Source organism: Arvicanthis niloticus, chromosome 27, assembly GCF_011762505.2.
Source record: "Arvicanthis niloticus isolate mArvNil1 chromosome 27, mArvNil1.pat.X, whole genome shotgun sequence".
Classification (NCBI taxonomy): domain Eukaryota; kingdom Metazoa; phylum Chordata; class Mammalia; order Rodentia; family Muridae; genus Arvicanthis; species Arvicanthis niloticus.
In genome coordinates, this window is record NC_133435.1 from 28,774,915 (window position 1) to 28,843,438 (window position 68,524).

General features: G+C 43.0%; 1 protein-coding gene across 3 annotated transcripts; it reads left to right on the forward strand.

The window, feature by feature from the left end:
• The first annotated feature begins 4,053 nt into the window (after positions 1-4,053).
• Positions 4,054-24,610, forward strand: Naaa (N-acylethanolamine acid amidase). Of its 3 annotated transcripts, none has more exons than XM_076926511.1 (11): positions 4,055-4,341; positions 5,235-5,399; positions 9,451-9,577; positions 16,148-16,238; positions 18,294-18,370; positions 19,794-19,966; positions 20,085-20,147; positions 20,985-21,051; positions 21,814-21,842; positions 23,219-23,299; positions 23,901-24,610. In XM_076926511.1, exons 1-10 carry the CDS (start codon positions 4,121-4,123, stop codon positions 23,292-23,294), a joined length of 1,089 nt encoding a protein of 362 aa, XP_076782626.1. In that variant the 5' UTR covers positions 4,055-4,120; the 3' UTR covers positions 23,295-23,299; positions 23,901-24,610. The 3 variants fall into 3 exon arrangements, with proteins under 3 accessions (XP_076782627.1, XP_076782626.1, XP_076782628.1); XM_076926513.1 differs by having other exon boundaries at positions 4,061-4,341; positions 5,179-5,399; positions 23,901-24,045; XM_076926512.1 differs by lacking the exon at positions 23,901-24,610 and having other exon boundaries at positions 4,054-4,341; positions 23,219-23,301.
• Positions 24,611-68,524: the final 43,914 nt, after the last annotated feature.

Genomic DNA, 68,524 nt, shown 5'->3' on the forward strand with positions numbered 1-68,524 from the left:
AGGCCCTGAGGGCTTAGACAATAAGCTTCCCTTCCTGGACAGTCCTTGCACCAGATATTTAATCTCTGGCCCTGAGAAGACGGTATGTACCCATTTTTCCACAATGAACAGTCAATAAATGGTATGGATAAACATGGAACATGGAGAAAGTCTTCAGCTACCAAACTGCAGCCCAAGTCTCCAGCAGAAGGCCTCTCTGTGCTCCCAGACAACCGCTGTCAAGGTAAGGACAATTGCCAATGAACTAAGCCATTAATTCCCATCCCCCTGCCCTAGGCTCATCATCCTCAGACTGAGGGACCCCAACTCTGTTCCCAGCTCCGCGGCCAAGCAGCACCTGGGTGTCTAGGAGTTTGGGAGCTCCTGGTTCTGAGCTCTTCATCACAAGCCCATGAACCTCACCCTTCATTCCCAACTCCTCTGTGTGGTTTTTCCAGAGGTGACTAGATGCTCAGTAGTCAGGGAACCCCAGCTTCAGCCTCCACCCCCTGAGCGGTGTCTCCATGCTTCGCCCAAGCCTTGCACCCAACAGTGGTAGTGCAGGGTAAATGCAGTCAACATCTTTGAGTCTGCCCTGCAGTGTTTTCCCATGCCTCAGCTGTGGGGTGGAACATAGATCGGCATAAATGTATGTGATATTATATAAATGTATATATATTATATAAATGTATATGTAATGTAATATATTACAGATACTACAGCTTTTTTGTATTTAGTCTCTAAAATTGGAATGTGTATAAACTTTTTCCACCTGTATGACAATATTAGCATATTGTCCTTGCTTGCACATTCACAAACTCGGACTCAGATTTTCAGTTGTCACCTGTTAAGACCACACGGATGTTAGCATCCAACCTTAGGGAATGGGGATAGTAAGAAACTACAAGAAAAAAAATGTTAAAACATTTCAAGCTATTGTCATAACAGACATAAAAGTACAAGACCCAGGGATGGATGTTTAAGCTCATGTAGTGTATGCAAACCCCTGGCTTCAATTCCCAGTACCACATAAGGGTAGGCATGGTTGTGCACACCCATGTTCCCAGCACCTCATAGCAAGCCTGAAGGCTGCTTCGGGTACACAAGACCCCACTCAAAAGGGTGTCATAGCACTAAGGACACTTAGACTTAGCAAACTTTACAAATTGCATCACCATATTCACCTAAGCATGAAGCATGCATGGCGTGGATCCCAAATTTAGTGAACTCGTAGACGCTGAAGGCTGCTGGACAGTCAGTGGTATGCATTTGGCAACTTGCTATCCTGGTGATGGAAGGCAGGCAGAGGAGGCTTTGGAGCATAGACTGTAAATTCAAAGCCTGCTCAGTCTGTGAAGTGAGTTCCAGGTAGCATGGCTCTGTCTCAAAGGCAGAGTCACATGGTCCTGTGTATGTGTGTACTAGTGCACACCTAGAGTCTTTGAGAAAGTCTTTCACTGAAACTGAAGCTCGCTGGTTGCCTAGGCTGGCCAGCTAATGGGTCCCTGAAATCCACCTGTCTTTCTCCCTCACCTGCCACCCCAGCTCTGAGAATACAGTCAGGAACATGTGTACATGGGATAGTACAAACTCAGGTTCTCATGCTTAAACATCAAGTGTTTTACTCACTGAGCTATCCCTCCTCCTCCATCCCATCCCCCAAAGCTCTTTATGACACAGAGGGTAGCGTGGAGGGGGAAACATTGATGTCTTCATCAACTCATGACAATTCGGTAAAATTAACCCAGACTGCAAAGAAGATTAAGCAATATCTTAATTTTAATTTTTTAATGTACAAGAGTATATACATGTATATATATACACTATAAAGTCTTAAGAGACTTTATAATACAGAGTACTGGTAAGAAAACATGTCACACTTTAAATGACAGTTTTCCCTTGAGGAACATATAGTCATAGTGTTTCCTTTATAAATAAAATGGCCATATGAAAACAGTTGTGGGATATTAGTGGAAAGGATATATCTGCTTGGCTTCTCTTTCTCTGCTTTAGGCATTTTGGTAATTTGTATGTTCCACATTCATGCAAAGCATCCTTTGTAGAACCAGGAACAGCTCTAGGTCCGACTCAGCAAGCGGCAGTTGGGGTGGGCCTGCTAGTCCTAAACCAGCATCAAAGAGGCCTTAAAAGGAAATTGGGCCAAGGAGTAAAACCGAAGGGCAAAACGGGAAGTGTCATTCTTGGAAAGGTTCAAGAGCAGAAGTTTAAAGGAGTGGCCCAGGAAGAAAATTAGGAGTAAATGCACTCATCCCAACTTCCTGTTTCAAGGATACCTGAACCTTCCTTTTTTAAAAAAAGATAAAACATTTTATAACCATGACTTTTTAACATACAAATATAGAGCACGAGAAGACATTTACCAATCCAGTGTTAATACCCTGACTCGTGTGTGTGTGTGTGCGTGTGTGTGTGTGTGTGTGCACGCGCGTGGAGACTAGAAGCTGACATCCGGTGTCTTTGTTACTTTCTGTTGCTTTCTTCTGAGGCAGGGTGGCTCTGGCTGAACATGGTGCTCACTAATTTGAATAAACTGTATGTGCAGTTTAGTTCCATCTCAGCAAGATGCCACTGGGGTGGACTGGCCTGGGCTCCTTCACTCTCTGCCTCCCTGGCACTGGGATCTCAGGCCTGGCTTTTCACGTGGGTGCTGGATCCAGACTCAGGTTTTCTCATGTTTGAGCAGTAGGTACTTTTCCAAGCGGGGTATCTCCCCAGGCCCAGCATTAAATTCTTCATAAATGAATTTCCCATTTTTTTCAAATGTTGCATTCTTTATTCAACCATTCATAATTTATTATTTTTTCTGCTAAAAAAGCAGTTAGATCTTCCATTGTTTACAGCCATGTGGGGGTCTCTGCAAATGCTACAGCCAGCGGTGAAACAATGTGTCAGGCAAGAAGGAATCCAGTTCAGCTCTACTCAGAAGCTGTCTTAGTTAGGGTTTTTAATTGCTGCTACAAAACACCATGACCCAAAAGCAAGTTGGGGAGGAAATGGTTACATTTAGTTGTGTTAGTTAGGGTTTTACTGCTGTGAACAGACACTGTGATGACAAAGGCAAGTCTTATAAATGACAACATTTAATTGGGGCTGGTTTACAGACTCAGAGGTTCATTCCATTATCATCAAGGCTGGAACATGTCAGCATCCAGGCAGGCATGGTGCAGAAGGACCTGAGAGTTCTACATCTTCATCTGAAGGCTTCTAGGAGAATACTGGCTTCCAGGCAGCTAGGATGAGGGTCTTAAAGCCCACACCCACAGTGACACACCCACTCCAACAGGGCCACACTTCCTAACCATGCCACTCTCCGGGCCAAGCATCTACAAACCATCATATTTGGCTTACACTTCCAGATCATAGTCCATCATTGGAGGAAATCAGGACAGGAATTCAAGCAGGGCTGGAACCTGGAACCAGATCCTGGAGCCTGGAAGCAGAAGCTGATGCAGAGGTCATGGAGTGGTGCTCTTACTAGCACGATCCTGGCTTGCTCAGCCTGCTTTCTTATAGAACCCAGGATCATCAGCCCAGGGATGGCGCTGGTTCAAACAGAGTCTGACCCTGAGCAGCTTACTCTTTAGGTGTTTAAGTACAGCCTAATTTTGTGAAAAAGAAATTTCCTGGTAACAATGATCTCAACCTCATGTGCACAATAAAGCTTATAGCATCTTAAGTGCCTTGGGCAGGGTCAGGTGTGGTCTTGGTCATACATATTTCAGAGTCACCAAACTACAAAGTACATGTGACATCTCCTCTAAGGATAGGTTCTGTTGATGGAGAAACTGCTCAGGAGTCTGGGAAATCTAGGATAGACTTATAGTCTGGGGGGCTCGGGTGAGGCCTGGCCCTACATGTAGCACACAAATTACCAGGCTATTAACTATATCCGTTCCTAGCCTTTTACACATTACATACATATCAAAGCTCACACTCTTAGCCCACAGAGGTGTGACACTGCCTCTAGCTGTGAGAAACCGTCCTGATCCCGTTGGGACAGAAGGCGGTGTCAGTGCTTGGGGCCCCGCCTTCAGTGCTAGCACCACCCCATGCCTCCTACTTCGCCTACCCAGCACAGCAAAAGCTCATTGGTCGGGTGGTGGCCTCAGCAGTCCGAGCCATGGGGACCCTAGCCACCCGGGCCGCGTGCCATGGGGCACACCTGGCCCTGGCTCTGTTGCTGTTGCTGTCGCTGTCGGGTCCATGGCTGTCGGCGCTCGTCCCCGGGACTCCGCCTCTCTTCAACGTCAGTCTGGACGCGGCCCCGGAGCAGCGCTGGCTGCCGCTGCTGCGGCACTACGACCCAGACTTCCTCCGCGCCGCGGTGGCGCAGGTCATTGGGTGAGCGCGGGACAGGTCTGGTGAACTTGCAACGGGGCTCTGCTCTTTCCTCGGTGCTGCACCCCTGCCCTGTCCGCTGCTCTGCTCAGCGCCCAGCAGGTGGCTGACACAGCAAGGCCGGTTCAGCTCTCAAGTTGGGGGGTGGGGAGTGGGTCTTCGGTTGCGCGCACTTCTACCATAGGTTTTCCGGGTCAGGGTAAAGTACAAGATGTCACCCAGTATGCTAAACTGCAGCGTAGGACATGCAGCCCACGAGCCTCCTCGTCCCGGACCAGCCTGGCTGGCCTTCCTCTCCATGGAGGTTGTCACTGGAGGTGGTGATGATTGCTCTACCATTGGGTGTATCTCAGCCCTTATAATTTTCATTTCGAAAGTCTCGCTGGGAGCTGGGAGTTTGATTATACTCCAATGAGTATATGGACAGCATAAATTGGATTTGGTGGTTTGTTTTGTTTTTTGAGGGGGTGGGGCAAAGGTGGAGGGTGGACCCGAGAGGAATAGGAAGCGTGTGACCGGGATACATTGTATGAAATTCCCAAACAATGAATAGAAATGTTATGATGGAGAAAAGAAAGAAAGAAAGAAAGAAAGAAAGAAAGAAAGAAAGAAAGAAAGAAAGAAAGGAAGGAAGGAAGAAAATCTCGCTGTGAAACATAAGCTGCCCTTTCTTACAATCTTCCTGCCCTAGCCGCTTGAGTAGCTAGGATCACAGCCCAGTACTGTGCCCAGTTTATTCCCTCCGGTTTGGACGCTGGGAATTGGAGCAGCACAGCTCAGTGCTTCAGCTCTGAAACTAATCTAGATTCTTAACATTCCTCTCCCCTTGTCTACTCACAGAAGCCCTGTCCATACTCTGAGAGGAGAAACAAGCCGTCGTGCTTTTTTGTTTCTAGCAACAGGGTTCCCCAGTGGGTACTCGAGATGATAGGAGAAGTCGTGTGGAAGATGGAGCGCTTCCTGCCTCAGCCCTTCACTGACGAGATCCGCGGCATCTGTGACTTCCTCAACCTCAGCCTGGCTGATGGTATCTTGGTCAATCTGGCCTATGAAGCTTCCGCGTAAGTGCCCCATGCTAGGATGGGTTAAAGTCAATTAATTGTCACCTACTGGGGACTCATGGCACCCACAATGAATGGAGGAGATATGTTTGCTTTGAGATAATAAGACAAGATAATGACTGCAGTTTGGAAGTCACCTTAGGTCTCTGACTCCCCAGGGAAATCAGAACAGCATGTGTCTGCTGGACTTCCAGAGGGAAGCTTACTTTTATCTCATCAGCGATCTACATGGCACCACACTTTCCAAACTGTTAAGGCCGAGGAACTGTTGCCTGGATAGCCAGGCATTTTGCACGGTTACTAATGATGTAAGAACACTTTCTCAAGTGCTGCTACTGGGAAACTCTCTCCTTCGGAAGCTGGCTGCCTATTCTGTTATGTTCTGTGCCTTGTTCTTGGAAACCGATCACAATAGAGGGCAGTTAGAACTGCTTTGTACAGTTAGCCACAATAAGCTTAGACCAGAACCAACCACCCAGCAGCACCTATGTACGAAGTTTTATGGCTTCTTGCCTTTATAAACTGCTCCTGGGAGGGACCCCAACATAAAAGAGATACCTGCACCAATATAAGAAGCAATTTGGAATAAGACTTCCATTTTGAGTAGGGATAGAATAAAGTTTAAGTTCCTAAGACCTCCCTGGGAATTGACGTCCTACTAAGACAGAAAGAGACAAGTACATCCTGGTAGAAAAGTTAAGACATCAATGTTAGACAAGGCAAGTCCCCCACCACAGTTGAGTACCCCAACCAATGAGAACAGGATAAGTGTGGGGCATGTTCCTAAGGATATTCCTTACCTCTGTATCCCAAATGGCGGAATACCTTAACACAGATGTTTGTGGATTTCAGGCTTAAGAGCTCTGTAGGATTCTGGCTGGTGGTTGCAGTTTGCTCCTGAGTTAAGACTGTATCCCTGATCGATCAGTCTTGGGGTGTGTGTTCAATAAACAAGCCCTGTTTGCCTGAGATCGACGTCTGAGTGGTTTGTGAGGCGACCTCGCAAAAACTACCCCAGAGCTGGGAAGAAGGCTATGTAGATCACAGTGCCTGAATTCAGATCCCTGGCTGGGTGCACCACGTGTGCCTGTAACTCAATCCTTGGGGTGAAAGAAGAGAGGGGGATTATGGGAACAAGTTTGATAGGAGAAACTCTCCAGAAGGTAAAGTGTGAGGCCACAGAGATAGCCTGGGGTGTTCAGAGTGCTTATCCAGTGTGAGCTCCTGAGGTCATCTGAGACATGTCATCGTGGCAGGAGAGAATTGATCCCAGCTGCTTATCCTCTGACCTCCAGAAGCACACTGTGTGACACATACACTCCCCTCTCCCACACTAATATAAATAAGATAGAAGATCAGTAGAGGAAGATCCCATTGTCCTCTGGCATCCATATGTTACAGAAAGGTGCAAATCTACCCAAACATTCCCCCAAAGCCCTGCTCAAAACGCACTGTCCAAGAAGTGTTTGGAACTATATTCTTTTCACACATCCTCCTGCTGTGACCCTGCAGTGGGCTCACCTTTCCTTTATGTGAGGCTCTCCTTAGCCCTTGGTGTGGTCCTCAATGCAACCTCACTGTGCTGATTCTCACACTACTCTTTTGGAGTCTGCTCTCGAGGGGGCCTCAGCCACAGAGGACTCTGGCATCCTACATCCCCACTGATGTGGAAGGTTCCATCCTAGGCAGAGGGCAGGAGGACCCTTTACCATTTGTAGATTCAGCAAAGATCCTGGGGTGGAGAGAGGACCACCTAGGTTTCTGCCTTTCAGATGGTTGATTGCTTTGTTTGTAGCTGAGTCAGGGTTGCCCTGTGTGACTGCAACTGGCCTCCTACTGTTGATCCCCCTGTCTCAGCCTCCACAGTGCTTGCAGTATAAAGTGCTACACTTATTTCCCACCTTGCATGGACATCCAGTAGGTGCTTATAGCTTCTGGCTACCTTAAGAAAAAGGAGGGGAAGCCCAAGAGGTGCACACGCCTTTAATTCTAGCATTTAGGAGGCAGAGGCAGGCACTCCAACTCTGGGTTCAAGGCCAGTCTGGTCTACAAAGTGAGTTCCAGGACAGCCAGGGTTGTTACACAGAGAAACTCACTCTCTCTCTCTCTCTCTCTCTCTCTCTCTCTCTCTCTCTCTCTTTCTTTCAAAAATTAATTAATTAAAGAGATTTTTTAAAAAAGATGAAGGCAGGGAAGTTCTTGGAATAACAAATGGTTCTATGGCAACCTCCTAACCTCAGACGAGCACAGTTCCTAAGAAGCATTTTAATTGCCTTTCCTGGGGAAGGAGCTTCTGCTCAACTCACTGCTCAAAGGGGACTCAATTAACCTTACTGTCCTGTTCCCTGACCTCCAATGGTGTCCTCTCTTTTGGCTTACTAAATGAAAAAAATGAGAGAGCATTTCTCACCGAGTCTGTGATGCAAGCAAATTAAAGCAAGCATTTGAGTAAAACGATTCTAATGTTGTGTCTCAGATTAAGATGTTTCTTAAATTGCCTAATTTCTTTTTAAAGCGCCCTCAGGTTCAGGTAGAAAGTGCTCTGTTCTCAGTCCTGAAGGCTGGGTGTGTGTGAGTACCGACTGTGCACCACTGAGTCTTCCTGGCCGCAGCTGCCTAGGAGCACAACCCCGTGGAGAAGGTGGGATTGTCTGTTATGGTGTGGAAATCAAGCCTCTGAGGGGACTTGCTGGCTGTCCTGGAGCTGGTGAATTCCAAGGCTGCTCACCACAAGTCTCCCCATGCCCAAAGTACCTCTCCCAAAGCAGACAAATGTCTTTGTCCCCTGTGCTCCTGTAGGAGAGGTCACATTGAAAGATTTGCACCCCAGAATGGTGGTACATGCCTTTGATCCTGGCACTTGGGACAAAGAGTCTGGTCTAGATGGCAAGTCCCAGGGCATGCCTAAAAACAATTTGGAAATGATGGCTACCTTGCCCCCATTTAGAAAATATCAACTTTGAGACCACTTTTACAAATGTTAACCTCTTACCAACTCACCTGGTTCCCCAACCCTACGTGAGCCTTCCAGGTCAAGATCAGAAACCTTAAGAATTGAAACATCACCAAAATTTCTTCTTTAGACAAACCAGTGAGGTAATACTTGTTTTTTCCTAATTATAAATGTAACATTGATTTAAAAATTAAATTAGGGCTGGAGAGATGGCTCAGTGGTTAAGAGCACTGACTGCTCTTCCAGAGGTCCTGAGTTCAATTCCCAGCAACCACATGGTGGTTCACAACCATCTGTAATAGGATCCGATGTCCTCTTCTGGTGTGTCTGAAGACAGCTACAGTGTACTCATATACATAAAATAAATAAATAAATCTTTACAAAAATTAAATTAAAGCTAAAAAAATTTTTAAAGTAATCCTGGGTCAGAAAATCAGTAATACAGAAAAGTTTGTTTAAAAAATTGATGGATTGATTTTTGTGACAGGATTGCCCTGTCTGGCCTGGAAACTGTCTATGTAGACGAGGCTGGCCACAAATTCACAGAAATCTACCTGCCTCTGCTTCCCAAGTTCTGGGTTTAAAGACTTCTGTCACTATGCCCAACTTAGAGTTCCTCTTAATTATTTTAATTAGTATTTTTACGTGTGTATGTGTGTGTGTGTGTGTGTGTGTGTGTGTGTGTGTGTATTAGCTCTAACAATAATGGGGACAGGGTAGCTTGGGCTAGCTAATTGGGATATACAATAACGTATTAATAGGTAACATACCAGCAAGCAGAGGGATGAACATAGTTCAGAAGTCTAGCTGTGCCCTGCATACACAAGGGACATGGGAGAAGATGAAACTCTCGTTTGGTATATCCATACATATCAGCATCCTGCGGGCCGGGCCGATGACAAGGTCTAGATGCGTTGTGTCCAGTTGTATTTTCTGGCTGGAACTGCAGTTCAGTATTCTTGTACAAGAGCATATTATACCATTTATGCCAGTAATAAGCAAGAAAACCTGATGCTTTGAGGGTTTGTTTTAAAGACAGAAATCTCACTGTCTTTGTTTTTGTTGCCTTCATTCATGTTGGGCTTTTCCTTTGCTCAGATTCTGCACCAGTATTGTGGCCCAAGACTCCCAAGGCCGTATTTATCATGGCCGGAACCTGGACTATCCTTTTGGAAATGCCTTACGAAAGCTGACGGCAGACGTGCAGTTTGTAAAGAACGGGCAGGTACAGCCATGCGCGCGAGATGCAGAGATCGGGGGCAGGAACAGCCATGCAGACGAGATGCAGAAATCGGCAGGGTGTCTCATCTGGAATAGGAGCTCTTTGCTAGCCCTGCCAACTTAGGCGCTTCTCCCTGAAAGAGCTAGACAGCAGGTTGGGGGAGATGGCTCAGTGGATGAAGTACTTGCTGTGTAGGTGCGAGGACCAGAGTTTGGATCCTCAAAACCATACAAAGCAGGACTTAGTAACAGGTGTCTGATTCCAGTGCTCGTGTAACTCAATGAGAAGCTCTGAGAGAGGCCAGCTAGCCTGGCATAGACAGTGGTGAATAAGAGACCATCCCTTAAGGACCGTGGATGGCAAGGTGTGACACCTGAAATTGAAATTGTCCTCTGACATCCATACGTGCACGGTGGCACATGCGAGTCCCTTTCCTTGATAATAAATAATCCTCAAACCATCAACTTCCTGTGAAAAAACCGCGAGAGGTGTATATTGATTGTGCCCTTAGGAGGTCAGTCTTTGTTTTGAGGGGCGTGGACTTAAAGAGACCAGTTTTCTTTAGGCACATTGTTTGGGGGGCGTGGTCAGCCTTGCAAAGGTTGTGGGTACTCTGCACCTTCCTCTGCTCTCCTTATTCTGGTGGCTACTGGAACAGGCAAGGGCTGTACGGTGGCAAGGGACACCCAGCGTTAAGGTGGTGTAGTCCTGCGTTTGCACAGTTCTGCCATTTCCGTTGAGAATTACCCAATCCGGTTTCGCAGGGTCTAGCTCAGAGACGTTAACATTTGCTTCATGGAAATCGCTGTTAAGATGAAATGAAGTCCTCGGTGTAAAGCTTGTTGTAGGTCTGGATAAACTGTGTCTAAATCCTGGGATGGCAGTGGCTAAGGACTCTGGCTGCTCTTACATAGGTCCCGGGTTCAGTTCCAGCACCTACGTGGCACCTAAAAACCATCCATAATTCCAGTTCCAGGGGATTTGTAGCCTACTTTTGACCTGCATGGCATCAGGCACTCATGGGGGCTAATATGTACTATGGTCACGTGACTGAAAGCATCTGGAGAGCAGCGTGGTTCAGTCAGTGGTGATGGAATGCGCCGAGTGTACCGCTGCTGTTCAACAGAAAGCATGAGAAGGCGTGGTTTGGGCCTTAAGGACAAGGACTATATTCTCTGTGTTCTTTGCATTTTGCAGTTGACTCAGCAATAACAGAAACATATTTACTGAATACTCATTTGATCACCTGATAGAGAAAACCTTTCTCTCATAAAAGAGTCAAGCAATACAGAAACGTTTAATGAAAGTTTCTCCCCTCAGTTTTGTTCACTTACTTTGACATTATCAACGACTTTTTTGTTCACCTCAAAAGCACAATTGTAAGCAGCATCAGTGATAATACAAATACATAATCAGTTCTTTTTAAAAATGCTTATTTGTTTACTTATTTTTATTTTATGTGTAAATGTGTGAGACCACGTGCATACAGGAGTCTGGAGAAGCCAGAAGGGGGTCCAGGTCCCCTGGAACTGGGGTACAGTGGTTGTGTGTGAGCTGCCTTAAGTAGGTTCACAATACCAAACCCAGGACCTCTGCAGGAGCAACGAGTGCTCTTAACTGCTGTCTTCTCTGCAGACCCCTAAGCTGCAAAAATTTGCTAAAATATCCTACGAAATGATGGAGTGGTTGTGTGAGTTTACTACCTTATGCTTTCTATGATATATAAGGAGGAAATATTCTTAGTCCAATAATTAAGTGTAGTCAACCTAAAGTATTTATTCAATGGTTGTTGCTTCACTAGCTCCTGCATATGCTGGAGATCCCACGGGAATAGCGTGTATAGTGGCTTTTTTATGGTGCTTAGGTGATTCTTCCCAATCCATGCAGCTTACGTGCCTGAGTGTTGTTTTTGTACAGAGGACTCTTATGTAAGAAAATGTTTTTGCTAATTTCAGAGCAGGTTGTACAGAGCTGGAGAGATGGCTCAGCAGGTCACTCCAGGCCTAACAGACTCATGTGCCCTAAACCACGTAGGAGTGGAGCTTTGTAAGGTGGGCCAGATCTCAGCCTTCAGCCTCCTGCTAGGTTTTTCCCAGGGGCCATCGATCAGCCATAGTTAGATTCCAAGCATTATGGGATGAGGGTTTATGTTAACTGCCTTGGAAGAGCTGGTTGGGAAGTACATTTATGTAGAAATAAAATGCAGAACTGCAAAGAACGACACCTTACAGCTTCTCTGAACAACAATTGCAAGCAAAATGTGGTTTGGCTTTCCTAACTTTGTTCCTGACTCCTTGGGAGTGAGGGTGTGACTCCCCCAGGACTGAGGGCGTATCATGTGAATGACTTGACAGGAGGATTGTGGGATTTTGGGGTTCCTTTCATCTTCCTCTATGGTTGAATTTGAAAGAGGCTTTAGGTTTTTATTTTTTTTTTTTATTTTATGTGTATGTCCATGGGACTGAGTGTACGCGGGTGCACCACTGTGTGTGCAAGTGCCCTTGGAGGCCAGAAGAAGGAGGTAGATTGTGGGGCCGTGTAGGGTGTCTTGGTTTTTGGTGTGGCGTAGGCCTTGAACTCCGGCCAAATGGGGCAATGGCAGGTGTTCGGCCACGCCCCCAGAACCTAGGGTCCTGATGTGTGGTCTAAGACCTCCATTTGATCTGAGCCATTCAGTCACAAAGAGGTGTCATCAACACAGGTAGAGGGCATGACTACAGGCCTCAGCCCTAGAGAGATTTCCATATTAATGAGTTACCTAAAGGCCAGAGGGCATAATTAATTAAGTATTCTTTTCCCAGTCCCTCCTTCCTTTTCCCTCACTATTTAAGTCAGGTTCCCCTGGCTTAAGTGGGGGATGCACATCCGGATTCAACTATCATCTGTCATGTCAATAAAGATCTTGGACTCCTGGACTTTCTGTGTCTATTGGGGCCTGGCACAGCGCCTAACTTCCCGAGTGGAGGACCTTCCCCGAGTACCACCCACCGGTTCCTGCAGTAGATCCCGTGGAACTGGAGTTGAAAGCAACTGTGTGCCACCACGAGGGGCTGGAACTGAACCCATGTCCTCAGGAAGAGCAGCAAATGCTCTTAACCACTGAGCCATCGCTCCATCTCCAGCCCCTAGAAGAGCTTTGTGGGTTTTGTTGTTGTTGTTGTTGGTGGTGTTTTTTTGTTTGTTTGTTTAAGTTGTTTCTTTTTAACTCCACTGTAGGATTTTGTGGGATTTGAACTCTGGTCTTTTGCAAGAGCAGTATATGCTTTATGCTTTTAACCACAGAGCCATCTCTCCTGTTTCAATTGCAGGGTCAATGTGCTCCCACTGCAACTCCTGGGGATGGAGACAGGGGCCTTCAAGGGGGCATTTAGAAACTCTAGGGGAGCTTGTTTAGAAACGAATGCCTTCTTCCCGACAGTTCCATCACCCTAAGTTACTCTATGTCACAGGCAGGTGACATGAGCATGAAGAACCCTGCAGGCAAGGTTATCAGTTAACATTAAGTTTTGTTTTGTGGCAAGCGCAAGGCCCTGGGTTCCATCCTCAGCTCCGGAAAAAAAAAAAAAAAAAAAAAAAAAAAAAAAGACAAAAAGTTTTGTTTTGTGTTGTTAGTGAGACAGGGTCTCTCTGTGTATCCCTGGCTGTCCTGGAACTCACTCTAAACCAGGCTGGCCTCGAACTCATGGAGATCTTCCTTCCTCTGCCTCCTGGGTACAGGGTGTTGGGATTAAAAGCATGTATCACCACCTAACTTTGATACTCTTTTAAAGATAAAAACAATACTAATCTAGGTTTATTTACTTTCTCAGAATATAGAAATCTTAGTGAAGCTGGGCATTGGTGGCTTATGCCTTTAATCCCAGCACTTGGGGGCAGAGGCAAGTAGATCTCTGTGAGTTCAAGGCTAGCCTTGTCTGCAGAGTGAGTTCCAGGGCAGCCTGGGCTATCAGAGAAACCCTGTCTTGAAAACAAATAAACAAACAAGAAATATTGGTTAGCTTTTATAAACAATGCAAACTGTGCATCCTTCTAAATTCTTCCTTGAATAAACAAAACCCGGTACTGAAGATGGTTGCTTGAGGTATCTTTCAGCCACTGCTTGTGGCTTGTGACTTGGTTTACGGTGATGAGCACAGGGTTAAAGGAAAGCTGGGTGGCTTTTTTTCTTAATTTACATGATTGATTAATTATATATATATATATATATATATATATATGCCATCTTCAGACATACCAGAAGAGGGCATTGATCCCATTACAGATGGTTGTGAGTCACCATGTGGTTGCTGGGAATTAAACTTAGGACCTCTGAAAGAGCAGCCAGTGCTCTTAACCACTGAGCCATCTCTCCAGCCCGAAGGATGGCTTTTAAAGCATTTAAACTGTAAAGCAGCTGTTATGGGTAAGCTGCTCCCCTTGTTCCCCCACAGAGCTTGCATGTCCTCAACCCCACAGAGATTACGTGTACAGTATCAGTCTCTTGTCATGAACTCAAAACAATGTTCTGGTCAGACTCCATTTGCTAACTGTCAGTATGGAAGTCTTTTGGGTGAATAATGTTTCACAGACACACAGAACGCACAAGGCTAGAAACAGTAGATTATGTTAAATTTTTCAGTAGTCTGACTGAGCAGCGAGTCTGGTAACTACCACGACTCCTGCATGATGACCACTGGATGGTGTCCAATCATCTGTGTGTATTTACTGTCATTCATGTGCAAGGACCAGCAAAATCCTCTGATAACGTAACAAGCACCACACAAATTACTTCTTGTCTTGCCAAACACATTTATTAAAAAACAATTTGGAGAGCCAGGCTTGGGGTTGCACACCTTTAATCCCAGCACTGGGGAGGCAGAGGCAGGTCCATCTCTGAGTTTGAGGCCAGCCTGGTCTATAGAGTGAGTTCCAGAACAGCCAGGGCTATACAGGAAAACCCTGTCTTAAAACACCTAGATGGATGGATGGATGGATGGATAGGTAGATATGCATTTATTCTATCTGTTGAATTCTTTCTGTGGACACTTCTCCCAACTTGGCTAAGAACTTTTGTTCTAGAATCCTGTTTCAGAGTTTCATTCTGTTATGTTCAAACCTCTAAAAAAAAATCCAGGAAGCTGGGTATGGTGACATACACTCTTAATCCCAGCACTCAGGAGAGGCAGAGGTAAGCAGATCTCTGAGTTCACGGCCAGCCTGGCCTGCATAGTAAAGCCCCAGCTCAACAACTAACAACTCACTATTCACTCACCCACTCACTACTCACTCACTCACTCACTCACTCACTCACTCACTCCTCACTCACTACTCACTACTCACTCACTCACTCATTACTCACTCACTACTCACTACTCACTCACTCACTCACTCACTACTTACTACTCACTACTCACTCACTCCTCACTTACTCACTCACTCACTCGCTTACTCACTCACCCACTCACTCACTACTCACTTCATCTTCACTCCCTCCTCACTCACTCACTCACTCACTCACTCACTATTCACTCACTACTCACTTACTCACTACTCACTATTCACTCACTCACTACTCACTCCTCACTCACTCACTCCTTACACACTCACTACTCACTCACTATTCACTCCCTCCTCACTCAGTCACTCACTATTCACTCACTACTCACTCACTACTCACTATTCACTCACTCACTCATTCACTACTCACTCATTCCTCACTCCCTCACTCACTCACTATTCACTCACTACTTACTCACTACTCACTCACTCACTACTCACTCACTCACTATTCACTCACTACTTACTACTCACTCACTCACTACTCACTCACTCACTACTCACTCACTTCTCACTCACTCATTCCTCACTCACTCATTCACTACTCACTACTCACTCACTATTCACTACTCACTAATCACTCACTACTCACTACTCACTCACTCACTCACTCCTCACTCCTCACTCACTCACTCACTCCTCACTCACTCACTCCTCACTCACTCACTCCTCACACACTCACTACTCACTTACTATTCACTCACTCCCTCCTCACTCACTCACTCCTCACTCACTCACTCCTCACTCACTCACTCCTCATTCACTCACTCCTCACACACTCACTCCTCACTTACTATTCACTCACTCCCTCCTCACTCCCTCCTCACTCACTCACTCATTCACTACTTACTCACTCACTCACTACTCACTCACTCACTCACTCACTACTTACTCACTCACTACTCACTCACTTACTCCTCACTCACTCACTCCTCACTCACTCACTCCTCACTCATTCACTATTCATTACTCACTACTCACTCACTACTCACTACTCACTCACTCACTTCTCACTCACTCACTTACTCCTCACTCACTCACTCATTACTCACTCACTACTCACTACTCACTCACTCCTCACTCACTACTCGCTGTTCACTACTCACTACTCACTCACTCACTCACTCCTCACTCACTCACTCCTCACTCACAAAAACGGCAGGAGAATGTAGGGAAATCAAGTGGTTTCAGCATCATTCTGATCATTCTGTTGCGTAGTAAAGTAATGCTTTTTTTTTTTTTCTTTCCCAATTTCAGATTGTATTCACGGGGACCACTTTTGTTGGCTATGTAGGACTGTGGACAGGTCAAAGTCCATACAAGTTTACAATTTCTGGTGATGAACGAGGTAATTAAAACAAACTCTTGAGCATTTTAAAGCAAATCTTGTTGAGGTTTTCTGGGTGCTTCCTTCACTGGCTCAACCAGCAGAATCCGTGGAAGGAACCTTCCAGCACCAGGGACTTCCACTCACTGAGGAGAGACAGAAAGTAGCCTGTGACTTGACTGCTGAGGGTGATCTCCGGTGTTGGTTAGAATCACAGGAGTGAAGGAAGAGCTGATGCAAGGCACAGAGGTATGGCGGGATGGGCCTTTCCGGACCCTTGTGATCCCAGCCTATATCTTCAGAGGCCAGAGGAGACCATCTGGTTGGTCTGAAAGCCACAGAAAAGACTACAGGTGTCATTGTTGGTACATCACAGAAATGAGACAGAGTCTGCATAGTTACGGCAGGGAGGACATTGGAGGTGCAGAGGAGATTCTGACCACAATGAGCACCTGGACTTTTAAGCAGAAAAGAAGCCATAAGAGAGTTTTAGGTGGAAGAGTAAACAGATCTCTGTCTTTCTCTGTCTTTCTCTGTCTCTGTCTCTCTCTGCCTCTTTTTGTCTCTGTGTGTGTCTATGTCTCTCCCTCCTCTCCTTTCTCCCTCCTCTCTCTCTCCCACACACATAGACACACACACACACACACACACACACACACACACACACCACTAGGATCCCCTTGTATCAACTGGGATTGTAGACACACCACCATGCCTAGGCCTGGTTTATGGTTTTGATCCTTATTTTGGCTTCTCGGTAGAGATTGGAGTGTGTTGTGTTAAGATAGAGTCAGAAGAACACGGGGGAGCTATCCAAATCATCCAGAGATCCATTTTTCTTTTCTGTCCACAAGCAACATTTGTGAACCTCTTGGATTTAACATGCAGGTGTTCAAACATTTTCTTCTTGAAGCAGGCAGAGCTGATTCTAGAGATCAGGCAGGACACAGGCTGAAAACTGAGACTACAAAATGAAGTGGTAGGAGGGGTTTCTCAGGCTCATCTCTGGGGCCTGGGCCAGTTAGTTGAGTTGTTTTGTTTGCTAAGAACTCCACGTTCATTACCCAAACTTCAAGGAAGCAGTGTTCAGTTCCATAATATGTGGAAAGCCCAGAGAGAGGCGACCTCCTACAGCTGTTTCTAGGGACTTGGAGAGCAAAGAGCATTCATATGACATTCCTCATCTGATGACCCCTGACTCATTTGGGTGAGCTCTCTTCTCTCTTCTCTCTTCTCTCTTCTCTCTTCTCTCCTCTCTCTCTCTCTCTCTCTCTCTCTCTCTCTCTCTCTCTCTCTCTCTTTCTGTCTCTCTCTTCCTCTCTCTCTCTCTCACATACAGAATTCAGCTTTTATCCCTGTGTATTTATTCACATTTTTTCAAACATCAGTCATGAATGAATCTGAGTTTCAGCCACAACATGACAAGGTTAAAAGGTGGTTTTTTTTGTTGTTGTTGTTGTTTTGGGTTTTTTTTTTTTTAAAGTGCATATGTATGTGTGTGTGTGTGTGTCTGCAAGTGTATATGTTTATTTAAATGACAGGCTTTGACTGGCTTTGATTCCATCGTCTTGTGAATTAAAATGTTTGTTAAAGTGATTATTGAAACATGAGCAATTTAGTTTGTAACATACACATTTGATGAAAAGCTGTCATATTTAGGCTTGCTAAACACCCCACCTCTGTGTGCCCTCCCGCACTAAATAAATATATAAATTTTAAGGAAGAAATTCAGGCCTTCAAAAGTTGGACACTAGTAAAAAAAAATCACTCTTCATTAGCTAAACTTTCTTTCATATTAGCTTATAATATCGGAAAGAAAACAAATTTTGTGAATGGGGGCCAGCTACATGACTCAGCAGATAAAGGCACGTGCAGCCAAGTCTGTGGATCTGAGTTCAATTCCCAGGACCCTACATAGTAGAAAACTGACTCTTGCAGTTGTGGCACCCACACCTAAACACACAGTAAAAATAAGTATGTAAATAAGTGTCATAAGAAAACTTTATTAATTAAGATTATTTTTCATGTGGATGGTGTTTGGACCGTGGGCTGACCGATGCTTTTTTATGCACGCAGATAAAGGCCGGTGGTGGGAGAATATGATCGCGGCGCTTTCCCTGGGCCATTCCCCCATCAGCTGGCTTATCCGCAGAGTGAGTAGCCTGCAGTGTGGCCTCCGCCTCGCCTCGGACCCACGCTCATCTAAACAGAGCTACCGCGCTGTGCAGCTTCGCTTCCTTCACATGATCCCTGTTCCCTAAGAAGAAGCATTTTAGAGTTTTGAGACGCATCTGTGACGTTCATAGTAAACACCAGCGATAAAGCTGGATACTACTTAACGGTCACAAGGGCAGGTCTATACTATTGGAATAGAGACAAGAATCCGGTGTGAATTGTACACAGCTTAACTCTGATCTGTACAGAGGTGCCCGGCTGCTTTAAAGGAAGAGTAATGGGATAAGGAAGGGGTGAATGGAGGCATAAAGAAGACACACAAAACAAATGTAAATAGAATAATAAAGATATCTCATCTTTCCAGCAACATGCACCAGGCTGGGGAGCTCCCAATACCTTCTCAAGGTCTTGTGGGTACATGCCATATGAGAGAGCCTTTGGTGACCCTAGCTTCTGAATTGTCCTGTCATCTGGCTCCTTTCTTATCACTGTGTCTTAATAGGTCGTGGACTGTAAAATGTCTTCTCTCAGAAAATGACCAGCAGTGGTCATGAAGGTGGAGGGGCCAGAGGGTCATGCTGCAAGGTGTTCTTGGCAGTTCAGTTTAGCAAAGGGACCCAAATGGAATTGGGGAGTTGGAAGGAAGGTGACCCCCCTTCACTGCTCACCTTAGACCTTTGCACATTTTCCCAGACTTGGTCTGTCTCCTCATTCCAGCGCCACAATGCCACAGTTCCAAGCCATTGCCAGTTGAGTCCATTGATCTTAGTCCCACAACCACTCCACAGCCTGTAGCCACTCTCACAGTGTGACTGCTGTTTGTCTCTTGGTCCTTGAGCTCTTGTGCTCCAGATAGGTTCCCTACTGTGGCTTCCGTGATTACTTCTCCGTGTCACCATTGCCTGGTGACGTCTTTATGTTATCAGAAAGTTTCTTGAGAGCAAGAATGAGATCCTGGCTCTTCTGAAGCACATCGCCTAGAACAGAGGAGTTTCCAAACAGGGGCTATAGGGAAGATAAATGAATGTGAGGTGTGGTCTGTCTCATACCAGGTCTAGGTGAGCCCAGTGTAGGACTGGCTGACAAGCTGTCCTAGAGAAATTCCTGCCACTGCTGGAAGTTCCTCAGCTAAAGCTGAGGAGTTTTGTTCTTCCCTTAGGAGTCTCCATGACAACCGCATAAAGCCAGAGGAGTTACAGGTTATAGCCATGGCTTAGCATATTTATAGCATATTATATTAGCATATTTATATATTATATTAGCATATATTAGCATATATTAGCATATATTAGCATATTTATATATATTATAGTTATAGCACATGGTTTGGAATGTGTGTCCTGCAATCTGGGCCTTCCTCTTAGATGAGCTTGCCAATACTGATTTGTGTTTTTTGTTTAGACCCTGAGTGAGTCAGGAAACTTTGAAGCGGCTGTTTACACGCTGGCCAAGACTCCCCTCATAGCTGATGTCTATTACATTGTCGGGGGTACATTGCCTAAGGAGGGATTAGTCATCACCAGGAACAGAGGTGGCCCGGCGGACATTTGGCCTCTTGACCCTCTGAATGGAGCGTGAGTAGAATTACAGTCTCTTTATCAAATCTTCATTTGCTGAAGTAGGAGTTATTTTTACATTTAATATTTCTTCTAAGTGTTGTTGGATAAGACGAGTTAATGTACTATATTGCAGGTGGTTCCGAGTTGAGACAAATTATGACCACTGGAAGCCTGTACCCAAGATGGATGATCGAAGGTAGACTCTTTTTGGTTTCTTGTCCTGTTTTGAGATAGGTCCTTACCATGCTAATGTGGAACCTACTTTAAAGCCGAGGCTAGCCTCAAATTCAAAGTAATCCTCTTGCCTTGGCCTCCTTGTCCTAGGATCAGAGACATGACACCAAACCCTATGTATAGACTCCAATGTTTCTCATGGTCAAGAGACTATCCCCTTCCTACAACAGGGAAAGCAGAAGCCTCCTGGTGCTGTCTCCTTCCAGAAAATATACCTGGCCTCTACCTAGGGCCTGGACAGGGTGTGGAAAAGCAGTGGGGAGGGCCTCTTAGTAGATGGTATTGGCTGGAGGGATGAGGTTAGCCCTGGCTTCGGGGTCAAGGAGCACTGGATCCTATCATGAACCCCACCAGTGACTCTGTGGGGCCCCTGGGGCCTTTGCTCATCTACCTGTAGGTTCGAGGGAGGGACTAACTAATGGGCTACAGTTGTAAGGCTTTATTTGGAAGGAAGTCATTTTCCATAAACCAATTAGTCAATTAGCCTGCTGATACAAGGGCTTTCTAATGTAGAAACACACGAGTCATCTGGTTACAGGAAGTAAGCATACCTCACTCATCTCTACTGCCCTACACAGTTGGCTACAGTCGATTTCTGCAGCAACTGCCCCAGGTTGAGGGAGTCCAGTGGAATGAACCTCAGGGCAAGTGGGACCCAGCAGACACAGGAAGGAAGCTTAGAAACGGGAATCTGTTTTGAGAGAGTCTGGGCCTTGTGCTGTGCTCTCAAAATGACATCTGATGAGACTTGGGGTTTTCAGAAGCACCTAGTGACCCTTGTTGCCCATTGTTCTTATAGAACACCAGCCATCAAAGCCCTAAATGCCACAGGGCAAGCTCACCTTGGTCTGGAGACCCTCTTCCAGGTAACTCTTTCAATGCTTACCTTACCTGGGGTGTAAACCTCTAAAATCAGGAGAAATGTTGCAGCAAAAGTTCTATACTGTTGAAAACATTTTTAAAAGCATGTGATGTTTTCTGAATTTGGCTCTATGTAGGTTAAAGTATCCGCCTTCACCTAAGTTTGTTTTCATATTGAGAGAAATAAACATAGCTTTAATATGTTCATTGTTTTAAAAAGAAAGGACAGGGCTGAATTATCCTGAGATACACTGAAGTGTTAAGTGGCTACATTCTTTTTTTATATATATAAAATGTGTGTATCTGTGTGTGGTGCGGTATGGTGTGTATCTATGTGTGGTGTGTGTGTGGTATGTGGTGTGTGGTGTGTGTGTGTGGTATGTGTGCATGTGTGTGGTGTGTGTGCATGTGTGTGGTGTGTGTGCATGTGTGTGGTGTGTGTGTGGTATGTGGTGTGTGGTGTGTGTGTGTGTGTGGTGTGTGGTATGTGTGTGTGTGGTATGTGTGCATGTGTGTGGTGTGTGTGCATGTGTGTGGTGTGTGTGTGTGATATGTGTGTGTGCTCATGCCACACCATACACAAGGAGGTCAAAGAACAATTTGTGGGAATTGTTTTTGTCTTTCTACCATGTGGGTTCCAGGGACTGAAGCTTGGCAGACTTGGCAGACTTTACCTGCTGAGCCACGTCACAAGGCCAGTGGTTATATTCTTACACATACTCTACGTGTGTTTCTTCTATTTTCATAATTCGATTTTTCCTGTGCAGGTTTTATCCGTGTTTCCTGTTTATAACAAGTAAGTTATGTGTTCAGCACATCCCTTCTCTTTCACCAGGAAAAATGTTACTGTGGCCATGTCAAAAGCCCCGGAACTATCAGGTGACTAGCCCAGCCACCTGCCTACATGCCAGTTAAAGAAACATGGGGGAAAGCAGAGGAGTTTCAATTAACATGCTGGGAAGTGCAACAAAAAAGAGCTCTGTGAGTCGGAGCTGGTCTTCAAGGAATTGCAGGTGGTTAGATTTGGATAGAGGAAGAATGGAGTCTGACCCAGAGTAGCTCCTCCTGGTAGGGCATGCATGGGCTGGCTGCTCACTATCCCCATTCTGGTTCTGCAGGGTTAAGCCTTGAAATGAGTTGATGTAGTTTAGGTAAGTGCCAGTTTCTAGATAGGCACTCCCTGACTGACAGATTAGCGTGCCTTTGTGCAGAGGTGAGCAGTGGAGAGCAGTGAGCCGTAGCAAAATAGAGGCGCAAAATAGAGGCTGAGCTTTAGCCTGCTTTTTGGTTACCTTGTTTCAACCTCACAGACATACACCCTGGCTTGGGGGAGGTGGCAGGGCGGGGTGGTGGATAGGAGAATTGGTGGATGCATAGAGCAGGGCTGGGGGTGGGAGCTAAATTGTTAGAGCCTGTACTGCCCCAAGCTGCTCCAGTCCGCAGGTCGGGGTTCAGCAAGAGAGAGAGAGAGAGAGTGAGGACAGATTCGAAGAATGGAGACCAGGCAGAGTGTGATTCAATCCCGTTGATTCTTCAGTCTCTCTTCTTCTCTCCAGGTCCCTAGTTCCAAGTCCCTAGTTCCTAGCACCAAGTCTCAGGTCTTAATTCCTAGTTCTTTGTTGCTAGTCTCTTTCCCAGTTCCAAGTTCTTTCTCCAAGTGCTAAGTGCCTAATAACTAATAATTTCTTCTGTCTGCCTCTCGCCTGCCTTTTATATGCCTCACTTCTAAGTCACGCCTTTAAGTCACACCTTTAAGTCACACCCTTAGGCCTTATCTCTAAATCACTTCTTTAAGTCACGCCCTTAAGTCTTGGCTCTACTCTATATCACACCTTTAAGTCTCACACACCAAAGGGAAGATCCTGGGTATCTAAAGCAAGATGTTATCAGAGTGTGCTCAGCTGTTATAGGCTATTGTAAGCAAGTCTCTTGTCAGGATATATGGCTCAAGATGGCTGCAAGGATGATAGCCGCCTTCTGTCAGCTCCCCACATTTTCAGAATAGGAAGACAAACCACTTCGACCTCTTGGTTTATGTTTTAAAAATTCTACCTCTTTGCATCCTAATCCTGCATCCTTATCCTGCATCCTTATACTGTATCCCAGGAGATGCAGGAGGGTATCATATTAGAGAAGGTGACTTATATGTAAGAATTTGTCTTGTTATTTCAGCTACACAATTTATACTACAGTGATGAGTGCTGCCGAGCCTAACAAGTACATGACTGTGATCAGAAACCCAAGCTGAAGCCGGTGAGTGCGTGTGTCCCGGCTTCAAAGACTTTGGCAGGTTATTACTGCTTGGGTAGGGTGACAAGTGCTTCTCACAGACGATGATGACCTCCCTAAGACTTAAAAGTACTGTATATATTCTGACAAGCATTTAGCATATGCTACCCAATCAGTAGGTATCTTATTTTAAAGAGTTTATATGACACTGAACTCTCTGTGTCTCTGCCCAGCACCCCTTAATAAACTCTGCTCTCAAGGCTGGCTGCCACCTCCTCAAATATGGAGGGGCAGATATTTAGGAAGACCAGTTAGTCTCCAGAGCAATCATGAGGCCCGGTGTCTTTGAGCATCAGAAGGCAGATCCTGAAGGGCAAAGGACCCCTATAGAATTTACCTGAAGGCACCAGTGAACCCACAGGGAAAGGAAAGAAGTAAGGAAACTGGGGTCTCCTTCCTGTGTCCCTGAACTCCACCTCTGGACAGTACCAGTTGTCAGGGCTCCTCTGCTCAGGTTTCTGAGTGGTTAAGCCTGGCCTGATGGGTAGGTCAATCTTTTATCATGGGACTATAAAAAAAATTACTGTTGGAATTAAAAGCATGTATTTTTTTTCTTCCCTACCAGGTGATTTATCATCAAAAAACTGCATTTAGATGTCTTTTTCCTGAGCAAGGCCAGCTCCCTTCTCAGGGAGCTTTTCTGCCTTGTGGAGGGGGAGGTCTCTCGTCACATATCTGGAGGAAGAGGACAGAAGGCCACTGTCTTGCATCCTCCTGATTTCCTGGTTTCCTTGAGCTTCATTAACAACCCACCCTGGCTTGAACAACTCAGATAACTGGTCTCAGAGGTCAGGCTGCACCCGACCAGTCACAAGTGTCCTGTGATACTGTGTTCGCACTCCTGCTTTTCCACCAAAGAAAAAAACAAGATGGCTGTCTTGTGGAGGGAAGCCTTGTATACTAGCCCCATAAGAAAGTTTCTCCTAAGGCTGGGGTGAGGCTCAGCAGCAGAGTTTGCACCATTAGACAGACAGATAGATAGATAGATAGATAGATAGATAGATAGATAGATGATAGACAAAGGTTTTCTTTGAAGAGGGGAGACCTCTAATTTGAGTAGAATTTGCTTGAGAATATGTTCCTCTGACCTTTGACCTTGTGCTTTATATAGTAGAAACTCACTTTTTGTAAACTTCTAATGTATTTTTTTTTAATGTGGGCCTTATTAAAAATAAAACTACTTTCTTACTACTTTTGAAAATTGTATGACACCAAATAATTTCCTGTCATTCTTTATCATTTGTTAAAATAAAATGTCAAAAAATGCTAGCTGCACTTTGGCTAGTTTGTAGGTTCTTTTTTTCCCCACCCTTCTCCACCCCTTTTCTTCCACTCTTCAAACCCTAGATACGAGGGAAAAAAGGATAGTGGGGAGAGGGGGTGATGTTATCATTAGACTACTTCCTGCTGATTAGGGGTGTCAAGTCCCTTGGGGCACATTTGATCTTTGCTGCCAGGATATCTAATTATTATTTCTTCTTCTTCTTCTTCTTCTTCTTCTTCTTCTTCTTCTTCTTCTTCTTCTTCTTCTTCTTCTTCTTCTTCTTCTTCTTCTTCTTCTTCTTCTTCTTCTTCTTTCTACTTAACAAACCACAACTATCAGCAATCAACCAAAAACCCACCTATCCATGCTCTAGCATTCATATATCCTCCAAAATGTCTCTAGAATTCCAAACATCACACTGTTGCAGAAAATATCTGCCTCTGCTAGAGCATGAGACAAATCACAATCATCTGCTTCAAAGTGGCCTTTTATCCCTGGGGACACCTGGGATCGAGATGAAAACTTACTCATATAATATTTCTGTGTTTTTTAAAGAAACCAAAAGCACAAAATTCTCACCACAAGATACTGTCAGGGAGAATAAAAAATTTCCAAGTAGAGTGTTGTATTTTACCTGTTTACCCTGAAACTGTGAGCTTCTGTTTTTAAATATAGTTTATTATTTTATATTTCCTACTGGATGTAGGAAAGGGAACTGGGTATAGATTTCTTTGCGAATATTCATGGAAGAATTAATATATATTTAACACACTCAAGCATCTTAGGTTCACTGAAGAATGATCTGGGAATGTAGATTAACAATTACCTCTGCTATATCCTAAGGGGATTCTGTCCATGGGAAAGGCAAGTTTTTAAAGCAAGTTTTGCAAACAGAAGAAGCCTCTGTGTGGGCTGCAGGAAGTACCCTGTGTGACTCCTGTGGAGTGGCTTGAACAGCTGGCCACCTGCAACTGGTCTTGGCTGGGTCAGCTCTCTGTTTCTGGGTTAAGGAGCTCAGGCTTCCTGGGCTGGCTTGGGGATTCTACCTCCTAACCCGGAAGAGTAAGAAGATTTAGGACTGGGGGAATCCTCCACCCACCATGAGAAGTGACACGCCATACTCTGCAGACTTGCCTCCAGTCTCTAGGCCTCATTTGACCCAGGATGCTGCTCAGGGCTTGGAGGTGGATATTGTGAATGTCACATGGCACTTGAAATGCATTGCCAGGGTAGTTGGTGTCATTCTGCTCTGTGAGAAGACAATGTCAGACAAAGGTGGCATCATATTGTTAGACCCGAAGCCCAATCAGGCAGTTCCATCCACTAGCCTTGAAGACAGATGGTGATCAGACATATGGGCTTAAGAAAACTCTTAGTTTGTGCTTTTCTTTTTTCTTTTTTTTCCAAGACAGGGTTTTTCTGTGTAGCCTTGGATGTCCTGGAACTCACTCTGTAGACCAGGCTGGCCTCAAACTCAGAAATCTGCCTGCCTCTGCCTCCCAAGTGCTGGGATTAAAGGTGTGCGCCACCACCACCTGGCAAGTTTGTGCTTTTCGTGACAACAGTTAAACCTTTGAAAACCTCACTCACCCCATGACACCCGTATAATGGAATTACCATAACCTATGTACAACACAGGAGAGGCCATGGAACCCCAAGTAGGGTTGCATGTCCCTCTGTAGCTTTAGTAATAGGTGGGACCCCTCATCCCTTCCATGTGCTATGTGGCTACACATCCCTTTTATCCACGGCGACATGATTAGTTAACATAAAATGTGCCTTCAGTCCTGCTCATTGACCCCTGAGAGCTATTACTTCTCATTCTGGAGCAGTGTTGTTTATCGATCTCTATTGGCTTTTTAAATAGAGTAGGTTATTTAAAATCATCTTCTTCCACCACCCTTGGGGTTTACTTATTCATAGGCAATAAGCTGCTAGAGCACAAGAGAGAATTTCCTCAACTATAATCCTGGAGCATCAGCGATCAGTATCTGTCTTATTGGTTCATGTTCAGTGACATGGTGTATAGCCTTGAAAGTAAAAGTTGAACTTTCCAGGGGGACAAAGGGAACCATTTGGGAGGAGAGGGGGGAAGGAAAGACTAGAGGACCTGGGGAGTGTGCTCAGTACGAAGTGTGTACTTGTGGGAAAGTGCCCTTGTGTGGCACAGTGCTGTACTTAGTGAATAAACACAGGGAACATCTAGCCAACCCCACAGTATTTCCTGTAGATGGAGACAGATCTGGAGTCCTGTAGGTTGTATAAAATGCACATGGTCCAAGTTTATTCAGTAAGTATGTAGTAAATCTTTGCTATGGGTCAAGCACTTGTGCTAAACCCTGGGGATGAATTCTTTTACAGTCTAGCTCTGAAGGGGCCCACAGAGTGATGGTAAAGAGGTAAAATACCAAACACTAGTACAAGGTTGGGGATTTGCTTAAAGATGACTACTCCATTTGCATCATGTGTTTGCATGTGTAGCACCCTGGGTCCAATCGCTAGCAACTCACACACACACACACACACACACACGCACACACACACACACACACACACACATGCACACACACACACACATGCACACACACACAAACCCAAAACAAAAATTTGTTTAAGCTGGTTTTCTTTTACTCCTCTTTTACTCTGTGATTTAATCACCTTTTATATGCTCAACTGTCACTTCCTACCTCTCAAATCTACACGTCTATTCTAGGTTATCATGAAACTCCACTCTATACACCAAAACACCCCAGTGTAGTTGCTTAGCACAAAGCCAGGTGTATAGACTGGAGGTTAGTGATAATCTAGAAAAGAGGTGTAGATCTGAGATCTGGGAGGTAATGGTTGAGTATGTAAGAGTTGATTAAACCACTAAGTAAAAGAGGAGAGATTTGGGATTAGAATATTCACATACATATGTGAATGCGTGTGTGCTTGCTCTCTCTCACATACATACATGCATGCATACATACATACACACACACACATACATACATACATACATACACCCATGCATAGAAGCATGACGAATGCATGCATACACACACATGTACACACACATGCATACACTGGCATTTGAAAGACAGGGAGAAACAAGCTCAAGAGAACCTAGAGGTGGGAACAAGCACAACATAGGCCAGCATCTGAGACCCCAAGACAGAACTGTAATTCAGGTGGGACCAGCAAAGACAGAGGGGCTTCACTATTCTGACAAGGAACCAACTGAAAAGGTGACGTTATTGGAGACATCAGCATGAAATGTTTCAATCAATAATGAAGATGAAAATTGTATTTCTGGGAGCATCTAAGAAGTCAGGTATGGGTGGCAGAGACCTGTAATCCCAGCTATTTCAGAGACTGACACAAGAGGCTCCCAATGAGGCCAGCCTGGGATAGTTAGCATTTTGAAAATGATCATGAAAAGAGGTTTAGGATGTAGCTCAGTTGGTAGAGCACCAGACTTAGCATGCCCGAGCCCCACAGTGTGATCTCAGCACCACTTAAACAGGCATCAATGGTGCATGCCTGTTTGCCATCAGCACTCAGAGAGCAGAGACAGGAGAGTCAGAGGTTCAAGGTTATCCTCAGTTACAGTAAGCTTGAGGTTAGCCTGGACTACATGTGATCCTGTCTCAAAGCAAAGTAAAAGGGGCCTGTGGATGTGGGTCTGCATTAGAGCACTTGTCTAATATATGCCAGGCCCCGAGCTTAATCCCCGCACCATGAAACAAATAGTATCCAAGAAGAAAACATGCCATCTGCTCTGGTGAGAAGCAAAAAGGGAGAGCAGTGGTTTGGTAGAAGCTTAAAGGTGGCGGAGATAATGAAAAGCAGCTTTGAAGCCACTGGTATGTTTCTGGTCCACACAGAGGAAAAGACAGTGGAGCATCAACACCAGAGGGAATTCTCAGGGGATAAACAGGGGGGAAGGGGATGATCTCGTGGGGCTCACAGACAGTTGCTCCACCTAAACTGATGCTGTGTGTGAACCTCTCGCTGACAACACCCCTTCCCCTTGTCAGCAAACACCTCCCTTTTCTCGATCCGGGTCCTCAGTCCGTGTCCTGCAGGAGCTCTGCCCCTCGACCATAGGAAGCAGCTCATCCACCCAGCACCACATTGCATTTCAGAACATTGAGAAAGGTATGTGCTTTCCCACTTCAGAGCTAGCTTTGCTATCCAAAGCCCTTGTTTTGTAGGTCGGAACCCCTTAGGATGAAAGTAGAAAGCCATCCATTCATTCTCAGTGCACCTTGCAAAACTGGGATGCTCCTTGGCAGTGACTACCCCAGTGCTCAGCAGACCGTCTGAGTGGATAAAGTTAACATGTCTCCAGCAGTCACTGTTGTCTCCGGGTTTATACAGTCTGCTCACAAGCGGATAAAATGATGGACAAAGAGGGAAGAGAAGAATGCTGTGTGCCACCATGTGCCAGGGTCAGCAGGGACAAAGAACTAACCCCCAATCATGGAGTTACCATGGGGATAGACCACGGTTCTCAACCTTCCCAACTCTGCGACTTGGGAGCCGAAGTGCCAAGATGGCGCAGATATCCTGTCCTCCCACTTGTAAACAACTGACTGTGCAGGTGCAAAAGGCAAAAGGCGCGCCAAAGTCACTGCCCATCCCGGGGCGTAATATGGGGTGATGAGTGAACAGCCAATCAGAAGTGAACACGCCACTCTAGGGTATATATAGCAGTGCCTTTCCCAGGCTTGGGGTCTTTTCTGCTTTTGCTGTTACAAGAAGTAAAGCCTCGTCTGTAGTGATACCCGATTACTGCCTCCGTGTCCTTTTTCGAGGTCGAAGGGGACACAAAAGAGGTGCGCACAACATCTGGTGCCGAGAACCCGGGAATTTCAAGGCGCCGCGGAAGACCACCCAAGTTTTGGGGCGGGTTAAAAGACTACAGGATACGAGGTACACCTTTGAAAGGTATGTTTGGGGTAGAAACCTTCGTTGTGGGTGGATATTCACCCATTGCCACCGCAGCAATAGCTAGCCTCTTGATTGCGTTGCTTTCAGCTATTAGGGCAAGTCAAGAGGTTTCAAGAGAGGTCAGGTCCAGGCTATCAGAACCAGAGTGTGTTAGTGTTAGCCGGCATCAGGCTAAGGAGCCTGGAGGTCAGGCCAGAGGGCCTGGAGATATAGAGTACTCAAAAGGAACAAGGGCTACTAAAGAGCTATTTAAGCTTATGGAACCTCCACCGGCGGGTGGAGAGAGGTCGGAGGAAAAAAGGATCCTCCTTTATGACAGAATCTTTGGGGAAGCGTCTGTGCTCTGCTACCTGCAGCGGCTTGCAACAAGGCAGAGCAAAAGAGCGTGGCGGGAAAGGCAGACAGAGGAGGGAGATAGTCTGCCCTGGGAAACGCGGTGGGCACACGGGGAGTGCCCCACGAGCTCAGAGCAAGCAATGCCAGTGATAGAACGGATGATTCTTGAAAATGCCACAGCTGAATGCGGTTTGGGAGACACCCTTACTAACGCAGGACTAGCGGCAGTTAATTTACAGAGGGCTGCTGTCCTTTTCCAAGGTCAGGGACGAGATAGGCCCAAACCATGGCCAGGAAGGGGGGCTGTTTGTGCTTATTCCACAGGTGAAAACAATTCAATTTGGGTCCCTACACGGCTGGTGCAGATTGTGAAGAATGAAGCTAGGTTGCAAGATTACGGTTCTGAGTCTCCTGACATTGCCGTTCGAGTTGGTGATAAGTATACCACTGTGGGCCATAGTCAGACCTTAAACTGTTCTCTTGCCAGTATATTCAAATGCTGAAGTACTGCCTAGTTCAAAGCTATTGAGAGTTACTTGGTTGCCCTGGCCTCAGGCGCATCCGCCAAAAGCCTGGGTCATAAATGCTACAAGTTTTCCATTAGACTTTACACTTTGTTTTGTGGCAGCAAACTTTATAACATAAAGGTAATCCACTTGGTGTTGATTTGAGAGAAAATAGATTGCTTACATCGTTAAATATTGGTTTTTTGATTTGCCTATGTTTATAGAGAAAAGATACAACATGTGTCTTTTAAGGTTTACAGTTTAAATTTAAGGTTTTAAGCTAAAAGCCAAAATGCACAATTCGGCTTAGCCAAGCCTCAGAGAACAGGCCTGAGGGAGGTTAAGTGCATTTACATTTGAATTAAGACAATGCAGACTGCCTGTAGAAGCCCAGGTGCAAAGCATTTCTTTTTGTTCTGGGTCTTCAGACCAGGCCCTAGAAATGTGCTTAAGGGAATTTGTCTTTTGTCCTCATTGTTTCTTGTGAGAGGAGGGATAAATCTAAAAACCAAAGACTTTACAACAGTCTGTGGGCTAAAGGTTATGATTATGCTGCAGAAATTAAAATTATATCTACTTCCCTCCATGAGTATAGCTGTGTCTGCTGATAGAGTATGGTTCAGGTTGTTTTAATTCCTATGTATTTGGAATTGTTAAAAATGAGATGCTTTAGATTCCTTTAATGTGTGTAACAATTGTTAGAGAATAAGATTGGCTTTTATCAGATATTCTCATGGGACTAAAAAGATTGGTTATTAAATTAATCCAAAATAAAGTTCAAATTTAAGATTTATACAGCCTAACTTGTCTATTCCAGCTGCCATTTTAATAAATGCTTATAGAATTTTATAGATATAAAAGATGTTTTTATACCATCCCTTTACATTTCTGGTAAAGGTGAGAGGTTTATAGTTAGTAAATTTATTCATAATTTTTAAGAGCCCATGAAGTGATATTTGTTAAAAATAATTGCTTCAGAAAATGGTTAATTGTTTTACATTTTATATATATAAATATTGTTGCTTTAATACAAAAAAGTAAGAGGTTAAATCTTTTGGTGTATATTATTCATTGTGTGATACTTTATTAGTGGATTTCTCTAAAGAAAATTTTTCTGCAAGCCATTGCTCCAATATAACGAGTTTTAAAATTTTTTAGGGTACTAGTTACTTCAAAAAAGAGATTCAAAGGCAGTGTCTTTCAATATTTGAGACAGGTTGGGATAGGGAAATGGCTCAGCCGTTAAAGGCTAGATTTTTAAAAAATAAAAGCTGAACTCCCAGCAACCACATGGTATCTCACAACCATTTGTGGTGGGGATCTAACGCCATCTTCTGGCTTGTGAGTGTACATGCAAAGGAAAATGGTTTACTTTTAATCTTGATTTGCTCTTAGTGATTTTTAAAAGTTGTTAAGAGATATTATTTGACTAAAACCTCATTTTAAGCTTACCATAGGAGGATTTAAACCTCTGTTTAATGTTTTCAAAGGGATGTAAGTCCAAAATTAAATCATATGTGTATTTTCTTAAATTTACCCTGCTTCAACACAATTAAATTAAGTGTTGTAGCCACTGTTTAAAATGTTAAAAAGGGGTATATCTGCCTTTGTCTTGTTAAGTATGGTTCATAAAGTGCAAAATGTTTCGGCTACAAGATTTAATATCTCTAGCCATTTGAATGACATTAAAATTAATAAGGTGTTTCAAAATGCATCTGCACAACCGGTGTTGGTGTGTGTGGACCCTCCATTTTTCTTTATGTTATCCAACTTTCAGAATAATTCTGATATCTTGGATTGTAAAAATGTTACATGCTTTTAGCACAATGCTGGAATGAATCACTAGACCTAGCCTTGGTTGTGCATGTGCCTACCTTTGTGCCCATCCCAGTACATCATTATGGAGACTTAAAAGAGACTTTGGTCAATCAGAGAGTTGATTTGCTCCAAGCCCATGTGGAGCAGCTCACGGATGTGGTTTAAGCTGTGGTGTCAGCAACCCCACATCCAGGTATTACACCTCTGAGATTTGTGAATGATACATTTATTTAAAGCCATGATCTTTCTGCTTATTTAAAAGGAAAGTGGAATGGGGAGTTGGACCAGATGCAGTAGCAATTGCAGATCCGGATTAAGAGCCTTGATGGAACTCGAGTGGACCCTGTTACCCCTGACGATTTTACTTCTTGGCCTACCTCCGCCTTTTCCTTCTTTCTTTCTCTCTTTCTTAAAGGGTGGGAATAGGCCTGCTTGGTGCAGCCCTATGTTGTGGATTAGTGTTCATGATGGTTGGTCTGTAAGCTCAGAGCCTAACAAAAACGTGACAAGGTCGCTATCGCCCAAGCACTAGTAGCCTTGGAGCAAGCATCTCCCCCTGAAATTTGGCTATCTAGGCCAAGAAAGTAGCTGATGACTGAGACCCTCAGTCGATGCACCCCAAGGGTTCAGCCCATTGCACTGGGTCGATGAGAGGTCTAAGTCCAGCCAGCCCTTGCCTGAATAACTGGTACCTGAATATTTAGAGGTGTTTGCGAGTGGGTACTCGACAGGGAATGTTCCACAAGTGTGGATAGATTTCCCGAAAGTATGCCTGATTGCACAAAGGTTTGATGCCAAGAAACCTCCCCTGGTGGCGCCCCAAGGTGGAGGCTCCCTTTCCCTGACAAAAGGCATCGAGATGGGTATGGGAAGTAAACCCATTACAATATCTCATTTTGCACAGGGGATCAGGCCTCTGCTTTCCCTCACTGAGTTGGTGCCGTGCTTGATAGGCAATAGGCTGTTCCATCTTAAATATATAGATAGGGGGAGATGTTGGGAGCCACAGTGCCAAGATGGCGCGGACATCCTGTCCTCCCACTTGTAAACAACTGACTGCGCAGGTGCAAAAGGCAAAAGGCGCGCCAAAGTCACTGCCCATCCCAGGGCGTAATATGGGGTGATGAGTGAACAGCCAATCAGAAGTGAACACGCCACTCTAGGGTATATATAGCAGTGCCTTTCCCAGGCTTGGGGTCTTTTCCGCTTTTGCTGTTACAAGAAGTAAAGCCTTGTCTGTAGTGATACCCGATTACTGCCTCCGTGTCCTTTTTCGCGGGCAAAGGGGACACAAAAGAGGTGCGCGCAACAGCGACTCTTTAATGCTGTTCCTCATATAGTGTGGCTGCCCTCAACCATAAAATTGTTTTGTTGTTACTTTGTAGCTGTAGTTTTGCTACTGTTATGAATTGTGATGTAAATATCTATGCTTTCTGATGGCCCTAGGGGGTCCCTGTGGAAAGGATCTTTTGACCCTCAAAGGGACTGGGACTCATAGGTCTGACGGACAAGGTGGAGAATTGAAGGAACTGAGCTGTGGAGGCTGGCAGAAGCCAAACCTTACAGGATTTTGTTTGTTTAGGGTCTTATTTATTTAATGTCTATGAGCACTCTAACTGTATGTATGCCCATATGACAGAGGGGGCATCCAATCCCAGAATAGATGGCTACGAGCCACAACTTGGTTGCTGAGAATTGAATCCAGCAGGTTCTGTTTGAGCAGCCAGTGCTCTTAACCATTGAGCAGTCTCTCCAGCCCCTTGTATAGGGTTTTTTAAAGCAGAGATTCGCTGTGGATCTCTGGCTGCCAGCAGCTTGCTATGGACCAAGCTAGTCTCAAACCTGCCACAACTCTCTTACCTCTGCCTCTCAGGTGTTGATATTGTGGGTATGTACCACCACATCCAGTCTCCTGTAGGATTCTAAGTTTTATCTAAAGATGTGAAGGATGAAAGAATTCAATATAAAATGAGGAATTCCATAACATTTTTTTTTTTCGAGACAGGGTTTCTCTGTGTAGCCCGCTGTCCTGGAACTTACTCTGTAGATCAGGCTGGCCTTGAACTCAGAAATCTGCCTGCCTCTGCCTCCCAAGTGCTGGGATTAAAGGTGTGCATCACCATTGCCCAAGCATATAACAATATTTTTATCTCTTCAGAACACCCTCCTGGCTTCTGTGAAAAAAGAACTGAAGAGTGGAAAGAAATTAAATTTTAGAGCTACTAACGTCATCCATTTTAGCTACTTTTACTATTATTATTATTATTATTATTATTATTATTATTATTATTAACAGCAGGGTCTCATTATATGGCCCTGGCTGTACTGGAACTCACTAGGATGAGGCTGTCCTCTCGCTATAGATTAGGCTGTCCTGGAACTCACAGAGATCTGCTTGCCTTTGCCTTCCAAATACTGGGATTAGAAACATGTGTTACCACAGCCCTCAATGTAATTCTTAAAATGAGAATGTTGTCTATATAAGGGTTCCTCTTGTGTGTGATGAGACACCATAGCCAAAGAAACCTGGGAGGCAACGGGGGTTATTCAGCTTATGTTTCCACATCACAGCTCATCATCAAAGGAAGTCAGGATAGGAACTTAAGCAGGGCGGGAACCTGGAGGCAGGAGCTGGGAACCTGGAGCTGATGCAGACACCATGAAGGAACACAGCTTACTGACTTGCGCCTCATAGCTGGCTCAGCTTGCTTTCTTATAGAAACCAAAACCACCAGCCCAGGGATGGCCACACCCACTATAGGCTGGGCCTTTTCCCATCAATTACTAATTAAGAAACCCCCCTACAGGCTTGTCTACAGCTAGATCTTAATAGAGGAGTTCTCTCAATTGAGGCTCCTTTCCCTCTGATGACTCTAGCTTGTGTCAAGTTGACATAAAGCTAGCCAGGACAGTAACATATACAAGACTGGGGTGTAGGAAACACTCATCACTTGTGTGGCATAAAGAGGGTACCTGTTCTCCACTGAGTCTAACTCCTTGTCCAGATGAAGATGCTGAGGTGTAAGCTGATTTGTTGAAGCCACATAGTTTGGCAGGACAGTTCAGAGGAACCCAATCTCTTGATATTCATCATACTGCTATTACATTGTGGAAATCTCTCTCTCTCTCTCTCTCTCTCTCTCTCTCTCTCTCTCTCTCTCACACACACACACACACACACACACACACACACACACCAGACACCTACCTCATGCTTCCAGTCCCATCTCTGGGAGTCCCTGCTCACAAGCTTGCATCTTCATCTGAGTTACAGCCTTCAAGGCAGTGGCCTTGATCCAGTGATGGTACTGGTGATGACGTGGCAATGTTCCTGGAACACCTTCCAGTCTACAGAGTATGCTGGACAGCAAGATCAGGTCAAGGTATGTGGCAATGACCGCAGGGGTGGGTGGGTAGGAGTGGGAGGAGGGACCTGGTGTTGGAAGGTGCATCGGATGGGACTACTCCTTTGTTTTTAAAGCTTGCCTCGTCTGGTTCTTCCACAGCTCCATGAATTCTTCAGCTACCTTGTGGACCACTTCACTCCTAGCAGCCACCATGAGAGTGAGTATGAGTTGCCACACTATGCTGTCCTGGCTTAATACTGTACTATCGATGTTTTTGCGGGAGTGTAACTGGGAATCTGCCGAGAGTTTGAGATTAAGTGGCAAGGTTGGCAAATGAATGGCCGAGTAAACTTTTAGCCTGGGGCTCTCCCGTAAACATCCCAGGAGACAAGAGTTTACACGAATGGCATTGGTTTACTAAGAGATGCTGGAGGTAGAAGAAAGTGGAGAGAAATGGAAGGGGTGGAGAGAGATGCTAGCCAGCAACTCAGGAGGCCTGCGAAGTAGTGAAGAATAATCCTCCAGGTACCAGGACCCTGGGGAAACATCAGCTTGGAAGATCCTGGTTGAAAGCATCCTAGAGAGCCAGATGGTAGGGTGTTTGACTCCATGGCCTTTCTGGTTCTGCTACCCATGATCCTCTGCAGCCCGGGAGGGAAACCCTTGGCCTGGACCTTTAAAGCCTGGCAGGTGGAGGAGGCTGCCATGCTGGAGGTGGTCCAAGCCTCTGCTGTGCTCACTGAACAAGGTGAATAGCCTAGAATCCTTTCCTCCTTGGCTTTGCCCTGCTCTTCCTCTTGCCTTCAACAGGCCTCTGCATTTTGGGATGTCCTCTGACTGATATTTTGATTTTTTTAAAAAAATATTTATTTTAAATTATGTGTAAAAGTGTATATGCACATGTGAATGCCAGTGTCTGAGGAGGCCAGAAAAGGGCCTCAAATCCCCAGGAGCTAGAGTTAGAGGTCACTGTGAGATACCAGATGTGGGTGCTAGGAATCTAACTCAGGTCTTTTAGAAGATTAGCAAGCACTCCTAACAGCAGAGACATTACCTCCTTCTTCTTCTCCTATTTCTGGTGATTTTTTAAAAAGTAAATGTAGACCCACTAATGATTGCACAGACACAGAAACATAACCTTCCTCCTGCGCCTCCTCCTCATCAACTTCAATTTCTCTATCATATGCTGGGCTGGATATGCTGGTCTATCGCGCACCCCCGAGCCTTGCATCCGTGGGAGAGAAAGCACGAGATGCAGAGATCGAGTAGTTACTGCAAAACGAGGCTTTTAAATCTGTATCACACACGTGTAAAAACGTGTAAAAATTCGGAAGGGCGTGGAAGGGCTGAGCTGTGGAAGGGGCCTGGCTTAAGTACAGTCTAGAGTGACATATTCACTTCTGATTGGCTGTTCACTCACCACCCAACATTCAGTGACTTTGGCACACCTTTCTGCCTAGCAGCTGCGCAGATAATTGTTTACATCTGGAGAAGACACGAGGCTAGCGCCAACTTGGGGTGGCAGATTATATTGCGGCTCCTTACATCTCCCCCTGTTTAAATTATTAAAATGAAACAGCCTTTTGCCTATTAAATGTAGTGCCAATTAAGATTCAAACTCAAACCCGATCAAGCAAACTCCATCTTGGGGGAATAAGTGATCAAGAGCTTATAGCCCGAAGATTTTTCCCTTACTTTAACCAGGTGCAATGGAAACCAGTCCTCTGGGTGCAAGGGCTAAGGAGATTGTAAAGAGGAAATTGACACCCATTCCTGTGCAATGGAGCATAGCTCCCAGGAGTGCAAGGGCTGTCAACCTATTATTTAGGTACCACAATTATTTAGGCAAGAGCTGGCTGGACTTAGAGCTCTCATCATCCCAGTGCAATGGGCTGAGCCCTTTGGGGTGCAACGACTGAGAGCCTCTGTCATAGGCTACTTTCTTAGCCTAGATAGTCAAATTTCAGGGAGATGCTTGGCTAAGGCTGCGAGTGCTTAGGCTTTAGCTACCTTGTCACGTTTTTTGCTGGGCTTTGAGCTTACAAACCAACCATCTATGAATACTAATTCACAACATAGGGCTGTACCAAGCAGGCCTATTCCCGCTCTTTAGAAAGAAAGAAAGAAAAGGGCAGAAGAAATTTAAGAAGTAAAATCTCCACGGGAAACAGGTTCCATCTGCACTCCATCAAGACTCGAAATCCGGATTTGCAATTGCTGCTGTACCTGGTCCAGCTTCCCATTCCACTTTCCTTTTAAATAAGCAGAAAGATCATGGCTTTAAGTAAATGCATCATTCACAAATCTCAGAGGTGTAATACCTGGATGTGGGGCTGCTGACACACAGCTTATTTGAACCACATCCGTGAGCTGCTTCACATGGGCTCGGAGCCAATCAACTCTCTGATTGACCAAAGTCTCTTTTAAGTCTCCATAATGATGTACTGGGATGGACACAAAGGTAGGCACATGCACAACCAAGACTAGGTCTAGTGATTCATTCCAGCATTGTGCTAAAAGCATGTAGCATTTTTACAATCCAAGATATCAGAATTATTCTGAAAGTTGGATAACATAAAGAAAAATGAAGGGTCTACACACACCAACACCGGTTGTGTAGATGCATTTTTAAACACCTTATTAATTTTAATGTTATTTAAATGGCTAGAGATATTAAATCTTGTAGCCAAAACATTTTGCACTTTATGAAACATATTTAACAAGACAAAGGCAGATATACCCCCTTTTAACATTTAAAACAGTGGCTACAACACATAATTTAATTGTGTTGAAGCAAGATAAACTCAAGAAAATACACATATGATTTAATTTAGGACTTACATCCCTTTGAAAACATTAAATAAAGGTTTAAAATCCTCCTATGTTAAGCTTGAGATGAGGTTTTAGTCAAATAATATCTCTTAACAACTTTTAAAAATCAGTAAGAGGAAATCAAGATTAAAAGTAAACTATTTTCCTTTGCATGTACACTCACAGGCCAGAAGATGGCGTTAGATCTCCACCACAAATGGTTGTGAGTCACCACGTGGCCGCTGGGAGTTTAGCCTTTATATTTTAAATTAAGTCCAGCCTTTAATGGCTGAGCTATTTTTAATGCCAAATTGACTCAAATATTGAAAGACACTGTCTTTGAATCTTTTTTTTGAAGTAACAAGTATTTTAAAAATTTTAAAGCTCGTTATATTGAAGCAATAGCTTGTAGAAAAAATTTCTTTAGAGAAATCCACTAAAGTATCACACAATGAATAATATACCCCAAAAGATTTAACCTCTCACCTTCTTGTATTAAAGCAACAAAATTTGTATATGTAAATACAAAATATGTATGTAATGTAAAACATTAACCATTTTTTGAAGCAATCATTTTTAACAAATATCGCTCCATGGGCTCTTAAACATTATGAATAAATTTATTACCTGTAAACCTTTCACCTTTATCAGAAATGTAAAGGAATGGTGTAAAAATATCTTTTATGTAAACATTTATTGAAATGGTAGCTGGAGAAGACAAGTTATGTTGTATAAATCTTAAATTTGAACTTTATTTTGGATTAATTTAATAACCAATCTTTTTTGTCCCATGAGAATATTGGATAAAAGCCGATCTTATTTTCTAACAATTGTTACACATATTAAAGGAATCTAAGGCATCTCATTTTTAACAACTTTGAATATAAAGGAATTAAAATAATTTGAACCGCCCTCCTCCAGTCTGAGGCCTGCGTGTAAGTGCACCCAGGAGCCCCCCAGACACATTCTGGGGGATCCATAGAACCCATAGCCAGCGCTAGCACGCCCCGTCCGCTGCTCGCCCCTCCTGCAGTCTGAGGCCTGCGGGTAAGTGCACCCAGGAGCCCCCCAGACACATTCTGGGGGATCCATAGAACACATAGCCAGCGCTAGCACGCCCCGTCTGCTGCTCGCCCCTCCTGCAGTCTAAGGCCTGCGGGTAAGTGCACCCAGGAGCCCCCCAGACACATTCTGGGGGATCCATAGAACCCATAGCCAGCGCTAGCACGCCCATTCCCCTGCTCGCCCCTCCTGCAGTCTGAGGCCTGCGGATAAGTGCACCCAGGAGTCCCCCAGACACATTCTGGGGGATCCATAGAACCCATAGCCAGCACTAGCACGCTCCTTCTGCTGCTCGCCCCCCCTCCGGTCTGAGGCCTGCAGGGTCTGAGTCCCAGACCAGACCTCTACCAGGTCTGCAGTTGTGTGGACCCCGGATTCCACCTGAGACATACTGGAAGGTCCGCTCAACCCAGAGCCACAGAGGAACAACTGAACTCAGAGTGTCAGACAACATACCCTGAGATATCCAAGAGGAGACACTGCACCCAGAACAGCAGACATCTAGCTGGACTGCTACCTTGGAGGCACCATATCCTGAGGCATCCTAGAGATACCACTGTAATCAGGGCAGCTGGAAAAAAACCACAAAGACATCTGGACTCCTAGAAGACCAAACAAAAGCGAGACAACTGGAAAGACAGGCTTCAATCAGAGACAGAAGTACAGGTAGCACTAGAATTAACCAGATGGCAAAAGGCAGGCGCAAGAACGTAAGCAACAGAAACCAAAGTTACATGGCATCATCAGAACCCAGTTCCCCCATCATAGCAAGCCCTGAACACCCCATCACACCAGAAAAGCAGGATTCAGAATTAAAATCACTTCTCATGATGATGATAGAGGACTTTAAGAAAGACATAAATAACACTCTCAAAGAACAGATAGAAACCCTTAGAGAGGAAACACAAAAATCCCTTAAGGAATTACAAGAAAATGCAACCAAACAGGAGAAGGAATTAAACAAAACCATGCAGGATCTAAAAACGGAAGTAGAAACAATAAAGAAATCACAAAGGGAGAACACCCTGGAGATAGAAAACTTAAAAAAACGATCAGGAGTCATAGATACAAGTATTACCAACAGAATACAAGAGATGGAAGAGAGAATCTCATGTGCAGAAGATACCATGGAAAACATAGACACAACTGTCAAAGAAAATGCAAAATACAAAAAGCTACTAACCCAAAATATACAAGAAATCCAAGACACAATGAGAAGGCCAAACCTAAGGATAATAGGAATAGATGAGGGGGAAGACTCCCAACTTAAAGGACCAGTAAATATTCTCAACAAAATTATAGAGGAAAACTTCCCTAACCTAAAGAAAGAGATGTCCATAAATATACAAGAAGCCTACAGAACTCCAAATAGTTTAGACCAGAAAAGAAATACTTCCCGCCATATAATAGTCAAAACATCAAATGTACAAAACAAAGAAAAAATACTAAAAGCAGTAAGGGAAAAAGGCAAAGTAACATATAAAGGCAGACCTATAAGAATTACACCAGACTTCTCACCAGAGACCATAAAAGCCAGAAGATCCTGGACTGATATCATACAGACCCTAAAAGAACATAAATGTCAGCCCAGACTACTATACCCAGCAAAACTGTCAATCATTATTGATGGAGAAACCAAAATATTCCATGACAAATCCAAATTTACACAGTATCTCAACACAAACCCAGCACTTCAAAGGATAATTGGTGGAAAACTCCATCACAAGGAGGGAAACTACAACCTGGAAAAAGCAGGAAAGTAATCTTCCAAAAACCGTAAAAGAAGGTAGCTACACAAACATATCCCCACTGCCAATAACAAAAATAACAGGAAACAACACTCATTTTTCCTTAATATCTCTTAATATCAATGGACTCAATTCTCCAGTAAAAAGACATAGACTATCAGACTGGATACGTAAACAGGACCCAACATTTTGCTGCATTCAGGAAACTCCGTGGATTGTCCAGGGACCTCAGAAAGCTCACTGATTAGTGAGGAGGAATCCATGGGATAAGCAAGAGATGCTAGGGCAGAAACACAGGAACGATAACTTAGGCTTGCTCTTTAAAACAGTCACTGTGCATCAGACCCTAGTGGCACACACCTTTAATCTCAGTGTTTGAGAGGCAGAGGCAGGCAGATCACTCTGAGTTCAAGGTTAGCTGAGTCTAGATAGTGAGTTTCAGGATACTCAGGGGTTCATAATGAGAACTTATCTGGACTAATAATAAACTTATGAAGTGCTTGCCAAGTTGAGACCTGGAATACCGGTGAGGGTGGACGAGAAGCAGAGAGACCTGTCCGTAGACAATGGTCCATGCAAAACTGTGTTGGCTTAAAACCTCCCCCAGTGGCCAGTGTAGAGCTGGTGAGAAGTTGTTCAGTTCTGTGAGCTACATAGATCACCATCCATTCTCTCTGACAAGATGAAAGCAGCGTATGGGTTGGCTGTCTCTCAGTAATGGCAGGATTAATCCACACCATCAATGGATGTGCATGAATTCATACATTGCTACTACTACAGTCATACACTGCTTCATGAAGGCAAAGAAAAATTCTATAGATTAGACAGGAAAGAGGAGGTGTAGCTCAATGAGGAGGGAAGAAAAGTCAGGTGAAAGCAGAGTTGCACAAAGAGGATCTACAGTTTACTGGGTTCCTTTTGGGGTCTGGGGTAGCTGGACATTTGCCAGCAGAAGTGGGGCCACCCCTGTTATTTTATTGCCTCTCATTTCTTCCTCCTGGTAGCAGTTCCATGCTTGCTATGTCTTGAATCTTTTGTATGAGACTAGAAAACACCTGGCCCAGCTGCCCAACATCAACTGAGTCTCCACCTGCTACATTGAGGAGGTCACAGTGTGCCGTAAGTGCTGGTGGGAGCTGCCTGCCCTGGGACACAAATCAGAAAACCCTGCCACAGAAAGGGGCCTGGAGGAGCAGCTGAGCCAGAGGAAGACATGCTGGTAGATAGATGAACAGGTCAAATCGGCTCCCTTTCAGCCGACTGTTTCCATATTTGTCACACATTTATTTAAAGGAGACATGGCTCAGAGAAGCAATTCATAGTGACTCCAAGTTCACATTCCATACTGAGAATAGAATCACCACAACAAACAGTCAATAACAACAACAATAACACACACACAAAGATACCCCAGCCTTTTGACATTTTATTTCTTGGTACTTGAGCAAATTTCAAGGCTTACAGAGTTTTTATTTCCACCCCCACACATGCCTGTCAGGAAGAGAACCACAGTGGCCAACCTTCTCCATTTGCTCAGTAGCATCCGTGTGGACAGAAGCCCACTCCCCAGCTGAGGGATATGCTCATGAGGAAGGGGTGTGACCTGGTCCAGCAGATGTGCCTTGCTCACCCTTAAGCATCTGAAACTTAGAAATCATTGTTTCAATGTGTGAAAAGGAGATTTCTTATTAGATTTTGTAAGTTCTCTTGAACAATCTCCCAACACTGGTCCACAAGTGAGTGACAACTTCTAACTTAGGTAGGGTGAACTCCCCAGCTCTCTTCCCATTACTGCCCTGTATTATACTGCCTGGTCTTTGCCGCAGTAACAAGGTAGTTAATTGACTTAGCTAATAATCATTTAAAAAAAAATCCCAGTGTTTTCTGCTTTTCAGTACTAACTACATCTGCAACTAGGTGAGATCAAAATGATTCTCTCTAAATTAACTGTTGCTTCCTAGCCTTGCCCCATTTTTCCAGGCATAGATATTTTGTTAAAGTACGGGTCAGTATGAACTAATGTTCTTTTCTCTGTTAGGAGACCTACATGGCCAGTTGGATGACTTAATATTTATATTTTATAAGATATAAACATCCAATTTAAGTTACTTTCTTGCTCTGAGGCTTAATTTAAAAGTTCAGATTGGCTCCTTTTCTGCCGACTGTTTCCATATTCATCACACATTTATTTAAAAGAGACATGGCTCAGAGAAGCAATTCATAGTGATTCCACTGTAAGTATATAAGTATCATAAGATATACTCTCCATTACACAGATGCTTAACCATTGCTTGGACTTACAAAAAAGATTTATTTTATCTTATATTTTTGTTTTGTTTTCCTGCATATATTTCTGTATGCCACATGCGATCAGTGCATGGAAGCCGTCAGAGGTGTTGCATCCCCTAGAACTAGAGTTACAGCTGGTTGTGAGCCTCATGTGGGTGTTGAGAATCAAACCTGTGTTGCCTGCAAGAGAACAGCCAGTGCTATAACTGCTGAGCCATCTCTCCAGGACCAGTTGCTTGGGTTTCTATACGTGTGTCTCATAACAATACATGATCTAGAATCAGCTTTGCTTTCTATTCTGGTTTATTTTTGTAAATCGTAGGCAAATCCAAATGTTGGTTTGATAAGCATGGGGAACCATTATTTAGCAGTTGATTTTCTATTTTTTCCAAATAGAGAAGATTATTATGGAGGCATCCAAACTTTGTTTTTTTATATTCATTTTAGCTATAAGTAGAACACATAACAAAGTATGTACACAATATTTTATTAGTACAATACTACTACTTTGTATGTATATTTCCAAATTTTATACACATACACACACACACACACACACACACACACACACACACACACACAAATATAATGTTCTCCTTTTTTGAAAATTTTTTGGAATAAGATCTCATGTAGACAAAAGCAGCCTTCTTCTAACTCACTATGTAGCCCAGACTGGCTTTGAACCCCTGATCCTTCCTGCCTCCATCTACCAAGTGCTAGGTTTACAGATGTGTGCTACCAGGCTCAGCCTGGTCTTAACCTTATTTAATTCCCATAAGTTCATGGCAGTCATTACCACTATTGTTGTTATTGCCATTATGAACCTGGAACTTAGAAATGGCTTCCATGATACAAGCTCAGCACCCTTTTCACACCACATGGCTGCATCTTTGCATCAAATGCCGGATTTGCTGAGCATCTCCTAACTTCAGCATCTTTGGAAAGGAAATATAAGACAATGGAAAAGATATTTCCTGTGTAGAGGAACCCACAGATCACAGGATCGGCTATGGCTCTGACTTAACAGTCAGATGCCTGCTGCTTTTAACCTAATGTTCTCTCCCCTCCCCCACTGCCTCTTTGTGGACTCATCATCTGTTGGAAGAATGGTCTACCCTCACCACAGAGAGCATACGTGTTCAACGGTGACTTTGTGGATCAAGGCAAGGACTCTGTAGAGGTCCTGATTGTTCTATTTGCCTTCATGTTGGTGTACCCCAAGGAGTTTCATCTGAACAGAGGAAACCAAGAGGACCATCTGATGAACTTCCGGTACAAGCCCAGACATGCTGGATGTTGAGTGATTCCTCTAGTGGTCCTTGCTTTAGATGCCTTTTAAACATAGTTTTCTTAGGGCCAGGGTTCCTCAGAGGCCGAGTGCTTGTCTAGCACACTCAAGGACCTGGGTTCAAGTACAAGTTAAAACAAAAAAAGTTTTCTAACTTCTGAAAGAGCACATGGTATATAATATTTTTTTAAAGATCTTAAAATTCCATGTTATTTTACTATTGTAATAAAATAACATTTTATTTTTACTTATTAATGCTTTTAGCTTGTAAACAATAAGGATCCACACAGACAAAGTAGCAATTCTAGATAAACAGAAAGAATTTGAATGTCTCATCATTTCTCTACTCAAAACGAAATTGTAAACTCCTTGATGATTTTTTTCCATCTCTTTTCTACATATTCTAAGGGCACAAAACTAGAACAAGCATTTTTATGAAATATGAGCGCTTTGTGACCTCTGCCACTAAATGCATCTTCATGTGTGCTTTGCCTCTGTGTCCAGATATGGCTTCACTAAGGATGTGATGCACAAATACAAGGTGAGCCCTTCCAAAGCCCAATGCTCCCTCCCTGCAGACAGTTCAGTAAAGCTGAAATGCTTGTCAGTATCATTTTTTTTTAGATACATGGGAAGAAAATGCTAGGGACAATGCAGGGTGTCTTTTGCTGGCTTCTGCTGGCCACTCTGGTTGATGAGAAAATCTTCATGGTGGGGCGTCAGACAGGATGGACTTGGAACTTCTGGCTAAACTAGACAGACACAAGATACTGACTCATGAGCTAATACAAATTTCACCTTTTTTCTAGTTTTGTCTAGAAATAGAAGTCACCATGCATGCTGACTGTAGAGTGTAGGGAAAGTGTAGGAACAGGGCTGAGGGCTCCCAGCTGGCCTCAGGGAGCAAGTGTTCTGTAAACCATTGGTAATGTCTGCCATGGACACACAAGAGGGGGTGGCAGCTAGTGATGCATTTTTGCCATCCTTGATCTAGATAATGCTAATCACTGCCCCTTAGTACCACTTCCCAAAGAACCCCTACTTCCCAGATAATTCACGTGTAAATTGTCTTTAAGGTCAACCCATGTGTGTTGAGAGTGCTTTCTCGCCATGTACAAAGTCAATACTAAAGTGATGTGAAAAGGATCCAGAGACTGTGTCTGCTTTTCAGGTGCCTACAATAGGTCTGCATGCTGGCAGAGGGGGTGGAGCGTGAGACAGGGGATGGAGTACAGCCGATGAACAATAACTTTCTATTGTCCATTTAATAGTGTCATTTGGAAATAGAGACCTGGAAAACCAAGGCTTTGCATTCTTTTTATATTAGACCCTTGGCTTTTCATGGTAGCCCATGGATCTTCCCTCCAAGTGTCCCATGTGGCTACCTCTGCTAAAGTGTTCTCTATGGCTTTTTCCTGAAGCTTCCACAACACAGAACTTGTTACTACAAGCCAAGCTGCCCCAAATCTGAGTGTCTTCAATGGCTACAAATGTACCCAAGAGCACATGGTTTTAGAATCAGGACTGGCTTTGAGGCGTGGAGTTTTCAGTTATTAGGTGACATGGCAATTTAGTGCTGTGACATTGCCTAGGGATTCACCTCCAAGCCTCGATCTGTATTGCTAAGAACAGGTGCTGCCATACCCAGGTTCTGCCCACTAAGGAGGAAGAGGCAGGGAACAGCATTCTTTCCTCTTCCAAACCATCCAGAACTTGTTTTCACTCCCTTCATCAGACTGTGGTTATGTTTGAAGGGAAGGTGGAAATGAGGTGTTTGCGGTTAGCCATCCTGTGAGAAAGAATTGGAAGACAGATCTGGGGGGAATGATAGTGTTTGCCACACACTTATTCAAGTTGGAAAGTGTTACCTGGGTTCTCAAAGCCTGGCCTGAGAAGTGAGACAGGAAGGGGTTAAAATCCTGGTTCTGAGGCTTAGAGTGTGCGACCTTGGACAACCTAACTTAATATGACCTTAGACTTTACTTGCATAATGGGGCTATGAATGAACTGTTATTGGCCTTGTAAAGATTAAATGTAAACATGTCAAGTGTGTTACACATGCCTTATGATATCATGCTCATGTTTGACTGAGGTGACACAAAGTTTCAAATGGCTGTGTTTAACGCTTATGCTTTCCTTGTGTGAATGCACTTCTCTATCAACAATCACAAAGTCTTAGGAGCTTGAAATTCTCTGCTGCCATGCTCATGATTCAAGATGGCTGCTTGAGTTCCAGCTGCCAGGACCACATTCCAGCCAATTAAAAAGAACAGAAGAAAGATATGCTCTTTTATTTTATGGACATAAAAACATTGGGTGCGGGTGGCACCCAATGTTTCTCTTCCTACCTAGTTGACAAGAATTTATTCAAGTGGCTACAATTACCTGAAAGGAAAGTTTGCAAATACAGTCTGTACTCCAGGGTGCATGCCCATTACTAAGGACAAGAGATAGATAGATAGATAGATAGATAGATAGATAGATAGATAGAGTCAGAAATAGGTGGTTAGGGTGGCAACCCTGATTTAGCTTGTAATGTTGGCTGTGGGGGAAAAAAATCTCGAAGGGGGCAGCAGAGTCCCACATTCATGAAGCCACCGGCTGGCGGCTACATAGAGAAGGCTCAGGGTTCCAAAGGCTGGGAACTTGGTGGCGGCAGGCCCAGGTGACACGTGGAGTCCGGTTTTCCAAAGCTTTTATTGATCCTGGCATGGTGAATGGGTATAGATGGCATGCGCTCCCCGCCAAAAGCCAGGCTCCCCTGGCTTTATAGGGAGGGGAAAAAGGGGAAGGAATAACTTAATTAGCTATGCCCCCCAGCCTTTAGATAACTCATTAATATTTAAATCTCTGGAGGTAGAGACTTGCTAATCACTCCCTCTACCTTCAGTGTTAAGTGACTGAAGGTTGCAGGTTAAATGGAGTTACCTTGTTTAAGGCCCAACATATACAGATTCATCAGTAATTTTTGATATGGGACAAAGGTTTTCATTCAATATCTGATTGTCTTTGTTGTTAATATTAGAAGAAGATTGTTAATATCAGAGTTTCTTTAAATCATAGATTTGGAAATCCATACTTTGTTGTTTGATTAAAATGAACAGCATAACCAGTTTTTCATGTCAACATGCTGTATTCATTTTCTTTAAGACGCAACATTAAATGAAAGTGAACTTTAAAAAATTTTTTTCTTCAGTTTTCTGACTGCGTTATGCAAAGATTCTTTTGTTAATTTAATCTTTGTTTTATGGTAAACTTGAGATATGAGGATTGCCTTAAGGTTTTGGTCAGCTTGAATTCATACTAGGACAGGCTCAGGCAGCGATACATAACAAACCCAAATCCATCTTGACACTTAACACACACACACACACACACACACACACACACACACACACACAAACACAGGCACACACAAACACAAGCACAACGCACTCACACATGCACTCACACAAACAAAGAGAGAGGTGTGTGGGAGGGAGACTGAAAGAGACATCTTTCTGGTCATTGTGCCTATCCCCATTTCAAATGTGAAAACCATGAGATAAACATAGGGAAAAATTAGCAGAACTTTGCTTCTTTTGCAGACTTTTCACTATAATGAACACAATGAAAGATTATAGTGTTTGTTAATTCATATGGACCTGAAAATCTAGGACCTATATGGAAATGCTGAATGCAGGTTGTAATTTTCATGTTTTATAGCCCTGGGACTTCTCCCAGAAGTTAACATAGCCAATTATTCTTTACATTTTGTACATTTTATCTTGGCAAAATTTTCAAGTCCAGTTAGAAAAGTGATGGTTACCAGTCCATTCATTTGAATAATTTTAGAAAAGTATATGCACATTTCAGGAGCTCTGTTTTGTAAAAGTTGATCTTTGAGTATAATTATTTTAAAATGTGGTTTTTAGACTGAAACGTGGCAACTCAAAGATAAAAGTTGAATCAGAATATTCAATAGAAGATTCAGAAGAGCTTCGGGCAATCATAGATAAAATACTTTTGGTAAGTTAGGTGTATTCAGAACACTGCTTTCCTTTATCAAGCAGTGTTGTATAGGAATACTTGAGGCACCATGAGAAACATCCCATGAGCAATAGCAGGCATATTCACTCTGCATAAATACATACAAGCAAAACTCCAATGCATAGAAATGAAACAATGAATAAATTTAACAATTTAAAAATTAGATTTAGCTAATCATCTGTGTGTGTTGTCATGTGACTGCTCTAGTGAATATGGAATAGAGAGAACAACTTGCAGGACTTGGTTCTCTCCTCATACTGTGTGTGTTCCAGGAAATGTACTCCAGTTACCAGGCTTGATGTCAACTACCTGTACCCATGAAACTATCTTGTCTGTCTGAAATACACACACACACACACACACACACACACACACGCATGCACAAACACAGACACACACACATACATACATACATACATATGTATGTATGTATTCTGCTAAAACGCTGATAACACTAAAACTCATAACTTTAAAGTTGATGTCATCTCTTATTTGTGAATCTAACACATGGATAAATTTTTAAAGCATATACTCCCATTCTTGACATCCAACATATCTTTGAGATCCCTTCCCACCTTCATGTCTCCTCTTTCATCTCCCCCTTCCTCTTATTCCTCCTCTTTTTTCTCTATGTTCTTGTTCATTTTTAATTTTTCTACCAAGTGTGATTACTGCTGGTCATATATTTATGGATGTGGGGCCATTTCCTGAATGGTGATCAACCTCCAGCATCTAAACTTCCTCCACCCAAAAAATTCACCCATTGGCACCAGCCATCAACTACCAATATCTCCTCAGAAAAGGATGGAGCCTCATGAGCCATTCCTCTGTATATTCTGTCATTCGGACTGCTCTCTGTATGTTGTGTGTAGGTAACCATAGCTGCAATGAGTTCTTGAAAGTTAGTTTCTGTTTTGTTCTATTTAAAGTGCCCTTTGCCTTACAGAAGAAGCTTTGCAATTTTATGAGGTCCTTTTTGTCTACTGTTGATCTTAGAGCATAAGCCATTGTTGTTTTGTTGAGCAAAATTTCTCCCATGTGCAGGTGTTCAAGTCTCTTCCTCAATTTCTCCTCTATTAGTTTCAGTGTATCTGGTTTTATGTGGAAGTTCTTGATCCACTTGGACTTGAGGCTTGTAGAAGAGATAAGAATGGATCAATGTGCATTCTTCTACATGACGACCCCCAGTTGATCCAGCACCATTTGTTGAAAATGCTGTCTTTTTCCACTGGATGGTTTTAGAACCAGCTTCCGGTTTTGTTGATTGTTCGTATAGTTCTTTTTACTTGTACTTAGTTGATTTCATCCCTGAGTTTGATTATTTCCTGCCTTCTACTACTCCTGTGTGTATTTGCTTCTTTTTGTTCTAGGGCTTTCAGATGTGATGTGAAGCTGCTAGTGTATGTTATCTCCAGTTTCCCTTTACAGGCATTTAGAGCTATGAATTTTCCCCTTAGCCCTGCTTTCATTGTGTCCCATAAGTTTTGGTATGATGTGCTTTCATTTCATGGGTTGGTAGGGGAACACCTTCATTGAAGCAGGGGTAGCTGAGAAGAGATAGCACCCTTTCTGGGGAGAAAACTAGGAAAGGGGATAACATGTGAAATGTAAATAAAGAAAATATCTAATAAAAATGAAAAATAAAAACATGTTTTCTATTTGTAGATAATATGGCCTATAGAAAAGTATATATATATATATATACATATATATATATATATATATATATATATACACTTATGAACTAATAGTGAGTTTGGCAAATTAACAATATATAACCTTATTGTAGAAACCAGTTTTTTTTGTACACCAGAAAAAATGAAATTACAAAAATTCCATTTGCAGTAGCATCAAATACAGTATTTTTTCAGAAAATGTCAAGTTAATTCTAACATTGAAAAATGCAAATGTTAAATTATTTATTAAAAAAGAAACAAAGTTAGGTTACATATAATGTGTTATCTTCCTATTTACTCTTCAAAATCTAAGTAGGAGAGACTCTGCTAATGACTTGTAGATCATCGGATAAAATTGATTAGATTTTGAGTAGAGACCTGTCTGCTCCTGACAGCTTCCTCTCTTGGATTCTAAGAAGAAATTGAGCATCCTTGGAGTTACTCCAGTTGTGGTGAGACAGCCACTAGGCAAGAATTGCATCTTTCCATCTACAGACAAATTACTGTCCAGAAAATTACACACTTGCAGAATAGTCAACTGATTATATCTACCTAGGCAGAGTAATCAGCCCTTAATAATTCTGCACCACTAAGGTGTGTCAGATGATCCTGGGCCAGAAGGCTGAAGATAAGATACTCAAATGTTTTGCAGTATAGGTACTGTCCAGGTGTTCAGTGGTATCTATAAATTGGCCAAGTTTTAGAAGCTCTGCTTTGTGCTTCCCATAATTTTAGTTAACTCAGTCATTCTGGATTTCTGACGGGGTTGAAAACATATAGTGTCATAGCCAATCCTGGTTATTTACTTTGAGAGAAAAGATTTGAGTGGATGGTTTTCAGCTGACATTCACTCTAAAGCCAAGAAAAAAGCCAGGTTCAGAACTAAGTGTTTTAGTTAGGAGATATGACAGAGGTTCCGGTTAGTCAACAAAATGATGGACTGGGTATAAGGACTATCTTGTACCTCACTGGTACAAATTGGTATAATTATACTCTAATTGTATTTTTGAGAGAAAAGTTTCATTTTAACAGGGAGGGTGATATGTAGGAGGAACTAAGGTGAGAGGAAGAGAAGGAGTAAAAAAAGGAGGAGAAGAAGGAGAGGAGAAGCTAGGTGATGAGAAAGAGAAAGAGAGAGGGGGGATATGGAGGCAGATGTTCACGTGTCTCCACCAGTTGAAGATAGTTGATATATCTAGGTTGGGTATTGGGTTACACTTCTGATTTAGCATTACCAAATGTATAAAGACTTTGATTAACATTTTTACAAAGTGTATAAAAGCAAAAAGGAAAAGGAGGCATGGGATAGGAGTTTTCTGGGGGAGTGGGAATGGGGAAAGGGGATGGCATCTGAAATGTAAATAAAATATCCAATAAAAAAAAGACATATCTAGTTTACAAATGGATTGGCAGTGAGTAAGAAGCCACTGTAGAAAATTAAAAAAAAAAATTGAAGACTGTGCCTATGTCATTACCATGACAGCAATTTAAATAAATTGTGGGGTTGTTACTACACTCACCTAATACCCAAAACACATTGAAACAGCTCTGCCTGGACCCCAGGTTTATTACCTTTATCCACATTATTTATCCCATCCTTCCTTGTTTCTGCACATAAAGCAACAGAAAACAATGATGAATTCCATGAATTCCATGTTCTTATTTTGTGATTTGTTAGTAGTAAATTGTCCAAACAGTAAATACATCTTAAAACACCATATGATAATGATCAGGGTAAAGAAGGGGGAAGGGAAGGTGCTGCTTTGGGCTGTGTAACGTGCTGCATGGCGCATTGATAGCACAAGGTAGCTTTAAAATGTAAGGGAGCTGGAGAGATGGCTCAGCAGTTAAGAGCACTGACTGCTCTTCCAGAGGTCTTGAGTTCAATTCCTAGCAACCACATGGTGGCTCACAACCATCTGTAATGGGATCCGATGCCCTCTTCTGGTGTGTCTGAAGACAGTGACAGTGTACTTAAATACATAAAATAAAGTTTAAAAAAATTCTTAAAAAAAAAAGGTATTTTTAAATCAATAGTTACAAAGTAAAGTTGCATACTAACATTACACTAAAGTTATATTCTGAGAAGAAAAAGAAATAGTTATTAGAAATGGGGAGAAAACCTTACGCTCTTATTATTGAAGACAAGGTTGACTATAAGAAAATAAAAATAGGTTATAAATAATATATGTGTTTAAAATGTTATTAAGTCCAATAGTATCTGCCAATAATTTTTTTTGTTTTTATTCACTAGCTACTGTAATTTAAGATTAAATTCATTTAAAAATATATAACAAAAATGAGTTCATTTAATAGAATGTGATATATTGGAGGCTCTGAAGTCTCTACCCAGAATACTCAACATTTTTGAGAAATATTAAAGGTATAGAGTGCCATGTTTATGCATTAAAGCCTACATTGTTACCACTTTAATGGCCTTCAAATTGATCTGGTTATTAACATGTTACCGCACATGATAGTTTTTTAAAACTAATCATATTAAATTTGTTCTCTGACAATGCACTTATTTATATAATTGCTTTTTTGATCTCCTCTCATCACCCTCCTGACTCTCACCTTTTCACACATTTCTCTCTCTCTCTCTCTCTCTCTCTCTCTCTCTCTCTCTCTCTCTCTCTCTCTCTTTTAATGAGCTGCCCACTAAATTTTAGTTTGGCCATCTCTGTGGCCATGAGTTTGGAGCTATCCAATGGAGCCTCGTGGATCACAAGGAGAGGTTTAACTGAAGAAAATAACTGCTCATCCCGAGATTCCACGAGTAGCCATTATGTCAGCAGGGTTGATTAGGGTCCCATAGCTGTTACATAATCCTTGACTGAAACTTGACTCTCCAGTACTGTGCAGGACCACAGCTGTGTGATCGCTGCTGCTATGAAATCATGATTGCAATGGCTCTATATGGTTTTGTTAAGACAAGATAGCATTTCCCAGCCTTTCTCCCTGTGATCATCCTCTCAAATTTATTTCAGCCCTTCTTTTCTCTGATACTTACAGAGAATGAAATAGCACCTTGCACAGTCATAAGTATCTGTATTTGCCACCATTCTTTGTAAAAAATAAGGCTGAGATTAGCCTCTCTGTAATATAAACACAAAATACTTCTTTTAAGATAGTTTGGCTTCCTGTCAATTTAGATAAAAAACTGTAGTAAATTCTTTTCCCAAGGAAAAAAAAGAAAAATGCAAATGTTAAATTATTTATTTAAAAAGAAAAAAAATTAGGGTACATATAATGTGTTATCTTTACATTTACTGTTCAAAATCTAATTAGGAAGAGACTTGTAAACCATGGGATAAAATTGAGAGCCCAGAAAATTAACCCTGATTTTTGGTCAGTTGACAAATTAAATATATATAACCTCATTGTAGAAAGTTTTGGTATGATGTATCTTCATTTCATGGGTGGGTAGGGAACACCCTTGAAGAAACAGGAGTAGATGGGAAGGGAGAGGGAGTTTCCTGTGAGAAAACTAGTAAAGGGAGTAACATGTGAAATGTAAATAAAGAAAATATCTAATAAAAAATAAATAAATGTGTTTTATTTGTAGATAATATAATATGGCACATAGGAAATTAAGTACATTATTTAATTTATATATATATATACATATATAATGTATATATATTATATAAACACACTTATGAACTAATTAGGAGTTTGAAACATTAACTACATATAAAACCTCATTGTAGAAATCAGTTTTCTTTTTGCACACCAGAAAGAATGAAATTACAAAAATTCCATTTGAAGTAGCATCAAATATAGTGTTTTTTTCAGAAAATGGTAAGTTAATTCTAATATTTGAAATGATGCAAATGTTCAATTACTTATTGAAAAAGAAAGTTAATTAGATTACATATAATATCTTTTTCTGTAAAATAACTTATACATTTTATTTCTTGTGGACAGCGACTTTATAATCATTTGTGGGTGGGGTAGGATCTAGAGGCAGACTCTTTCTATTGTCTTCCTCTGAGATGTTAGTTATGCCTCATCTGCATGTGCAAGGACTTCAGGTGTTGTCCCTAAGTCACTGATTACCACAGTCCTCTCCATGAGGTGTCTCAGTCACATGTTCCAGGACAGGAACCTTGTGGGGATTATATTTAAATGCCTACCATTCTCTTTTTTTGTTTGTTTTGTTTTTATTGAATATTATATTTACATTTCAGATTTTATCCCCTTACCCTCATTCCCCCCAACCACCCAGGAACCACCTATCTCATCCCCCTCCAATGCTTCTATGAGGATGTGCCCCCACCTACCTTCCCACTCCCACCTCTCCACCCTCGAATTCCTCCCTCACTTGGTGTTCATCCTTTATGAGACCAAGAATCTCCCTTCCCACCTATACCCAACAAGACCATCCTCCCCTTCATGTACAGATGGAGTCATGGGTCCCTCCCTATGTGCTCCAAGGCTGGTGGTTTAGACCCTGGGGAGCTCTGGTTGGTTGGTATTGTTGCTCTTCTCATGAGCCACAAACCCTTTCAGCTCCTTTAGTCTTCTCTCTAACTTCTCCATTCAGAAACCCTTGATCAGATCAGTGGTTAGCTGCGAGCATCGTCTTCTGAATGTGTCAGACTCTGGCAGACCTCTAAGGAGACAGCTAAATCAGGCTCTTGTCAGCATGCACTTCTTGCCATCCACATCAGTGTTCATACCTGGTGGAATGGTCTCCATATGACTCCTTCTTCTGTTTCTGTCCCACAATTTGTTTCCATATTTGCTCCCTTGAGTATTTTTGTTACTCCTTCTAAGTAGGACCGAGGCATTCACATTTGGTCTTCCTTCTTCATGAGCTTTATGTGGTCTATGAGTTGAGTCTTGGCTATTCCAAGATTTTGGGCTAACATCTGCTTATCAGTGAGTAAATACCATGTGTGTTCTTTTGTGATTGGGCTAACTCACTCAGGGTGATATTTTCAAGTTTTATGCATTTACCTAAGAATTTCTTAAATTCATTATTTTTAATAGCTGAGTAATACTCCATTGTGTAAATCTACCACATTTTTTTGTATCCATTCCTCTGTTGAAGGTCATCTGGGTTCTTTCCAGCTTCTGGCTATTAAAAATAAGGCTGCTATGAACATAGTGGAGCATATGTCCTTCTTATATGTTGGAGCATCTTCTGGGTATATTCCCAGGAGTGGTATAGCTGGGTCCTTAGGTAATGCTATGTCCAATTTTCTGAGAAAACACAAGGCTGATTTCCAGAGTGGTTGTACCAGCTTGCAATCCTCCCAACAAGGGAGGAGTGTTCCTCTTTCTTCACATCCTCGCAGGCATCTACTATCACCTGAGTTTTTGATCTTAGCCATTCTGACTGGTGTGTGCTGGTATCTCAGTGTTGTTTTGATTTGCATTTCCCTGATGACTAAGGATGTTGAGCATTTCTTAAGATGCTGCTTGGCCATTCAAGTTTCCTCAGTTGAGAATTCTTTGTTTAGTTCTGTAGCCCATTTTTAATGGGGTTATTTGTTTGTCTGGAGTATAATTTCTTGAGTTCTTTGTATATATTAGATATTAGCCCTCTATCGGATGTAGGACTGGTTAAGATCTTTTCCCAGTCTGTTCGTTGCCGCTCTATCTTATTGGCAGTGTCCTTTGCCTTACAGAAACTTTGCAATTTGATGAGGTCTCATTTGTCAATTCTTGATCTTGAGCATAAGCCATTGGTGTTCTGTTCAGGAACTTTTCCCCTGTGCCTAGGTATGCGAGGGTATTCCCCACCTTCTCTTCTATTAGTTTCAGTGTATCTGGTTTTATGTGAAGGTCCATTATCCACTTGGACTTGAGCTTTGTACAAGGAGATAAGAATGGATTGATTTGCATCCTTCTACATGCTGAATTCCAGTTGAACCAGCACTATTTGTTGAAAATGCTGTACTTTTTCCACTGGATGGATTTAGCTCTTTTGTCAAAGATCAAGTGATCATACATGTGTGGGTTTGTTCCGCGCACCTCCCATGTCACCTTTTGCCCGAGAATGAGACTCGAGAGGCAGTATTCGGGTATTACCACAGCGAGGGTTTAATCTTAAGTGAAGACCGCGGAAGGGGCGAAACACAGGAAGAGGCACAGCTTAAATACACCCTAGAGTGACGTGTTCACTTCTGATTGGCTGTTCACTCATTACCCAATATTACGCCTCGGGATTGGCCAGTGACTTTGGCGGGCTTTTTGCCTTTGCAGCTGCGCAGTCAATTGTTTACTAGTGGAGACACGGGATGCCCGCGCCATCTTGGAATGGCGAATATGTCACCGCGGCTCCCAACATCTCTCCCTGATTAAATTATTAATATGGAACAGCCTTTTGCCTATTAAGCGCAGCACCAATCAAGATTCAAACTCAAGCCCGATCAAGCAAACTCCATCTTGGGGGAATAAGCGATCAAGAGCTTACAGCCCGAAGATTCTCCCTTACCCTACCAGGTGCAATGGAAACAAGTCCTCTGGGTGCAAGGGCTAAGGGGATGTAAAGAGGAATTGACACCCGTTCCTGTGCAATGGAATATAGTTCCCAGGAGTGCAAGGGCTGTCAACCTACTATTCAGGTACCACAGCTATTCAGGCAAGAGCTGGCTGGACTTAGACCTCTCATTGACCTAGTGCAATGGGCTGAACCCTTGGGGTGCATCGACTGAGGGTCTCAGTCATCAGCTACTTTCTTAGCCTAGATAGTCAAATTTCAGGGGGAGATGCTTGCTCCAAGGCTGCGAGTGCTTGGGCGATAGCGGCCTTGTCATGTTTTCCTGGGCTCTGAGCTTATAGACCAACCATCATGAACACCAATCCACAACATAGGGCTGCATCAAACAGGCCTATCCCCACCCTTTTAGAAAGAAAGAAAAGGCAGAAGAAATTCAAGGAGTAAAATCGCCAGGGGTAACAGGGTCCATCCGCGCTCCATCAAGGCTCAAGCTCTGGATCTGCAATTGCTGCTGCACCTGGTCCAATTCCCCAGTCCAATTCCCTTTTAAATAAGCAGAAAGATTATGGCTTTGAATAAATGTATCATTCACAAATCTCAGAGGTATAATACCTGGATGTGGGGTTGCTGACACGCAGCTCATTTGAACCACATCCGTGAGCTGCTCCACATGGGCTTGGAGCCAATCAACTCTCTGATTGACCAAAGTCTCTTTTAAGTCTCAATAATGATGTAGTAGGGAGTTTCAGGATCAGCTTCTACTGGGATGGGCACAAAGGTAGGCACGTGTACAACCAAGGCTAGGTCTAGTGATCCATTCCAGCATTGTGCTAAAAGCATGTAACATTCTTACAATCCAAGATATCAGAATTATTCTGAAAGTTGGATAACATAAAGAAAAATGGAGGGTCCACACACACCAACACCGGTTGTGTAGATACATTCCTAAACACCTTATTAATTTTAATGTTATTCAAATGGCTAGAGATATTAGATCGTGTAGCCGAAACATTTTATATTTCATAAAATGTATCATTCAACAAGACAAAGGCAGATACACCCTTTTTTTTAACATTCTAAGCAGTGGCTACAACACATAATTTAATTGTGTTGAAGCAGGGTAAATTCAAGAAAATATACATATGATTTAATTTAGGACTTGCATCCCTTTGAAAATATCAAACAGAGGTTTAAATCCTCCTATGGTAAGCTTAAGATGAGGTTTTAGCCAAATAATATCTCTAAGCAACTTTTAAAAATCACTAAGAGCAAATCAAGATTAAAAGTAAACCATTTTCTTTTTGTATGTACACTCACAAGTCAGAAGATGGCGTTAGATCCCCACCACAAATGGTTGTGAGCCACCATGTGGTTGTTGGGAGTTCAGCCTTTATATTTTAAAAGTCTAGCCTTTAACGGCTGAGCCATCTCTCTAGCCCCAAATTGTCTCAAATATTGAAAAGACACTGTCTTTGAATTCTTTCTGGAGCAACAAGTACTCTAAAATTTTTTTTAAAGCTCGTTATATTGGAGCAATGGCTTGTAGAAAAAACTTCTTTAGAGAAATCCACTAATAAAGTATCACACAATGAATAATACACACCAAAAGATTTAACCTTTTAATTTTTTTGTATTAAAGCAACAACAATATTTATATATATAAAATGTAAAACGATTAACCATTTTCTGAAGCAATTATTTCTAACAAATATCGCTTCATGGACTCTTAAAAACTATGAATAAATTTACTAACTGTAAATCTCTCACCTTTACCAGAAATGTAAAGGGGAGGTATAAAACATCTTTTATATAAGCATTTACTGAAATGGCAGCTGGAGTAGGCAAGTTAGGCTGTATAAATCTTAAATTTGAACTTTATTTTGAATTAATTTAATAACCAATCTTTTTTAGTCCAATGAGAGTATCGGATAAAAGCCAACTTTATCCTCTAATAATTGTTACATACATTGGAGGAATCCAAAGCATCTCATTTTAACAACTTTGAATATAATGGAATTAAAACAATTTGAGCCATACTCTATCAGAAGGCACAGCTATACTCATGGAGGGAAGCAGGCATAATTTTAATTTCTGTAGCATAATTATAACTCTTAGCCCACAGACTGTTGTAAAGTCTTTGGGTCTTAGGTTTATCCCTCCTCTCACAAGAAACAATGAGGACAAAAGATGAATTCTGGTAAGCACATTTCTAGGGCCTGGTCTGAAGACTCAGAACAAAAGGAGCTTTTAACACCTGAGCTTCTGCAGCTCAGTCTGTATTGTCTTAATTCAAATGTAAATGTAACCTCCTTCTGCCTGCTCTCTGAGGCTTGGCTACGCCTGAACTGTACGATTTTGATTTTAACTTAAAACCTTAAATTTAAACTGTAAACCTTAAAAGACACGTGTTGTATCTTTTCTCTATAAACATAGGCAAATCAAAAAATTATAACTCTCAGTTGAGCTACCAACTGTAGCCAATGGAATATTGGCAGTTTAACTATGTTTTCAAGCCTCTTTTGTAATATTAGAGCATAACCATATTTTTGAAAAACAAAACCAATCTTTAACGATGTAAGCAATCTATTCTTTCTAAAATCAACACCAAGTAGCTTACCTTTATGTTATAAAGTTTTGCTGCCACAAAACAAAATGTAAAATTTAATGGAAAACTTGTAGCATTTATGACTCAGGCTGTCAGCGGGTGCGCCTGAGGCCAGTGCAACCAAGTAACACTCAATAGCTATAAACAATGGTGGTATTGCAGCATTTGAATGTACTGGCAAGGGAACAGTTCAAGATCTAACTATGTCCCATAGTGGTATACTTATCCCCAAATCGAACATCAGTGTCAGGAGAATCAGGGCCGTCATCTTGCAATCTGGCTTCCTTCTTCACAATCTGTACCAGCTGCGTAGGGACCCAAATTGAATTGTTTTCACCTGTGGAATAAGCACAAACATCTCCCTTCCCGGGCCACAACAGGCCCTCAGCCAATCTTGTAGCCTCCTGTTCCTACGAGGGACAATGGCTGCACGGCATTCAGCTGTGGCATTTTCAAAGATCATCTGTTTTATCCCTGGCATTGTTTGCTCTAAGCTCGCAGGGCACTCCCCGTGTGCCCGCCTTCGGGAAGCTGCTTCCCAGAGCACACTGTCTCCCTCCTCTGCCTGTCTTTCTCGCCACGCTCTCTTGCTTTCACTCTGCCGGGCTGCAAGCCGCCGCAGGTAGCAGAGCGCAGACGCCCCTGCAACCGGTCTGGCCCGGGCCCCGTTGCAGTGCCTCTGTTCCCACAGCCCGATCCGATCCGAGAAGCACGTCAGGGGACCCTCGAGCCCGAGTGAGCCGCTGGCGCCGTCCGAGGTCGGTGGGGCTGGGCTGAGTGACTTAAGATCTTTCTTAGTCTTATCTCAGCACGGTTGTTTTTTGTATAGGCAGCCGCCTCCTGCTCTATGCTTTCTTCCTCGGAGCTGCTAAGATCTCTGGGCGCAAGCTCCTTAATGGAGTACAGGGGGGTCCTATTGACCTCCACTCTCTCTCCACCAATCGGTGAAGGGTCCTTAAGCTTAATGAGCTCTGCAGTAGCCCTTGTTCCTTTTGAGTACTCTGTCTCCCCAGGCTCTCTGGCCTGATCCCCAGGCCCTTTGGCCTGATGCCGGCTAACACGCTCTGGTTCTGATAGCCTGGAGCGAACCAGTCTTGAAACCTCTTGACTTGCCCTAATAGCTGAAAGCAATGCAAACAAGAGGCTAGCTATTGCTGCGGCGGCAATGGATGAATATCCACCCGCAACGAAGGCTTCTATGCCAGGCATACCTTCCAGAGGTGTACCTCGATCCTATAATCTTTCAACCTGCCCCAAAACTTGGGTGGTCTTCCGCGGTGCCTTGAAAATCCCGGGTTTTGGCACCAGTTGTTCCGTGCGCACCCCCCCCCCCCCCCGTCCCCTTTCGCCTGCGAATGAGACTCGAGAGGCAGTATTCGGGTATTACCACAGTGAGGGTTTAATCTTAAGTGAAGACTGCAGAAGGGGCGAAACACAGGAAGAGGCACAGCTTAAATACACCCTAGAGTGACGTGTTCACTTCTGATTGGCTGTTCACTCATTACCCAATATTATGCCTCGGGATTGGCCAGTGACTTTGGCGGGCTTTTTGCCTTTGCAGCTGCGCATCAATTGTTTACTAGTGGAGACACGGGATGCCCGCGCCATCTTGGAATGGCGAATATATCACATTGGCTCCCAACATGGGTTCATTTCTGGATCTTCAATTTTGTTCCATTGATCTTCCTGCCTGTCTCTGTACCAGTACCATGCAGTTTTTTTTAAATCACCATTTCTCTGTAGTACAGTTTGAGGTCAGGGGCAGTGATTCCCTCAGAAGTTCTTTTATTGTTGAGAATAGTTCTCATTATCCTGTTTTTTTTGTTTGTTATTCCAAATGAATTTGCAAATTGCTCTTTTCTATCTCTATGAAGAATTGATTTGGAATTTTGATGGGGATTGCATTGAACATGTTGATTGCTTTTGGCAAGATTGCCATTTTTACTAAATTAATCCTGCCAATCCAGAAGCATGGGAGATCTTTCCATTTTCTGAGATCTTCTTCTATTACTTTCTTCAGAGACTTGAAGTTCTTGTCATACAGATCTTTTACTTGCTTGGTTAGATTCACTCCAAGGTATTTTATTTTATTTGTGGCTATTGTGAAGGGTGTCATTTCCCTAATTTCTTTCTCAGCCTGTTTATCCTTTGAGTAGAAGAAGGCTACTGATTTGTTTGAGTTGATTTTATATCCAGCCACTTTGTTGAAGTTGTTTATCAAGTTTAGGAGTTCTCTGGTGGAGGTTTTAGGGTCACTTAAGTATACTACCATATCATCTGCAAATAGTGAAATTTTGACTTCTTCCTTTCCTATCTGTATACCTTTGACTTCCTTTTGTTGTCTAATTCCTCTAGCTAGGACTTCCAGTATTGAATAGGTAGGGTGAGAGTGGGCATCCTTGTCTAGTCCCTGATCTTAGTGGGATTGCTTCAAGTTTCTCTCCATTTAGTTTGATGTTGGCTACTGGCTTGCTGTATATTGCTTTTACTATGTTTAGGTATGGGCCTTGAATTCCTGATCTTTTCAAGACTTTTAACATTAAGGGATGTTGAATTTTGTCAAATGCTTTTTCAGCATCTAGTGAGATGATCATATGGTTTTTTTCTTTGAGTTTATTTATGTAGTGGATTATATTGATAGATTTCTGAATATTGAACTATCCCTGCATTTCTGGGATAAAGCCTACTTGATCATGATGAATGATTGTTTTGATGTGTTCTTGAATTAGGTTTGTGAGAAATTTATTGAGTATTTTTGCATCAATATTCATAAGAGAGATTGGTCTGTAGTTCTCTTTCATTGTTGGATCTTTGTGAGGCTTAGGTATGAGTTAGTAATTGTAGCATCATAGAACAAATTGGGTATTGTTCTTTCTGTTTCTATTCTGTAGAATAGTTTGAAGAGTATTGGTATTAGGTCTTCTTTGAAGGTCTGATAGAATTCTGCACTAAAACCATCTGGTCCCGGACTTTTTTGTTGGGTAGACTTTTAATGACTGCTTCTATTTCTTTAGAGGTCATGGGACTGTTTAGGTGGTTTATCTGCTTCTGATTTAATTTTGATACTTGGTATCTGTCTAGAAATTTGTCCATTTCATCCAGATTTTCCAATTTTGTTGAATATAGGCCTTTGTAGTAAGATCTGATGATTTTTTAAATTTCCCCAGTTTCTGTTGTTATGTCTCCCTCTTCAGTTCTGATTTTATTAATCTGACTACTGTCTATGTGCCCTTTGGTTAGTCTGGCTAAGGGTTTATCTATCTTGTATTTTTTCAAAGAACCAGCTCCTCATTTTGTTGATTTTTTTTGTGTAGTTCTTTCTGTTTCTACTTGGTTGATTTCACTCTTGAGTTTGATTATTTCCTGCCGTCTACTCTTCTTGGGTATATTAGCTTCTTTTTGTTTTGGCTTTCCATTGTTTTTGTCATTATTAAAGACCAGCCTTAGTCCATGGTGGTCTAAGAGGGTACAAGGGATTGTTTCAATCTTTTTGTATCTGTTGAGGCCTGTTTTGTGACCAATTATATGGTCTATTGTACAAGGGATTGTTTCAATCTTTTTGTATCTGTTGAGGCCTGTTTTGTGACCAATTATATGGTCTATTTTGGAGAAGGTACCATGAGGTACTGAGAAAAAGGTATATTCTTTTGTTTTAGGATGAAATGTTCTGTAGATATCAGTTAAATCCAATTGGTTCATAACTTATGTTAGTTTCATTGTGTCTCTATTCAGTTTTTGTTTCCATGATCTGGCCATTGCTGAGAGTGGGGTGTTGAAATCTCCCACTATTATTGTGTGAGGTACAATGTATGCTTTGAGCTTTAGTAAAGTTTCTTTTATGTATGTGGGTGCCCTTGCATTTGGGGCATAAATGTTCAGAATTGAGAGTTCTTCTTGGTACATTTTTTCTTTGATGAGTATATAGTGTCCTTCCTTATCTTTTTTGATTACTTTTGGCTGAAAATCAATTTTATTTGACATTAGAATTGCTACTCCAGCTTGTTTCTTGGGACTATTTGCTTGGAAGATTGTTTTCCATCCTTTTACTCTGAGATAGTATCTGTCTTTGTCACAGAGATACATTTCCTGTATGCAGCAAAATTCTGGGTCCTGTTTATGTATCCAGTCTGATAGTCTATGCCTTTTTATTGGAGAATTGAGTCCATTGATATTAAGAGATATTAAGCTGGGCAGTGGTGGTGCACGCCTTTAATCCTAGCACTTGGGAGGCAGAGGCAGGTGGATTTCTGAGTTCGAGGCCAGCCTAGTCTACAGAGTGAGTTCCAGGACAGCCAGGGCTACACAGAGAAACCTTGTCTCAAAAAACAAAACAAAACAAAAAAACCCAAAAACAAAACAACAAAAAAAGAAATAATAAGGAAAAATGATTGTTGCTTCCTGTTATTGTTATTAGAGGTGGAATTATGTTTGTGTAACTATCTTCTTTTGGAGTTGTTGGAAGATTACTTTGTTGCTTTTTCTAGGTTGTAGTTTTCCTACTTGTGTTGGAGTTTTCCAGCAATTATCCTTTGAAGTGCTGGATTTGTAGGAAGATATTGTGTAAACTTGGTTTTGTCATGTAGTATCTTGGTTTCTCCATCAATAGTGATTGAGAGTTTTGCTGGGTATAGTAGTCTGGGCTGGCATTTGTGTTCTCTTAGGGCCTGTATGATATCAGTCCAGGATCTTCTGGCTTTTATAGTCTCTGGTGAGAAGTCTGGTTTAATTCTTATAGGTTTGCCTTTATATGTTACTTTACCCATTTCCCTTACCGCTTTTAGTATTTTTCTTTGTTTTGTACATTTGATGTTTTGATTATTATGTGACGGGAGGTGTACTTTTCTGGTCTAGTCTGTTTGGGGTTCTGTAGGCTTCTTGTATATTTATGGACATCTCTTTCTGTAGGTTAGGGAAGTTTTCCTCTCTAATTTTGTTGAAGATATTTACTGGCCCTTTAAGTTGGGAGTCTTCCCCCTCATCTATACCCATTATCCTTAGGTTTTGCCTTCTCATTGTGTCCTGAATTTCCTGGATGTTTTGGGTTAGGAGCTTTTTGCATTTTGCATTTTCTTTGACAGTTGTGTCAATGTTTTCCATGGTATCTTCTGCACATGAGATTCTCTCTTCTATCTCTTGTATTCTGTTGGTGATACTTGTATTTATGACTCCTGATCTTTTTCTTATGTTTTTTATCTCTAGGGTAGTCTCCCTTTGTGATTTCTTTATTGTTTCTACTTCCATTTTTATGTCCTGGATGGTTTTGTTTAATTCCTTTACCTGTTTGGTTGTGTTTTTTTGTAATTCTTTAAGGGATTTTTGTGTTTTCTCTTTAAGGGCTTCAACCTGTCTACCAGTGTACTCCTTAAATTTTTCGAGAGTGTCATTTATGTCCTTCTTAAAGTCCTCTATCATCGTCATGAGAAGTGATTTTAATTCTGAATCCTGCTTTTCAGGTGTAATGGGGCGTTCAGGGCTTGCTATGATGGGAGAATTGGGTTCTAATGATGCCAAGTAACTTTTGATTCTGTTGCTTATGTTCTTGCACTTGCCTTTCGCCATCTGGTTAACTCTAGTGCTGCCTACACTCACTGTCTCTGACTGGAGCCTGAATTTACAGTTATCTTGCTTGTGTCTGAAGTCCTCAGGGTCCAGATGTTGCTGTGATCTTTTAATACTGAGCTCCAGATGCTCTGAGTGCAGTGTCTCCTCTAGGATGTCTCAAGATATTGGTGCCCTCCGGTCTGAGTTCAGTGACTCCTCTAGGATTTTTCTGTCTTGGTTGTTAGGAACTGCGGTGAGCATGACAGCATTCGCCATTACAAGATGGCGCGGGCATCCTGTGCTCCTACAAGTAAACAACTAACTGCCCAGGTGCAAAAGGCAAAAGCGTGCCAAGTCACTGCCCATCCCGGGGGCATAATATGGGGTGATGAGTGAACAGCCAATCAGAAGTGAACACACCACTCTAGGGGACATATAGCAGTGCCTTTCCCGGGCTTGGGGTCTTCCGCTTCAGCTGATACAAGAATAAAGCCTTGCTGTAGTAACTACTTGAGCACTGCCTCCCGTGTCTCTTTTGTGGGCAAAGGGGACTCGGAAGGGGCGCGGAATATCTGGTGCAGAAACCTGGGAATTTCAAGGCGTCGCGGAGACCCCCCCCTCCGAGATTCGGGGTGGGTTAAAAGACTACAGGATCGAGATACATCTCTGAGAGGTATGTTTGGGGTGGAAGCCTTGGTTGCGAGTGGATTTTCACCCATTGCCGCCGCTGCACTAGTTGGCCTCTTGTTTGTGTTGCTTTTGCTTTTAGCTTATTTGTGTTGTGGGGATCCAGCTTGCAGCACAGCTAGTAGTGCAAGTCAAGAGGTTTCAAGAGAGGTCCACTCCAGGGTATCAGAAACAGAGTGTGTTAGCCGGCATCAGGCCAAGGAGCCTGGGGAAAAAGATAAGGCCAAGGAGCCTGAAAAGGAGAAGCAGGCAAAAAAGCCTGGGCAACAGAGACAGGCCAAGGAGCCTGGTCAAAGAAAAGAGTACTCAAAAAGGAACAGGGGCCACTGCAGGGCCTGTTAAGGTTAAGGACCCTTCACCGGCTGGGGAAGAGGGAGTGGAGGTCAAAAGGACCCCCCTATACCCCATTAAGGAGCTTGTTGCCATATACCTTAGCAGCTCCAAAGAAGAAAGCCTAGAAGAGGAAGCAGCCGCCTATGCAAAAAATAACCGTTCTGAGATAAGACTAAGAAAGACCTTGAGTCCCTTGGCCCTGCCCTTGCCTCCGGCCTATGCCCCGGGCAGAGTCTCTAATTCATTTCTCAGCCCAGGAGATAGGAGACAGCTACAGCTGGCATTTCCAGTCTTTGAAGGTGCAGAAGGCGCCCGTGTTCATGCTCCAGTAGAGTATAGGCAGGTCAAAGAATTAGCTGAGGCAGTACGTGCATATGGAATTTGGGCTAATTTAACTGTATCCCAAGTGGAGAGATTAAGTACAGCTGCTATGACGCCAGGAGACTGGCAGGACACAGTGAAGGCGGTACTTACCAATATGGGCCAATATTTGGAATGGAAAGTACTCTGGCTCTGGCATGAGCAGTTATAAGCACAAGCCAGAGCTAATGCAAGCATTGAGGGTCAACAGTTATGGACTTTTGACATGCTGGCAGGAGTGGGTGCACATGCCAATGACCAGACTGCTCACCCTTGGCAGGTATACACACAAATAGCGACAGCTGCTGTTAAGGCCTGGAAGTCTCTCCCCAGGCGAGAAGGGAGTAATCTTTATTTGTCCAAAATAACTCAGGGGATCAGTGAGTCCTTCTCTGACTTTGTGGCCTGCATGACTGAGGCCACTGGCAGAATCTTTGGGGAACCAGAGCAGGCAATGCCATTAATTGAACAGATGATCTTTGAAAATGCCACAGCTGAATGCCCTGTAGCCGTTGCTCCTTGGAGAGCCAAGGGATTACAAGAATGGTTAGGAATCTGTCACGGCTTGGGAGGTTCCCTTACTAATGCAGGACTTGCGGCAGCAAATTTAGAGATGGCTGCTGTCCTTCTCCAAGGTCAGGGATGCGATAGACCCCTGCCATGGCCGGGGAGGGGAGCTGTCTGTGTTTTTCCACAGGGTGAAGACAATCCAATTTGGGTCCCCACGTGGCTGGTGTAGATCGTGAAGAATGAAGCTAGATTGCAAGATAACGGCTCTGATTCTTTTGATGCTGATGTTCAATTTGGGGATAAGTATACCACTATGGGCCATAGTTAGATCTTGGCCTGTTCCCATGCCAGTACATTCAAATTCTGCAGTGCTGCCGTTGTTTACAGCTACTGAGTGTTACATGGATGCCCGGTGCTCTCGGCACACCCACCAGCAGCCTGAGTTATATAATGCTACAAGTTTTCCATTAAATTTTACACTCTGTTTTGTGGCAGCAAGCAAGGGTAATAGACAAGTAAACTGCATACACCTTGTATGATTCTTAAGAAAGCTACTCTTGCTAATTGGGTGGATCCTGTGACTTACAGTAAGGTGGAGACAGGAGTGCTAGGGGCTGTCTTGAATCAGATTAGTTCAGGACAGATGGAAGGATCGGGAAATGTCAGTCTGAATTCATCAGCACCTATAAACATTACCACCACCATGATTAGAAGTAATGTTACTATAATTAAGAGGTCCAATTGGCATACCAATAATGCCACTTCGCAACAGATGATACCGTGGTGCTATCCAGATTTGTCCTTTCCAGTGGTGTTTTCACCTTGCCAGTCTAAGATTAAACCCAAAAACAAATTGCCAGAGGATTTAATTTATCGCCTCCTCTCGATTTGGCTATAATGAATAATACAGGTAAGAGCACTGGCATAGAAAATATTTGGCCCTTTTATCATTGGGTGTTGAGTAATGAGGCTGGAGCTAGTGCCAGTGTATCTGCCTTTGCCTTGTTGAATAATATATTTCATGAAATACAAAATGTTTCAGCTACATGATCTAATATCTCTAGCCATTTGAATAACATTAAAATTAATAAGTTGTTTTAGGAATGCATCTGCACAACCGGTGTCGGTGTGTGTGGACCCCCCATTTTTCTTTATGTTATCCAACTTTCAGAATAATTCTGATATCTTGGATTGTAAGAATGTTACATGCTTTTAGCACAATGCTGGAATGGATCACTAGACCTAGCCTTGGTTGTGCACGTGCCTACCTTTGTGCCCATCCCAGTAGAAGCCGATCCTGAAACTTGCCCTATTACATCATTAATAAGACATAAAAGAGACTTTGACAGTACTGCAGCCATTATCACTGCTATTACCATTTCTGCAGCTGCAGCTGTGACAGCCGGCATAGCCATGACTAATGAAGTTACAGCAGCTACTGTTATTAATCAAATTTCAGAAAAGACTTCTGAGGCTTTGACCACTCTACAGAAAATGGATGCACACTTGGCATCAGACATTCTGTTGGTCAATCAGAGAGTTGATTTGCTCCAAGCCCATGTAGAACAACTCACAGATGTGGTTCAA

What these genes read in the sequence shown, in the direction of transcription:
- Naaa (XM_076926512.1), top strand. Translation starts at nt 4,121, where the DNA reads ATGGGGACCCTAGCCACCCGGGCCGCGTGCCATGGGGCACACCTGGCC. An exon ending in TCAGCTGGCTTATCCGCAGA is followed by an intron (nt 18,371 to 19,793) that starts GTGAGTAGCCTG and finishes TTTTTTGTTTAG; the next exon opens with ACCCTGAGTGAGTCAGGAAA. An exon ending in GTCTGGAGACCCTCTTCCAG is followed by an intron (nt 21,052 to 21,813) that starts GTAACTCTTTCA and finishes TTTCCTGTGCAG; the next exon opens with GTTTTATCCGTGTTTCCTGT.